Genomic DNA, 59,698 nt, shown 5'->3' with positions numbered 1-59,698 from the left:
CCAGTACTGTGCCACACAGCCTGCAGTGGGCTGGGATGGCAGGAGTGGGGGCACATGGGTGTGAGAAGTCCAGAGAGGGCTGTACTGATTTTTGAGGAAGAAAGCCAAAAAGTAGAAAATAAAAGGGGAAGGCAATAAAAGCTAAACTCCCACAGCTCCTTTTGATGTTGGAAAATAACAAAGAGATTGACCTGACATTATTACACCCCTAACTCTCTCCCTCTGGGTTATGTTTTTATTTCCCTGAACCAATAATGATCAAAGCCAAGAGCCCCTCCATCGCTATGTGTTTTCCTTTTCACTCCAAACAAAAGTTGCAAAGGCTTCAACACTTTATCTCACGCCTGTCCTGGTCCAGTGGTCTGCTTCAAACAGAGCTGTTTGCAGGAGCAGCAGCTCCCATGGTCTCAGTAACCTCACCTTCACACTGCAGGGGCAACAAAGCCCCACCCAGGCAGAGAGGGGAGAGAGAAAGTGATGCACACCCTCCTCGTGGGGTGCAGCTTGTCAAAACAGAGCTCATGGCTTTTACAACTTGAATTGTTTGGGAAGAGGTGGAAATTCCATATGTCAGGTAAGGCTGGAGTAGAAGTCTCCTTGAGGCCAGAACATGGACATTATCTGCACAGGCAGGTAGTGATGGGGCAAGGGAGAATGGTTTTAAACTGAAAGAGGAGAGCATTAAATTAGATGTTAGGAAGTAATTCTTCCCTGAGAGGGTGGGGAGACCCTGGCACAGGTTGCCCAGAGAAGCTGAGCATCCCCATCCCTGGGATTGTCCAAGGTCAGGTTGGACAGAGTTTGGAGCACCCTGGGATAGTGGAAGGTGTTCCTGCCCATGGCAGGGAGTGTGAAACCTTTAAGAGCCCTTCCAATCCAAACCATTCTATGATTTTGTGACATCTGTAACCACAGGGGGAGTGGTGAGTGACACAGAGGCATCAACTGTGCCATCATTGCAAGGAGCTGTGCCTGCAGGTACTGAAGAGATCTTGGAATGAGAGAACCACTTCGGTTGGAAAAGACCTTTAAGATCATCAAGTCCAACTGCACTTAACCCAGCCCTTCATGAATTCTTCTTCAGAGAAAAAAAAAGAAGAAAGAGAAGAAAGAAGCTGAAGTCATGACCTCCTAGCATACATTTTTCTGCATATATTGAAGAATGTGTCAGCCCTCTTCACTTCTCAGAAAAAAATCAAACCCAAAATTATCACAGGCTGCAGTATTTTCTAAATAACATGATTATCTTGTCTTACAAGTAACACTAGTGGATCAGTGAAGATACGGGATGTCAGATAAATAGGTGATAAATGCATGCCAAGAAAAACATCATTTGTAGTCTATTTAAATTCAGGAAGCATTGGTATTAATCTGGCAGATAAATTTCTACATTGTGGTTACAGAGCTGCAGACACAATTATTAGCTGCTATATAGTCTAACACATCTTTTACTTGTCGAGGACCAGACTGCTGAATAGAATTAGAAAAAAAGTCATTGAGTCACTGGAAAAAAACTTAATTGAGTAAGGGTGAAGCAGTGGAAGCTGCAGTGATAGGCAAGAGGACTCAGTGAAGGAAGAAGCTACCAAGGCTCATTTGCTGACTGCCAGCATAAGCATGGCAGGCAGATTCACAGTCATGTAAAATGGTCAAGGAAAATTCATCTTGGCAAACAAGAGCTGCTGGAGCTGAGAGTTTGCTTGTTTCTGCCATCTTCACAAATGAAGTTTTAGTACTGGAACACTTCTAGAAACAAACGGAGACTTGGCAGCAAAATATTCACATTGGATTGATATTCACAAAAAAAAAAAGGGGGGGGGGGATAGGGAGAATGGCTCAGCTCTATTTAAATGATTATTTAATCAGGTCATATTTAGGTTGCCTGATCAAATAATCTTGCAAATACAGATATATAACACTGGGTTTTTTAAAAAAACAAAACAAAACTAAGAACATCTGCTCTTCAGCTGCAGTATTTATTCTGTGCAGTTAAACCGAAGGCATGAGATCAAATCTAAATGTGGTTGGGTTATGTGTGAGCATCTCAGCCTGAAATGCAGCTGTAACTGCAGTACCCAATGAAACAGGACATGTGGGTTTAGACTACAGTTCTTTAAATTTCTCCAGGTAAAACTGAGTGTACAAAGAACTTCTCTAAGCATTGTGACACCTTGTTTCTGCTGTTACTGAGTGGACACAGCTGGGATTAGCACTGAGGAGTAGAAATCAGTACTGGACTTGGAAAATAGAATAATTTTACCTATTTATATAGTGTAATAATTAGAGTCCATTAAATCATTGGGTATCCTCCATAGGATAGACACAGCCCTACAGCTTTTCCCTTTGACCTTCTTTTTCCCATGAGAGCAAAGGGAATCTCTGGTTCGGGGAAGAACATCCCTTGCCAACGAGCTGCATTCCCCTCAGTACTGCAGAGAAGCAAATCCCCCATGGAGAGGGGGCCAGTGGGTTCTTCCCACCTCACTGAGGGATTAAACCCACCCTTGGCATTATATAGGAATAGCCAGAGTTCTCATCTCCATTCAAAAATGCATGGGTTTTCTTCTTCTTAAAAAAAAGTCAGAATATCAAAACTGGCCAACAACTGACTGACAAGAACAGTATGGATGTGATAGCAGAAATTTGAGAGGAAGGACAACATGGTCAGGAGCCTGCAATAGAAAAGGTCTTTCCCAGCTCCACAAGCAAATCCTGGCATCAGTTTAGAGCTGGCCATCGAGTGCACTTGTAATCCCACCCCTGGGAATGGGAGGGCTGCATTAGCACAAGACAAATTGTGCATAGAGGCTGGGGGATGCTGTAGGAAAGAGGGGTTGTTTTTTCTGGAAGACAAAAGAAGATGGCTTATCTGTGAAGGAGTATTCCTCAGAGGGCACAGGTCCTGCTGGGGGCAGCAGGCTGGGCCATGCTGCTGAGAACATCTGTCACCAGACTCCTTGGAAAGGGGCTCTTTATGATCCTTACAGTTCACACTTTCCAGCCAAGGATCTCACCAAAAGTGCTGCCTGGGAGCTCTCATTCACCCCACTTTATGCTTATAGAAATGCCTAAAAAGAGATTTATTCATGAAGAAATATTTTCTCGAGCTGGTGATGAGCTTTGCTGGTTGCCTTGAGGTCATCCCACTGAGCCTTGCAGTAAGGAGAAGTGGGTGACTTGAGCCAAGAATCCTTAAAATGTCTGGTTTGGTGTTTATATAAAAATAAAGGCAGGTGCAGGGTAAAATTGTTGCAAAAGATTTTGCAAAGTCCATGTGGGAGAGGTGAGGAGGGAAGATCAGGGCAAAATCTCCACCTACTTGCTCAAACACAGGTGAGCAAGTTTAGATGTTTCACTGCACTCAGCTGAGCTCAGCAGAGCCTTTCCATGGATCCCAACAGAGTTTGGAGCAGACAAGATTGTTTCCCAAGCACAAGCCAAAGCATTGCCCAATGTCTGGCACTTCTGAGGCTGGGAGCAGCCCATCCCCTGGCAATGCAAACCTTGAGAGCTCAGCAGATATTTGCTTTCCTTGCTGCATCCAGCCTGGATAAAGTCCAGAGAGCAGGACAGTAACAACAGCTTGCAGAGTATCCTGTAAGGATGTGGATTTCCTCTTTTGGAAGAAGCTCTGCCCTTTTATCTGTTCCACCTTAGGGAAGGAAAAGGTGATTTTCCTCTTAGTCCTGAGGTACATCAGTCACCATAGGGAGATACCCTCAATTATGAAAGAACAAGGCAGAAGCAGACAATAAACCCCAGATCCCTACACACATGTGCACATGCACACATCAGCCTCTATTCCATTGACTGTAATTAGTGGTACCATTTTCTGTTGTCTTTTGATCAAAGTGTTTTATTTCTGTCTGTCCAAAAGTCTTTTTTTGATTTTTTTTTGTCCTATATTTTAATTGAAAGCTTTAGTGAAGGAAATTCCTCCATGAGTTCAATAATTGGCACGCCAAGCCCTGAACAAGGCACCTAACAAACAGACTAATTCCTCATGACAAAGGTCCCATTTGGCAGCAGATGTTAACAGAAGCCCAGGGCACTTTAGGAGCATGTTTGACACTCAGTTTTAGCAACTTCAGGCCATAACCTGCATGCATGTCACCCCTGTAGTGACAGCAGGGGACAGCCACCACCCTCTTCCCTGCCAGCAAATACCATTAGGCCACAATTATTCTGCAGTTTTAGGCTTTGATTGCCAATATTTTTGCAAGCAGTTATGTATACAAAGACAGAATTAATAAAGTATTATTTAAAACAATCCTTTATAGCAAGACAGAGCTCATTAAATATGCTAAGACCTCTTCATAATTATTTTTTTCATTTATTATTTCATTCTGGTGAAGGATATCAAACTAGAAGCTCTATCCTAGTGCATCCCTGGGATGGAAAGGGCAGGAACAGGGAGGTGGCAGAAGTGCACTGGATAATAGAGTGGTATTTAATGGGACTATAGGGCAGGTTTGGATGCATTAGATGCATCCTGCTGCCTGAAGCAGCCACAAAAGTATAAAAATATGTAATAATGAGGGAAGAAACCTCACTGCTAGGCTTATCCTCTGCTAGTCAGACAAGAACAGCTCACATGTGCCATCTAGTGATGCTGCTGTTTCATACATTGGGAGTTCTCCAGGCAGGACCAAAAAATATTCAAGATTGGAGGGCCCATAGCCACGAGGGTGGCCACCAGCAAAGCTGTGCAGGCAGCCCTGTCTGACAGCCCCTCTCCATGCACAGGCTTAGGATTGATATGAACCCAGAGCCAAAAATAACCCAAATCAAATTTCCCAAATACAGCAGCAAGGCTTGTGTTCAATATTCTTTTGTGCACATGTACAAAAAATACACTCGGTAAAAGCAGTATAACTAAATAGCCAAGAACTAAATAACTACTCTGAAACTAGATTAACTAATAACTTGGAACTAAATAGCACCAGTAGAAAGCACCAGTAGAAGGCACCAAAGCTTTATCTGGAGAGAAAACAAGATTTTAAATCTGGAGAAAAACCAAGATTTTAAAAAACATGTTAATTGAAGATGTCCTGGGAGCATGATCATAGCAGATGGGCAGATCAAAGCCTTGGCATTGCGTAGGATTTATAGGGACAAAGTACCAGAGGCAGCAAATGAAGGGCAGACATTTACCATTGTAATTAAAGGAAGTGGGTTTGAAGGGCACTGGCAGAAGGAGGATGTGGGAATAACCATTCCATTAAAAATGGGAACGCCTTTTGCCAATATGCTTACTGCTGCATTTGTCACTGGGATGAGGAGCAAGTTGTGTGGAGTTTCCATCTGAGGTAGGAGGAGATGGGCTCAGACAGGCCCCAGAGCCAAGAGCCCCTCCCATGCAATGGGCTTGAGGCCATTTCATGGCACGTTGGTGAGGGCTGAGAACCTGGGCACCCTCTGCCCAGTGCTGCTGGAGCAGCTTTTCCTCGAGAGCTCAGGGGGTGAGCAGCTCCAGCAGGGAAAGGCAGGATGCAGAGTGACCAAAGCTGCAAATCCAGCTGCCTCCTGGGGACTCCATGGCTGGGCTGGTGCTGTCAGAGCAGAAGTGGTTTGGTTTCCAGCTTGTCCAAAGAAATTTCCATATTTACCAATAACATCATCTTTCATTTTTCCATTTACTTTCCTTGATTGCAGAATATTTTCAGCCTTTTTCAAGGCAATTACATCTCACACAGGGTGGTTGTAGCCACCTCCTACTCCAAGAAATACCTTTTTAAAGCATGAGATGCAGGGAGAGGAAGGGATCAGTGTTTGCCTTCACTGCAGGCAATCCACCACTGGAAATCTGTTCTCTCATACCAGCCTCTCCAAGGGGTTGGCTTTCAGGGATATTGAATCTCAGGGATGTGACCTGACTTTTCCCTTTGCTGCTTCAAGTCTTGCATTGTGCAGATCCTCAATATTAAAGACACCCCAAGATCCTTCCCAAACTGTTTGTTCCCCTGCTTCTTCGTTAGTAAGATGAATGGTTCAGCTCACTTTCAGCCCCCAAGTGATTGCCCTTTTCCCTGAAATAACTGCTGATTGTATCTCTCATTTCCCTATACACCTACTCCCATATTTCTTTAAGTTTATCCCTGAAAGCCCCGAGTTTTTTGTGCTCACTTTTCATAGCCTGCAGCTTTTCTTTTAACATTAAGAGCATTGTTTCTGGCAAGACATTAAGGTGCTCATCAGATGCCAACATAAAAGCCATAAATAATACCCCATTTACATTCATATTTTGATAGTCCCTCTGTCTCTGCTGCGATGGTGTCTCTCCATGTCTGCATTCTCTTGGCACAGGCTGTGTTCCTTCACCCAAGCTGGGATCACACCTTTCCTCTTTCCATCAAGGGTTATTCCACCTGTGAAAGTCATCCATTCAGTGCAGCAACAAAGGATATGCCTTCACTTGGACTTCAGCCTCTCTTCTTCACTTTCAAAAGTCTCATTTCCTGGAGAAGATCATGGCGGTTTTGGCAACCTGCAAACTCAAAAATTGTTCCTCTTTAATTCTGCATACTGCCATGAAAGGGTGCTGCTGGTCTCCAGCAGTGGCTTGTGTTCCTCCACCAGCACCACTCTGAGTTAACTGCAAGGTTTTAAATGCACCAAATGTGTTACAGCCTGGCTCTGTGTCCACAAACACCCACCAAGAGAAGCATTGCTTGAACGTCTTCAGGTGCAGACCATGTCCCTGTACAGATTTAGCTTCAGCAGAGCCTGGTCCTTTTTTCCCCCTTCCTTGATTTAAGATCTGTCCTCTCCCAGGTTTCCACCACCTCACATGTTCCAGCCTAGGATATGTCATGAGAGACAAGATCTCACTCTGCCTTTATTGCTGAGTTATAGGAAATACTTTAAAGCTGGCAAAATCAGATCTCTGCTGGAGGGTGAAAAGGGATTAATGGAATGGCTTCAAAAAGACTTTGATTACCAGTTTATTTCATTAGGTCTTGTCCCCTTTTAAATAAATTTGGGGACTTCAGCAGCAAGACTTGAACTTTGAAGGTCAGGAATGGGATTAAGAGCAGCCGTAAAAATGAGCAAAACCCTCAAAAGTTATGGCCAGCACCATGTATCTTCCCAATTATCAGCTTCTTATGCTCTAGGGAGAAAATATCACTCAGCTTTAGCTTTCCTGCCTTCCTTGGGGAGATTGGTTGTGTAACTCTCTGGTTTTAGTAGTTCTTAGTAGAGAGAGACATGAGTTAAAGAAATTAAATCATTCCTGTTTTAGGACCAGCAGCGCCAGCAGTACACATTTGATGGATATCCCTGTAGCTGCTCTAAATTTAATCTTGTAATTCAGAGATTACAATTTAGAAATCCCTTAAAGAGTAAAACTCCCATTCATCACTTCCAAAACCATGGATGGTGTTTCCCAGGTTGCAAATGCTTCCTTCTTTGAGTCTGGAGTGTGCAGGGGAAGGAGGCAGAAGAAAAGAAAAAACTCAAAGTTAATTTATTCTGTTATCTTACTTTCTGAAGCTGGTTCTGGAGGTGGATACCAACAGCAGCCCTCAAGCCCCAGCCTTCCTGGAAGGTGCCCTGTTCACAGGCTCTCTGTGGCAGCAGCATGGCCATGAACACATGCAGTGCACCCACATTGTTCTTTGAACCCCAAAATGGAAGCAGGCTGTGAACCCAGCACAGATCACACGTGGTGTGTGATCATTAACACTTGGTCCTTTGAGTCCAAGTTCAGCCTTACTTAGGTCTGTTTTGCTCTTTCTTTTAGCTCCTTTGACATACACAAGCTCATCTGGAGCAGCACAGCAACTGGGTTTCCTCCCACCCAACCACCCTTTCTGTCCAGCTCAAAGACTCAAGGTACAGGGGAAGCTTTTGAGCTCTGCTACATCTCCACTCTTCACTCCTCTGCCACCACGCAGCAGTGTTTAAGCAGAGACCATGCCATGAGCACAGCCCAGTCTGAGACTGAGCAGCTGAAGGGCTGGCAAGAGCCACACAAAAATTTCCCAAAACCTCTACAAGCCATGGAACCAGCAGAGCATAAAAGCCAAGGTGCAGAGCACTGCTCTGCACAGAGGCTCTCACCCCAAAGTAGGTCACAGGAGACATAACACAAGGTTTTCCCCTTCATGCAAGAAGAATCATGGGCTCTTTATGTGGCAGGGAACACACACTGGAGGCAACTCTTACAGCCTACTGTGCAAAGTCACATTCACAACCTTTTTCAGAAACGGAGTCCTGTGAAAACAAAGGGGTTAAAACCTTTTAGATTTATGGAAAGGAGTTGGGGTGTTTGGGAATTGGTTGGTTGCTTTCAGTCAGACTAAGAAAAAATAATTTGTTTTAATGATGGCTGTTTAGTGGGTTTCCTGATCAAAGGCAGCAGTGTCTGTGCAGAGATCGCTGATGAACATCAGGTCTCTCCAGCCCCCAAATAATGTTATTGCACTGGTGAAGTTTTCCTCAGGCTAATCCTGCCAGCCTTAACCACATGAGCTGGCTGGCAGAGGCATGGAGTGACTAACCTGGATCCAAACCCCTGGACTGGAACAAAGCAGGCAGATTGGTGCCAGCAGGGCAGAGGAGGTCAAAGAGCAGAGCTGGAACACTGCTGGCCAGTACCCTTGCTGTTAGAGTTGGGATTTTTTTCTAGGTTAGTCTGATGGTCCTATAAGATTTAAAGGCCCTTTAGTTCAGCCTCTCATCAAAAAAATGACTTAGTGGTAAATTTTGCCCAGTCTCCTGAATTTCCCCAGTCTCTTACAGATTCCCATACATCCTCTAATACCTTTAAAATCAGGGAAATCAGTCATAAAATCCTACTCCTTCACAGTATTAAAATTGCTGGCCTCAGCTATAAATGCTCCTACGAGCAGGAACAGTGACTGGCGAGCTGGGCAGGGAAGGGGAGGGCTCTGGAGGTTGACACTGACAGCAGCATATTCCAAGCTATGAGTACAGCACCATGAGGGCTTTCCAAGACAGGGACACCAACAAGCTGCACCAAAGTGCCCCCACATGGCCCAGCAGCACCACATACTGTTACTTTTTAATTTTTTTTTCTTCTAATAGGAGCAAAATTCATTCCGGACCAACAGCCAAACTACATGCAGCTACCTCTGACACTGGTTAAAACCAGCCTTGTGGTTCTTTGAACATTTGCTTGGCATCTTCCTGAAGCACTTGACCTACATCTTCCTCCTATTCTTCCTTTTGCTTCTGTATATTCAAACTAACAACTTGAGGGAGTTACTTGTTTTTCTGTGCTTAGCAGTAATACAAACTCCAATGATACAGAGAAAAGCCTCATAGATCAGTCATGTGTTCACCCTGTGCCATCTGTCACACACCTTGTTTATAAAGCACATCCTCCTTTCCCTTTAGAGTAGCTCATGGGTTGCTGGGGCCCTTCTATACTGCACTAGTCAGACTGGAGATCTTAATTGACACTGGCATGGTCACTGCAGGCTGTAGGAGCTAATGAGCAGTCTCCATTTGATTTGATCAAGAAATATTTAAGCAGAGCTGGACACATGTTTCATTATGTCTCTCCCCTGGACAAGGGTGCACCAGATACCCACTTACCACCAGCTCCTGGGCTGTCCCTTGTCCCCTCTATCCCAAAAACACCCAACAAGCCAGGGAGGAGCAGGGCTTTGCAGCTCCAAGTAATGGATGGGGCACTGGATACCCTCCAGCAGCAGCAGCAGAGTGGGATGCTGTCTGTGATGATCACCCAGCACTGCTGCTTTTGTCAACCACTGCCCATCAGCAAAACACACAGCTGCACCATGGCAAAGCCTGCTTCCCACATGCCAGAAGCAGCTTCTGGCAGACTCCCAGCCAGGAGCCTGCTGCTGCTCCCACCGTGGCCTCCCAGAGCTGTTGACTCCGTTACAGGTAAGCACTTTGCACTAATGGCATGCATGGCCTTAAAGAGCCTTTAAATGTTTTAGCAGCATTTGGGCTAATTAGTAAAATCCACATCAGAAGGTGCAAGTTCCTGCTATCCTTCCTGTTTCATTATGAATACTAGATCAAGAAGTTAAAGTCCAGCCTTCAAAAGGTGACCAACACCTAAACACCTTGGCAGTCTGGCCCCAAGCAGTTTGTGTGGGGCTGTGCAGTTTGGGGTCAGAGCCAGAATCTTTTCAGAAAGACATTTGCTGCAAATCTGGGGTTTGTTCCTATAGACACAAACCTCCTGTGACCCCAGTAGCAGCCCCATTTGCTGATGTACAGAGGTGACCTTAGCAGGTGGCAGAGCAGGGCCACAGAGACTAAGAAAATGAGATTTGATCTTCTGAGCACACCTGAGAGGTCTAACCCATTTCCACTGCTCAAACAGTATGACTCAAAGCTCAGCCAGGGACAGAGGAGGGGTTTAGAACAAGAAGGGCATGATCATTTTAGGTATTTCTCCCAAGCTACTTCCACAAGATTGAAACACCCGATACCACAAAAGCCATGAAGAGCCTTTACGTACGACGGGAGAACGATTCCCATGAGAAGATCGTAGGTGTGGATATTGCCCAGCCCAGACACGTCTTTTAGGTCAAGCAGTGGGTGTCACTGTCCAGCAAAGGTATCCCATATTCATACCAGCCTTCAGCTGTGTGCGTGGCAACCCTGCCTATCCCATCAACTGACCACCTATGAGGAAAAGGTAAAGTTTTATCCCCAGCATAGAGTGATGCTTTTGGACCCTCCTCTCATACACAGAGTGGCAGAGGGGAATTGGTGCAGCTGTTTCTGCAGACAGAAGCAGGAGGTTGGATTTAGCCAAGCAAGCACTTTGCTATGCCAAGAACATTTTCATGTGAAATTGGTCTTGTTAGTTTGAACTCAAAGCACAGTGCAAGGGATGTTGGTTTGGCAATGAACTCCTTGTCAGGTTACTTAGTATTCAAAATCCTGAATAGGAGAGCAAATCTACAAACTGTTTCTTAAAGAAAAGTGTCATTTTATTTTGATGTTTCAATAGTCTTTTTTTAAAGAGGGGTGATGCACTTGGAAATACAAACCATTCAGAATTCTTTTTATACTTTGCAATTTGCTGTTTTGGGAGAGAATTGTGGCTCTGTTACCAGCAAAACAGATAAATTTCCTTGTGTATCTTGATCACCTTGCCAGAGCATTGGAGTTTCCATGGTAATTAGCATAGAATCAGCATCCCTTGGGAAGTTCTTGTGGAGATTCTGACATTGTGGTGATTACAGACTCAGTGGCCACACAGCCAGTATAATCCTCATCAATGTACTCATTAAAGCTTGTAGGTACAGCTGAACACTGGATAAAGCAGAGGAGTGGAAATGCTATAGTTTTAAGCAATTTTGCTTATGAAAGATTATTTCACAGGTATCCTTAAAACTGGAATTTAGGTAGTTCTCAATAAGACCTCTATAAATCTCCTGATTACTTGCTTTTTGCTGACTTTCTCACTGCCAATAATTATTGTGGTTTACCTGTCTCCCAGAAGAACCTTTCTTAGTTTCCTAATTAAAATTCCGTTGTGGGCATCATCTAAGAACTTGCAATCCAAAAAAACTCAGGCTATTGCACAAAACAGATCCAACTCATCCTTAATGTAAGCCCATTGCAATGGAGTCAACAGCTACACCCAAAACCAAAGAACCAAAGCCTGTGAATAGCTCCTGGGCTCCTCCAGGCCTTTCTCCCACTGGGATCGCTCTCCACCAAAACTCCCTGGGATTTAGAGCAATGTTGTTTTCAACAAAATAACCTGGGCTTTAAAGATCTTGTTTGAAGAACACATCCTGATGTTTCATCTACATTTTACTTCTCCCCATCCTTAACTGCCACTCCACACACTGCACTAATAAATGGTGACGTCCCCAGTGCTGAGTCCCACCAGCATCACAGGCCATGACCACCTTAAGCATCTCTTGGCTAGGTTTGACATATTTTGCTGGTTTAACCTTTCTTCTCCAACACCCCAAATATTTCTGCCCTTCTCACAGGGCTTAATTAGCTAAGGAAAAGCTCCAAACCCCAATGATGCCCAAACCTGAGCACAGCCACTGATGAGGAATAAGTAACATCATGTGGTAGTGGGTAATACCATGAAAATGCCCATTTGTCTGGATAACTGAGATTCATTCCAAATTCATGCCTAACATGGAAACTAACACACCACCCTAATGCCAATTACTAGCTTCAAAGACAGCAGCACAGACTAATGCTGTAGACAGATAATATCAGACATCCCTATATTAAACAAACACAAATGATTTAATTTCATTTCAGATTCACCTGGAAGATTCTGGCTCTCCCATATTATTGTGCTGGTCCCCCCTGGGAATGGCATCAGTTGTGTTCACCCACCCTTGTTCCATCCCAGATGTCCTTTCTGTCCATTTGCAAACGTGGGCTGGTGGCACCACGCCTTGACCAACAGTCAAGGCTGTCAATGCAACATATTCTAATAGCAGTTCCTGTCTGGATTAAGGTGAAAATAAATCTCTTGGGGAAAAGTTAATCATTAATTTCAGAGATTTAAAACCCCAAACCAGTCTCTAACCCAAGTAACAGTGGGTTCTCATCTGATTCTCAATGCAACATATTCTAATAGCAGTTCCTGACTGGAATAAGGTGAAAATAAATCTCCTGGGGAAAAGTTAATCATTAATTTCAGAGATTTAAAACCCCAAACCAGTTTCTAACCCAAGTAACAGTGGGTTCTCATCTGATTCTGTATTAGTAAAATGAGCATCAAGGAAGTTTAAAGTGATTTGGGCAGCAAAGGTGCAAGGTATCTTCTGGTTGAATCCAATTTTAACCAGGCATTTTACTTTTTTTTTGTTTAGGAGCATTTCAGTAGCTCTCAGAGAGTTTTAACTAGCTTGTTTCATGGAATAACAGGTTGCAACCTGTGCTGGGTACCTTGTGGATGACAGGTAGTCTGTACTGACTAATTTGTGTAGGTCCTGTTGGAGAAACCACTCAGGTCAGTGGGAATTGCCCAAACTGAAACCAGCTGTTAGTCCAAGTTTTTATATGGACCTGGCTTTTTTCAAGATTTAACTCACATTTGCTCTACTTCCTGTCAGAGGAGCAGAGCTTCTCAACTACTTATGTTTCTGGACCTTTCTGTTCTGTGAACAAAATACCCAGGGAGCACACTCCCCTGGCCAGTGTACCATGATGAGTACACAGGGTGGTGAGGAACCATGCTGGAGTCCCACATGAAGTCCTACTCCAGATGGATTACATGGAAATTCAAGGAAGGAGTATAGTGCAGTTAAAAGAGAATATCTGCATAATGTATATTTACTTTTCATTGCCAAGAATAAATTCCATGAATATTTTCGGTGCCTTTTCCAAGGTTTCTGGCTTGTATTCTTTACAAAGCTACTTTCAACACAATCTCGTGCATCTGTTTTCATTCATTAAAGAGTTTGTTTCCTCATATGATAAAAACAAATTTGGCAGCTGAAATATCTGTGCAGAGCAATAGCAGTGCCAAGACATCATCAAGGCTTTTGCAGTTTGAGGCTGGATCTAGACCTCACAAAATATTCCACAATCTTTTCTCCTCTTTCTCAGCTAAAATTCCAATGCAGCAGCTACAGCAGTGCCTTCAGCAAGCAAAATCTGAGAAGAGAGTTCAAATTCATGGGCAACTCCAACAGGATGCAGGCAAAGAGTTGATACTTCCATAAACTCATGCATCAGCTTTTCAGCTCCCCCATGCCAAAGCACTGGTTGTAGGAAACCCTCATGCTATGGGGGTGAAAGCAATGCAGACCTATAAGACATTACAAGGTTATATATAAAGTGCTTCAAAACCAGTTTGTTTATATTCTCTCCTGATACATCCTGTAGAATTCTGTATGAGCCTTATTCATTCAATAGTTATAAAATGAACAAATTCTTTATAGTCCTATTAATTTTCTACAATTCCCTCTAATACTTCGATGTCAGAGGGACTCTCAGGGGTTGTATGTCAGGGGTAGCTAAAATCTCTGGATGCCTCTTTTCACATGATATAAATCTTTAACTCTAAGGACTAACTTGACCATTGGACACTTAACACAAGGGCTGTATTTCAATTAACTGCTCCTTAAACTGTGAAAATGGTATTTCTTGTGACTTTGGCAAAGCAGCAAATTTTACTCTGACAAAAGTAAATCCATCAGCTAAGACATGTACAATACATCACCTAGACCAGCCCCTGGAATAACTGGGAAATATTTCCTGTCTTCTCCCAAATTGTGAATTGATATTTCCATTGCTAATCTAATAGCTTTCCATCTGTTATCCAACCACATATGTTGGTTTTGTCCCTATATTTTTGTTGGAGTTTTTAGAGGACCCTCAAGGAGCTACTCAGCCTTATCCCTTGGACTCATTCTAGAAGGGATGTGTAAGAGGAATATTTCCATTATGGGGAGTTTCCTCTATTAAGACCCCATGAAATGCCAAGCCTAAATGTATAAAGCCACCGCTGGGAATTGTCACCAAGAGAGCAAACTGTAATTTCATATTTCAGGATCAAAGCAAAATGCACATTTCCCAGCTGATAAAGTTGAACTTTATACCAGACACTGAAACCGAGAAACGCCTGCTCCTGAAGAGGGAGCAGAAGCATATTGTGCAACACATGCATCCAGTGGGAAACAACAGGAATTTACAGTCCAGATACACCCACAAATGCTCAGAAATAATTAATTCACAGAATTGATTCAGAGGACAGTATGGAATAAGGAATACCCTGCAAATAACTGCAAGGACCTTAGTTAGGCACAGGCAGGAGCCTTCTCCTGGAGATGGAGAGCACAGAGTGGATCTGCCAGCCAGGGCATGCATTACCTGGCCATGGCACCTCACCTCAGGGCACGCTGGACCACGCTGGACCACACACAGCTGTGGCACAGCCTGCTCCTTCCTTGGAGCGAGAGCAAGGAGAGGAGGCAGCTGCCCCTTTGCAGGCAGGCTTCAGAGGGAGCAGACATGCCCAAGCCCTGCCTCGGCACAGGGTCCAGCACCACAGGGCTGGGCCCAGTCTTGCAGCCACCTGGGTTGTGATCCTGTCCAGGACCGCTGCTGTCCTATCAGCCCACTATCTTTCCTTCCTCCTCCTTTTTAATTTCCCAGTGATTTTCTGGAAAGTCTTTAAAATACATCAACTCCATACAGGTTGTTTTTAAGCAAACAGTTGGCAATAAAGCTGGACTGCAGTTTAATTGGTAAGCCAGGATTTGATCAGTACAAAATCCTATCTCCAAGTGCTGGGAGTTTTGTTTTTTTCTCCTTCATTTCACAAATACTGTGGCAAGAAAGCATTTTAAAATCATAGAATAGTTTGTTTTGGTAGGTACCTTTAAAGATTATCTCGCTCAACTCCCTGCCATGGGCAGGACACCTTCCAAGTTGCTCCAAGGCTGATCCAGCCTCACCTTGTGGATCTAAATCTTCCCTGGACAACCTCTGCCAGGGCCTCATGAGGAAGAATTTCTTCCCAATCTAACTCTGCCCTCTGTCAGTCTGAAGCCATTCCAGTTTATTCTGTCACTCCATGCCCTTGTCCAAAGTTCCTCTCCCACTCTCCTGGAGCCCCTTTAGGCACCAAATGGGGCTCTAAGGTCTCCCTGGAGCTTCTCCAGACTGAACAATCCCAGCTTTCCCAGCCTGTCTCCAGAGCAGAGCTGCTCAAGCCCTTGGAGCACCTTTGTGTCCTCCCTGGTCTCGCTCCAGCAGACCCACACATCCTTCTGCTGCTGGGGGTCCCAAAGCTGGAAACAGCACTGCAGGTGGGGTCTCAGGGGAACAGAGGGGAGGGGTAGAATCACCTCTCTCAACCTGCTGGTCAAACTTTTGATAAAAGCCAGGGTACTCTTGGCTTTCCAGTCTGAAAAGGCACATGGTGATGTCCAGCATTTCAGCCTCCAGAATATGACAAGAAAAAAGTTTTGCCGGTTATTCCTTATTTTTGAGTATTCAGAGATCAATGGGGAGACTAAATTGTGGTTTTCCTCCTTGGGTTTTGGGGTTGTTTTGTTGTTTTGGGTTTTTTCCCTCAGTCCTGACTGAGCACAGAGCACCACTACACACACCATTTTCCATGATCCAAACTTGAAAGTCCTATTTCTGCCAGTCCCAGAAAGCAGCCCCTTATAACACCCAGCTGAAAGCAAAATGCATCTCTTAACACATCTTTTGACAGAAAGGTTTGTTACGTGAACTCCAAAGCACATGAAAACATTTTGCCTTCACAGATCTCAGCAGGAGTCACCTTATTTCTGTTTTCACATCATAAAGTTCTGCCAATTATTTTTAAACAGAAAATGAGCCCAATTAGGAGAATGAGAAAGGAGGAACCCAAAGACTGACACATATGAGGTTGACCCATGCTGTCAGAACTTGTATTTAATGGTTGAAGTCCATTACCCGTTTGTGCAAGTCCTGACTGAGCCCTGTGTGCTCCAGCTCTCCCAGAGAGGTACCCTGACTCTGTGGTAAGAAGAGTTCAGCTGAAACTGAGCCAAAGCCCCAAACTTCCTTTCACAAAAGATGCAAAAACAGATTCTACAGAACACCTGTGTAAAACATTATACCCCTTTTGCTTTGCTTTTCTCATGGGGAGCGAAGGCAAAATTTAAATCTTTGTCCTTTATAGATGAATTCAAAATGCACCAGTTGGAAGACTCACAACTCAGAAGCAAGTACCAGAGTAGGCATCCAATTGCTCTTTTAGTCAAAGTCAGCAAAAGGAGTTAGTGGATCTTTCCCTGTGCACCAGACATGGTTTCTTACATTGAGCTTAAAGGATGGCTGCAGACAGAGATCAAAGCCCAAACATCATACAGAGACACTAGCTGAAGGTTTATCATACCTGTCATGGGATGCAAAACCATGTTCCTGTGGTCAGTGGAGACCTCATGACCTCTCACAAGAGCTGACCACAGAATCTTGGTGAAATACCAATAGCTAATTACATTTTGTCTTTAAGCACTGTGTGAACCAACCAAGGGAATCTTTGGTGTTGGGTCCAGAGAGCCCTTCCAAACCTCACTGCACTTGGCTTTCTGTGAGGAATGGTGCAAGGAGCAGGGAGCTGAATTTATTAGATGATTATCAGCAATTTAGGTATTTTAAGGCAACCTGTAGGTAGATTTGGCCCTTACAGGAACAAAGCTACAATGCAGGGGGGACATGCCTCAATTGCTGGGTGAGCATGTGCTCCCCTTCTGCACAGCACCAGCAGCACTCGGGATCACTCCTGTAGATAAACTGGCCTCCATTTGCTGCCTTTTCATCAGGACTGGGCTCACCAAATATTTTGATTGGCAATACCCCAGAAGCAGGTTTCCTGAATACAATCACTTTCTTTTTTTAAAGTGTGTCAATAAAGGGAAAATGAACAGCAAGTTGTTCCTTTGAAGCTGATATTTCGAGGTGAATAAATATGAATGTGCTACCAATGCTGTTAAGACACATTCCTCCCAAATACCACAGCAACATAATAAAAAAAAGGCCATTTTCAAGGTCCCCACACCTTCCCCAAGCACAGGTCTCATCCCCTCCCCACACAGACACACAGTGCCTTTTCCCGGGCAGGACAGGAGTTGCCCCAGGGCAGCCAACAGCTTTACCATGGACTTCCACCAGGTTGTAGTTCCACCTAACACACTGCAAAACCTCAGCATGAACAGCACAATATAGTCAACACTAAAACTCTTCCTATATTTGCAGACATTCCACTGTGGCTGATGAGAGATTAATGTGTATTCTGGAAAGAAGAACTGACATTTACTGGTTTGGGCCATTCTTAGAGTAAACTTCCAACAACATATCCAGCCCTGGCTCCAGGATGACATCAGTAACACTATGAAAGGTCTGGCCCTGTAAGTCATATATGTGATACAGCCAAAAATTCATAATAGTTCAGTTTTTATACCTTAATTCAAATTTTGACCAGAACTCACACAATTCTCACAGCAGTTTGTATCAAATGACTGTAGAAGGAGCAGTAGGTATCTCCAAAGAAGCTATCTGATGCTTCACTGTGCTTCATTAGCTCCAAGCTGCAGCCAAGAGCAAAACAACAAAAAAACCCAACAGTTAACTTAATTGGTTGAAAAGCAGTCATTTTCATTTTCTGTTCTTTGTGAGGTTTATGCTCCTGTGTTTTCTGATGTGGTTGCCTTCATTTTTCTTAGAGCAGCTCCTCATTTGCTCTCTCCCCTGTTCACAGAGCACTTGTGAACTAGAGAGCCAAAGGATTCTGGAAAAGCCTCTTTTAAATGAAAAGACAGGAAACTGAAAAATCACATTAAGTGTTGTTCAGTGCTATGGATGAGACACAAGCAGTGGCATTATTTGAGGTTTCAGGGCTGTTGTAAACCAAACCAGGGCAGCCCTTGATGGCATTACACAGGGAGATGAGACTCTCCCCAGGGTGATCCACTCACATCAGCTTTGCTTGCATAAAGCCAAGACCTTTCAGTCCTGCAGTTGTGCTGGTAGTGGTGGTAGGAAAAGTTACAGAGTAAAGCCCAAGTGCCTTTCCATTTTCTGAAGGTGTCTCCTACACTGAGCTGCACACCCAAGGATGCACATCTAGGGCTGCTGCAGAGCAGGGGCTCTGCTGAGACTGCCAGATAACCCAGACTACACCAAAAAGCCCAATTTTGCCTTTTTCTTCACTATTTTTATACTCTCCTAAGCAAGAGAGTGCCTTGCAAGCAGCTCGGCTCCCCAGGGCTTTGCATGGTGTCTGTGGGAAAGGCAGAGAGAGATGGATCCACAGCTCAGGCTTTGCTTTCACAATGGAGCTTGTGGATGGATTCCTTGATGATACACACAGTGTCACCCACCAGTGACTCACAGCCAAGGAAAACTCAAACCAAAGCTGCACATGAGGGGAAAAAAATACCTTAAAGTTACCCTAGAGTGGGTCTATAGCGCTGAAAATCATTTCCGAGAAACCCACAATGCCAGGCAGGGTGCCACAACCCTCTTCCTGCTTATTGTGCCTTCTCGGCCCCAGTAATGGGAAATTTCTGCTTTGATTAATGGGTCCATGGCTTGTTTTTCAGCACGGAAGCAACCCCTCTAAAATCAAGCATCATCACACAACAAGTGGTGTCACCCTCCAGCTCTTGCATGGGAGCAACTCTGAACACATCAGCCCCCTGCTGGGACATCACAGAACCCACTAAGGGCTTCAAGGACACAACAAGGGATGGAAATCCAGGATAAACACACAATATTGCCCATCTTCATTTTTTAGCATTAGACAGAAAAGCAAGAGCTCAGCTTTCATCCTGACATGCAAATGTTCAACACGTGGGGGGATGGCACAGAGACCTGAGCAGTGAGCAGGGCATGTCTCCACTCTACATTTGCTTTGTAAACTGAATCAAACACTAACTAACATAACCATGGCTGTGTGATTAACACACACACACACACACACCCATGTGTTATTGCCAGTGATTATATTTTATCTAGTCACAACTCACAACATCTCCACTTTGCAGTAGCCTGAGTGCTTAAGAGCACAAAAGTCTCCCACAAAAGGATCTCTTTTCCTCCTTCACTCAAACACCTTTAAACACAACCCTCCAGTTAAATGCTTTCGGGTGGGGTGGCAGCTTTATCTGGCAGATTTTCCCTCTGCTCCTGCTTGGGAGCAGCTCGGTCTGGTTCAACCAGCTTTTAACTTGGCAATTGGCAAAGCCATGGCATAAGGGGTGAGATGAATGACCACGGACAAAGCCTGCAGCAGGGTGATGCCACCGCTGCCCCCGCAAAGCCAGAGGGAGATGCCACTAGGTGGTGACAGTGCCCACGGAAATCAAAATACCCAGCAGAGATCCCTGTCTCCAGTACCAGGGCACTAGGAACGTGGGTTGGAAATAAATGGTTACTGCTTCTTGTTTGTAAGGAATGGGAACTAATGTACTTGGTGTTGTGGGCAAGACCAGCACTACTGATAAATACAAAAGTGAATTAATTCACCTGCTTGGTGTGAGTGTGAAATGAACTGTTTCTGCAACAACAATAGAAGTAGATAAAGTTTGTTTATCTTCATTTCCCCATGCCCTCTTCCTTGCAACTGCAGTGCCCTCAGACTGGGATCACGTATAATCTGGGCTGAGGGATCTCCCTGACATCCCAAATGGAGCTGATCATACTTCCATGGAGTCACTCTTCCATGGAGTGACTTCAGTTGCTCTGCCCCTTGTGCCGGCACAGGAGGAGCCAAGCTCTTGGCTTACAGCACATTCAAAGCAACACCCCAGCAGCTATATGGCAGTCCACTAAATAATCCTGAATTCAGTAAAGATGGCTGGTTACAGATCATCCATAAAATCTATAAGTGCTGATAAGCAGGGATTGGATTGTACCTGGTTACCTTGGTTTGTTTCCTGTGCAACTGCTTGTGTAAGTGATGTTTTATCCTGCAAAAGGCTTCTCTGCCACTTTCCTGAAATCAGAGTTGTATAAGAATCACTTACCTATTTCATCTAAAAGTGTGACACATCATCAGATACTGGATTTGTCTTTCATTTTTTATTAATCACCTAAAGGATGCATTCAAGAAAATGTAAATTTTTCAATAAATGGCAGCAGAGGAGAAACTTTTTCCTGGCATTTAATTATCTTTGTCATCTCAAAATGAAATCAAGAGCTCATTTACATCTGGTTGTCTTGTTACTGTAGCGCTCTCGTCTCAAACATGAGAAGGAGCCCAACTTGAAAAAACCCTGTAATACCCAGATTCTTAAAAAATCCATGTGCATGTTGTGACCTGCTCTTTATTAGACCTGTGCTCCCTCTTGACTTGCTTCAGAGCAGCATTTAGTAAAGCTAAAGTGATCCCATCATTACCACAGAGCAGACAACAAATTCACTAGATTTTCTTCTGTTAAATATATCAATGGCATGATGAGAAGAGGGGGATGTCTGGAAAGGACAGAGAACTTAGAGAAACAGTGATAATATTTGCAAAACTACAGGAAAAGTAATGTTATTTCAGAGATAGAAAGAGAAAAAAAACCTGTGGGTTGTTCTGAAAAAGAGGAGTGTTACTGATATGTAATTAATATCTGACTTGGGGCTCTGTTTAGCTCTTTCTTAATCCAGCAAAAATGTTCTCCTCTGTCCCAAAGTGCAGCCCCATCAGTCAGACCATGTAGCACTGCAGGTCAGAGCTCTGCACCCAGGGAGGCAAGAGGGAATGCAGGTGAGCTGTGCTGAGCCTCAGATCAGTGCAAATCAGAGCAAATCCCATCATTCATTCACTGCCAGAAATCACACTCCAGTACTCATGGCAGAATGGGAGGCAAAGGAATCATGGCAAGTGTTCCTGCGGTGATGGAGCATTCTCAGAATCACAGAATTATTTAGGTTGGAAAGGCTTTCTAAGATCACCAAATCCATTAAAAACACTACCAAACTCACCCCGACCATGTCCCCAGGTGCCACACAAACACCTTTTATAATCCCTCCACAGATGGTGACTCCACCACTGCCCTGGACAGCCTCTGTCATGGCTTGGCCACCCTTTCAGTGAAGAAATTGTCTTTAATATCCAATCTAAACCTTCCCCTTGAACAATCTGGGGGCATTTTCTCCTGTCCTATTGCTTATTCCCTGGGAATTCCCTGCTTATTCCCTGCCTGGCTCCTCCCTCCCTTCGGGGTGTTGTAGGGAGTGAGAAGGTGCCCTTGGAGCCTCCCTTTTCTGCAGCCTGAGCTCCTCCAGCTCCTTCAGCTGCTCCTCACCAAGCTTGTACTCCAGACCCTTCCCCAGTTCCATTGTCTTTCCCTGGACATGCTCCAGCCCCTCATTGCTGAATTTGGTGATCTTAAATGTGATATTTTCCAACCTTAACAATTCTTATTTTACTAATGTCTTTCTTGTAGCGAGGGGCCCTACCACCCAACAAAAAAGCACTGACAAAGCCACTATTCAAGAGCGTAGAAAGGAAAAGAAATCTTCTCTGACTTGGCAAACAGCTGTCAAGTGCATCTGCAGAGCATTTTCACCTTCTCTTCATGAGTGATGCTCGAACACATTAGTTAGTTCTTAGCCCCAAGTGTGTGTTTTGTCAAGCCCAGTTCTCACATGGGAACACACAGACACACACACACGCATGTATGTCAGCACAAACTGAGATATTCCCACTGCAAATCCCCTTTGCTTAATGATTGCACAAATTTTACTCATTTCTAAACAAAGTCTCCTCTCTTTATTCAAAAATCACTCATTTCTAAATGGAAAAAAAAGAAAAAAAAGCCAGTGAATTTTTTAACAAAAAAAAAATCAGGTTTCAATTTTACAGGGAGTGTGAAGTACCCAATTCTGTTCGTTTTCACTTTTATTAAACACTGCATTTATTTGCAGCCCTTGTCTTACCCAGGCTGGTAAGTGACTGGAAAATCAAGAGTTTGCCTCTTCCAAGGCCATGTAACCCCTGACTGCAGACATTGCCAATACCCCAGCTTAGCACGGGGCTCCTTCTCTGGAATGAGGTGGGATGTCCTCATCTCTCCGGAGGAACAGCCACCAAGGGGACACCTGACATGGGTGCATCCTTGCACAGGGATATGGGGGGCTCCAGGGGAGTCCCCCAGGATGGAAGTGTCCTCAGCTGCCAACAGTTCCTCTGATGGAACCACAGACTTGGCTGTTGAGAGCATGGCTATGAAAAGATATATGCTAGAAGGTGCAAATAAAAAATATTTATTTTCAAAGCTGTGCTCTGATTTTTTTTCTCAGCTGTACAGGCACTTTCATAAAAACTGGAAACAAAAAGACCACTCATGTATGGAGCCACCTGGAAACAAAGGCAACAGAGAACTTGAAACAGAAAAGGAAATTGCTTTCCCCATGTTCCCATCATGGGACATTGGCAGGGGAGGCAGGGGGCTCCCTGCTATGATACAGCTTTTGTGTTCCCCTTTGTGCCAGCTGTGGGCTGTGAGCCAACATGCATCCCAAACCATGGGATTCTCTGAATCCACCCCCTTTTCCCACTGTGCTGCTTCTGCACAGCAGAAAGAGGACCTTGACCAATCACCTGATTGCTGGAGGTGACACCCAACCTTGTACACTAAAATCTCTGTTTCACCACAGCAAACATCAGGGGCTTTAAAACCTGATGGGAAAATATCATTAGTACTAATTTACTGGTGGTTAATTGGTACTTGAGGTCAAGGCTGCACCATCCCTCTTGGGGAAGCTGGGGTGGGAAAGAGCTGGTGTCCCCCCTTTGGCAGCCAAGCTGCCAAACACCTCATGGAGGCACCCAGAGATCTGGGGGAAATGCATTCAGTGTCTGCAGATTAAAGGCAGGGTGTCAGCAGGAGCGAGCAGGTGCTCTCAGCACGTGCAGCTCCTGTCCTGTGCCCAGCCAGCGCTGTGTCCTCAGCCCCAGAGCCCCACGGGCCCCCGGGCCCAGGTGGGGACAGCAATGGCAGGGACACGCACCCATTCCTGCCACAGTGCACTAACAGATCTGCCTGAAAACAAACTGCCTGTGGTTAGTGCAATGGAAAATATGCAAGAACGTTCTTTTCCCCAGTACACCCCTGCCCTGAGCCTGCTCCACAGCTGGTGCAGGGTTCCTCCTGTGCCCCACGCCCTGGGTCCCATCATCTATTTGTGTGCATCTCCATGAACAAGGAGATTTCATTACTCTTATTCCAACCATTAATACACATCACCTACGTCACGGTCCACTCCAAAACTCCCTTCAGGACCACCTTGATGCTGAGCAGATGTAGGAGAAGCCTTGTCCCCGATCAGTAAAGGCAAACTTCTCTAGTTTGGAGAATGCCGCTTTCCATTGTGGTCCAAGGTCACCCACAACAAGAGGGGTTCAATGTTAGAACCAGTACCACCAAGATGGCAGTTACTTTCCAGACTTAGGAAAAACAAAAATAATTTAAATATTGCATCATATAAGCAACCTGATTCTAGAGCATGGGCACTTTTATTCCTTCCCAAACCAGCCGTGCAGTGGAAGATGACAAAGCAAAGAGACCACCAAACAAATGTTTTCTACAGACACAGTTTATCTAGCCTTCATTGAAATAATCTGCTGTATCCCAGCACTGAATGCTGCAAATTGACAATGATTTCCATGTTTCCCCGACTTTCTGGCATGCATATGGAAGTGTGTTGCTATAAAGCATAGGCAAGAATTTCAGACTAATTAAAGGGATTTTATCTGGTTAAAATCATATCTTTTTTTTTTCTTTTGTAACAGACATCTCCTTGCCTGTGTGTTCAAATAGCATCTTAGATTATTAAAGTTTTACAAAGCTAATTTACATCATGCTGTTTATTTTCTTCTGTTTCTTTTTGCATGTCTCCCTGTATAATCTAGTCAGCCCTACCTTTCTTCCCCAGAACTAGAAAGTGCAAATCAATGGCGTTTTCAGACTCTCTCGCCCGAAAGCAGGAGACAGGACGGATCAGTGGTTAGGGCACTAGACAGAAATGCGACTCCCTGCTGGCAGCATCCCGTGGGATCCCGGGCAAGGCGCTCACCCTCTCTTTGTCTCCATTCCCCATCTGTAAAACACCATCTTCCTAACTCACAGGGCTGTCCCAAAGCACACAACATTTCTTTTGAGTGAGGTAATGAGGTGCAGACATAGCTCGTAGCCACCTCTGTGCCTGCCACCACTGTTTATCAAAAAAAATGCTACAAAAGGATTGAGGGGAGCTGCCGAGTGTAATTGTAGGCAGGAATGAAGCTGTAGGTGAAACATCTGACTTTGAAGAAAGGAGATACATGAAAGTGTGCAAGGGCGCTTCAGTCCCTGGGGTGGAATGTAAATACAGCTTTCCCAGCACTCTGCTCCGAAATTGGAGTAACTTTATTCAGATATAAATACCGTGCTTTAAATAGCACAGCAGTGCCTTATCTGCTTATCTCGGCTATTAAGGAACCCTTTGTTTTCAGCAGATTGCCACTGGCCTGAGTGAAGAGCTTGTGACTCCTGTGGTGAGTATTAACCAGAACAGGATTCTGCACAGCAGCCAGGGATGCTTGTTTTTCCCTGGTGAAATCCTCACACATCGCAGACAGCCTGACCGGGTGTCTGGAGCTGCACAGAGGAAACGGTAGGGGTAGAAGAAGAAGAAGAAGAAGAAGAAGAAGAAGAAGAAGAAGAAGAAGAAGAAGAAGAAGAAGAAGGAGGAGGAGGACGCTCTTGTTCCCCTCTACATGCCAGCCTGACATCTTAGAGGTTATTTATGGCCTCAAAGACATGAAGCACCTTCCCAAAAGTCCCAAGTCATCCCTTAAAAAGAGCATCCTAAGGCAGCTGACCCACACAGGGTGGGCTGTGGATTCTCACATGTATGTCTCTCTGCCCTGCTCCCAGTGTAAAGCAGGCAGGTACCAGAGCATCAGAGACAAGTCCTGATCCCTCTCTCTGAGCTCTGCTGGAGGCTAAGGTGTCCCTAGTAAATCAATATTGTTACCTTATATTTTATAAGAAATCAAGCAAAGGCTCTGGAGCAGAATCTGTAAAACACTATTTAATTCAACCTGTTGTTCCCTCTGTCTTCTGTACTGTAAAATACTATAGGAAGAGACATGAAAGGATATTGATACAGAGTTTCCCATTTCAAACAGATACAATCCAACCCAGAGTCCAAGAGAATTTCCATCTAACAGATGATATAGGGCACCAGGTTAGCTCCTTCTCTGACAAAGGCAGCATCAGGCAGGGCTGGCCCTGCTGCAATTCTGGACGGACTAAAGGGGAAGGGAGCAGAGAAAACATTCACATCAGACCCCACAGGACTCACCTGGGAGAGCACCACCCAGGCAGGCAGGCAGGCTGGGCCCAGGCAACTCCAGCATGCAATGGCCCTGGTAAAACATGAATTGTAGTAACAGATTTTACAATGACTGAATTCCCAGAACTTGGCTGTGCTGGTAGGAGCCCAATGTACTGGCACATTGCAGGGAGTCAGGAGCTGCACTGCTCTTTGGGGCATGATGTTATATTCTCCACAGGCCCATTTAATTGGTTTTAAACCCTACACAAATACCAATGAACATGTTCACCAGAACTGCAGTGGATGCTGAGTTACACTAGTTCTTAATGTGAACTATTTGTTTTCTAAAGGTTACAGAGTGGTCAGATCTCCTATTTGTAACAGAACCCTTCAAAAAGAACCAAATTTATCTGTTTTCTCCTGGATACATAGGCTAGTAGCAATGATCTATCATTCAATTGCTAGCAAAATAAAAATACGCACCACTGTACACATATTGGTAACAGCAACACCTACAATTACTGGGAAAGCCCATTTGCCCTAGAAGATTAATTGATTGTAATTACATATATTTACCCAATTTCAGCTCATCACACCCCTGTCTATGCAGGGATCAGCAGCATTTTCATGAAGAGCCCTCTGGACATGGTGATCCGCATGGAGCATTGAATTGCCTTTGGGGAATGTAAGCACCAGGAACTGATCCATCCCATCAGTAACTGGTGACACTGGATGGCTCTCAGGATCAGCCCCTCTTTAGCCACCCTAGGCAAGGGAAGCCCAGCCAGGCACATCTGCAGAACCACATTCATCACCAGCATCCTCTGAGCCAGGATCAACCCCAGAGAATCACAGCAGTAAGTGCAGATCCCATGGACAATGCGGGATGTCAACCAAGTGGACACATCAAGATATATTTCAAAGCAGAAGGCAAATAATTAAAATCTTGTAAGTGCTCTAATACTTATTTCTGATAAAAGCTGCTATTTTTAACTGTGGCTACTCATTTATTCAGCAGGATGTTTGCTACAGCATGACCTTAGCCATGTAACCTATGTCCACATTTCTTCTCTGAATCAGGTTTCCAAGCTGCCCATACCTGGAATATTTTTTTTTTTTTTACTGAGGCTTCATGAAATATTAAGAGTTAAAAAGAAAATTAGAAAGCAAATATTTCCGTTACTGAGCACAAATAATTCCTTTCTTCTTGGCTCTGGCTTACAAGCACTTAAGGCAGAGATGGATAGACAGAGCAGGAGGTGACAGCCTTTCCAGGCCCACAGCTGCTTAGTGGGAACACACAGAGCACCAATGCAGAGCTGTACAAACACCAAGACAGTGCCGTTTTTGATTGCAGATTTTATATAAAGTGCTTTGGCTCCTGAAACAACTACTGGAAAAATACATGGAATCAAATTCAATCATCTGGGTAGAAATCCTATTGGAAATATAGAAATAAGCATATAAAGATAGAACTATGCAAATTACTGAAATGGTCTGCATGATTTCAAGGGTGCCAGGTGGTTCCCAAAGGCTGTTTTGCCTTTTAACCTGGTATTCCTCAGGGCAGCTCAGGGGTACCCACTGTCACACATGCCTCTGCCATGGCTCACCACTGAGAAATTCTATGACACCTCTTTGCCTCTTCCTTTGGGATCCTATAACCATCATTCCAGCATGTGTCACACACAGTGAGTATTACTACTAGTCATACTGTTATCCAGCTGTTTGCTTTGAGAGTTTTATTAGAAGGAAAATAAAATCATATTTCGCTTTATGGACATTTTTCTGTAACAAGACTTTTCCAGATGTTCCGCCCCTTGATGATGCAAGCCACAAAAGCATGTTTTATCATGACATAAATACAAAGCAAGATGAAAGTCATGGAAATGCCTGTGTGTTCTTTTCTTAACACAGATGTATTTGAATTGGGTTTTTTTGCATCTGTCAAGCATAAATCAAATGGGGGAAGACAATCCTTAGAAGTCATCCATTCCTTCACAGAATCAGTGTTCTCTGTCACAAATATTAGTCTTTGTCAAGAGTTGTTCTCCACTATGAACTTCCATTTCCCACATTCATGGAGAGGTTAAGTTAAATGTTATTAAATCATTTCCAAGCCTGGACTGGAAAGTTCTGAAAGTTGGTGAAAGCTGCTACATTTATTGATCTGCATTATGAAACATTAAGTAATGAGTACTGTGTAAGGGGGAGTGCATGGCATCTGTAATTCCTAATTTCTATTCCCAGCAGTCCCAAAGCATTAATGAGTGGCTGTGGCTAAATCACTGATCCGGGCATGAGGTTTTTTCCATATTTTCTGGAGACATGATAATTAATCATTAGTTTAGGTATTCATTAGGTATTATGAAACTTCCTAATCAGTGAATACGAATAATTATTCTGTTTAAACTTTTCGTTAGAGCCCTGGCAAGCAGGATATCGTATAAATGACAAACAGGCTGAAGTGATAAAAAGTGTTACTGTGTAAGCACAAAATGCAGCGGCACCAGGAGAAAGAGCAGCCAGTTTTTTCTGACGTTTCCCAGGCAGAGCACTGCTCTCAGCGAGCCCTCGGCTGCGCATTACCTATATCCTGTATGAATGAATCCCTTTTTTGTGTGGTTGCTCAAAGCCAATGTGTCCGTTTCTACAGAAGCACCCACAGGATCACTGAAAACCACATATTCAGTTCTTGTTAATGTCAGCAATGACGTACCAGAGCACATACTTGTTTGTCCTGTAGAAATAGAGGACTTCCACCGCTCGAGCGTGAGCCTGCTGCCGAACGCCTGTTCAAATAGAAAAGAAAAAAAAAAGAAGAAAAGAAGTTGTTGACATGAGAGGAAAAACCAGGTTTCCTGTTTGAACTCTGACAGGTACTGGAAGATATGAGTAACATCAAATCTTGGTCTGCTCTAAAGGCAGTCTGTGGTCAGGGGGTTCTCACATTTGTTTGTGTGGAACAGCTTTGAATTGTTTGCAGATACCGCGCAGAAGAAACTCAGAGATCCTTATCAGGGTACAGGGCCTGTTATGAAATGTGTGCGTTTGTGAGTAGGTTACAGGAGATCAAAACGGCTCCAGATGAGATGCCTCACATGCTGTAAATGTGGTAGATGCTCCCGAGATACCTCCAAAAATACCACTTTGCAGTGTTGTCGAGTACAGGCAGTGGCCACCCTTCTTTCCATTTGTCACTGTGTGGCAGGAGAATGGAGTTTTTTTTCCAGATCATTCTTTGGTTTTTGTGTGTACATGTCTGACTGTTCGAATTAAAAACTTTCCTTGGTTATGATTTTCACTAACAGAACTACTCAAATGGTTTCTGAGGGGGAAACCTGCAGCAAGGACAGACAAGGGAGATTCTCTATGAGTGGTACAGAATATTCTCCACAGAAAGGAAGGTGAATAGACCAGGATGGGGATGCAGCAAGGCAGAGCTCTTGGTGAGCCAACAGGACAGGACTAGACCACAGCAGCCAGCCCAGCTCTGAGAGGGGCTGGTGAGAATTGTACCATTTGTAAGAGACTTCCCAAAGAGCCCCGTCAAAGTGATCAGTCAAAACTGCAGCCAAAGCTCCATCTCCCTCACAGCACAGCCAAAGGGATACTTCTTCCTCCCATGTCAAAGATCAACCCCTAAACATTCCTCTTTCCTCACACCTTTGGGCAAAGTCTAACCAGCTGGCCAGACACTGTGCCAGGAGCTCAGCCATCCCTGGACCTGGAGCTCGCCCTCCAGCTCAGAGGGCCCTGCTTGTCCCATCCTTGTGACAAGCAGATCTCCAAGTCAGCATTCATATCTGTGCTCAAACACTTGCAATGCCTTCTTCTTTTGACCCCCCCAACACCACAGTACAGTGCCTTTGCATACAAATCACTAAGCCTCAGTTTCCCCTGACAATCTAATATAAAACACGTCTTTCAAAAATTCAATTAAAAGGCCTCCCAGAGCCCTCCTAAGCCCAGGTCTATCAGAGAACACAGCTCGTTCAGAGCTTAACGAGTATTTTAGAGCTGCTTCAGCTCATTTGTTGAGACAAAGCTCTCCTCAAAACTGTGAATCACAAATTGATGGCACCAGAGCTCTTGTACCCCAAACTGAGCCCACACAGGAGCTTCAAACAAAACCAGAGGCAATTCTGCATACACCCCTGAGGAAGGGAACACGGTTCTCCAGGAGGGAGGAATTGTTCTTGGAGAACATTAACACCTTGATCCCTCATCAGGAAACCACCACGTCCCTTCCCCAAACCATTCAGCGATTCTATGATTTTGTTTTTATTTCATTTTTTCCAGCTCACATGTGTGAGGTGCTTCTACTACAGTCAGTGCCCAGAGAAAGCAGGCTTTCACTTTGCAGGCTGTAATACACATGGCAGTAAATTGAAAATCAAAACCATTGAATCAAGGAGCAGAACAATTCTGTAGAACAAGTCCAGCCAGTTGTGGCTCAATAACGGGATTTATCTGGGCTAGCCACAAATCCACTTAAGTTGCAAAAGCCTTTTTTGAGCTAGTTGTAATAACTTCTAATAAGCTTGAAGCAGAAAAAAAGCTACAAGTTCCTTACAAACCTGATGCACAACTGAAACCCTCAGAGTACATAACTGGAGGATCAAAAACTCAGTAAATAATTATCCACTTAAAATAATGAGTACTCTGTTTTTCTTCGTTTCCAAGCTAGAACCCTACCAGATAAACTGATGATTTTCTACACTAATTTTTGTAAACTTAGTGGAGTAGGAGTTTTCCCCATGGTCCTGGATGGATTTTGCCAGCAGGGTTTTAAGTGCTGGTTCTGGCACAGAGGACACAAATGCAATATTAGCAGTATGTTCCCAATGGTCTCATACTGAAATTCCCCTGGTTAACTTAATACCTGTGTTAAGAGCTTTCATGAACCACAGCTATGAATCCTCCTGGAAACAAATCATTGACCATTTACTACTTATTTGATTATATCAGGATTAAGCCATTAATTACTTTGTAGTAATTCATAGCAGTGTCATTCCAAATGGACTAAAATAATTAAAAGTACATAAGATAAAACCCAAGAATGGGAAAAAGCCTGTAAAATCCTAACTAGAAGTAAAATTAAATTAATTCAGTATTACATGATGGCAATGAAAAATATTTTAAAATGGGAACCCTGGTACAGCACTTCAGCATTATAAATTTACAAGAGTGAAGAGTTTGTCTTAAATACTAATTCATGGCAAATTTTTAATAACTTTTGAGGTAAAACTCTTTGAAATAACACATTACAGATCTTTGTTCCTTTAAGTCTCCAAGTACTGATATGAATTATTACATTCAAAGTGCTGTCCCCATCTACTCATTCTTGTTTTAGCAAATAATGCCAGGTGTGCTCATAATCTTTGTATATTTTGAATATTAATGGTAAATCAGGAAGATAATCAAATAAACCCAAGAGGTAATCTTAATTCAATTGTTAAACATAATTTCTGTTCATTACGTTCTTTTAGTACCATTTTGATAAGGAATTTTCCCTTTTTAACTCTTCATGTTTAAATGCTGCTACCAAATATTTTCTTATTTGAATAAAATAATTATTAAAGTCCTCTTCATCTTACTTAAATTTCTTCTTTTCAACACCTCCTTTTATTTTGGATTTTGAGACAGTCAATAAGGTGCCAAAAGAACTCTGTATACGCTGAGCAGAAGCTTTAATTCTTAAATCTAGGCTTTCCTGGTAACAAACGCACAATACAGTCCTGCTCTGAAAATCCCACTGTATCACTCAAATTCCAGCTCTCAATACTGCTACACACTGTATGTGCCTCCAGCTCTGAATTAATATTTATTCATCACCAATATTATCTGATTTTATGTTATCAAATACAGCATGCAGAGGCTGAGAAACGAAATAGTTTATTGGCGTATTAAAACAAAAAGAAAAATTTAAAAACATATTTTTAACAAAGCAGCTCATTTTCAAAGTGCCAAAATCTTTTTGTCTTTTTCATTCCTTTTTTTTTAATTCTATACTTTCAGAATATCTAACCACAAGCATTTGAGCAAACTAGAGAAAAGAAACTGTTGGTAATGTTCTGCACGTTTCAAAAGGCAGCAGGATATACACACAGTTTATGTTTCTATCTATAGAGAGCTGCAGGCAAACATACAGTGGAACAAAGATAGACATCAAGATATATTTCTACCTGCTGCTTGTGTGCCTGCATGGAGATAGATCTTAATGAGATAAGTAAACAATGGAAACTTTTAAAATTCATAATTTGAGTGTGCTCAGCTCTGTATTTCTCTCTTACCTCTTCAGTAATAATTTTTTGTGTGCTTTCCATGAATTACAGCCAATCTCAAATCATCCAGCACTGCTGGGAGAGCAGCTCTGGGCCTGCCTTTGACCTGCACCAAAGCACAACCAAACATATAAAAGTGAAATAATTGTCTTTAATTCAAATATTTCTTTGGTGTTCTAGCAGAAAACAATTTCTGAACCCCTGAGTGAAGCAGTTGCAACGTGGAAGGTCCTGAGCAGAATTCACTGGAGCACTTCACATCTTGCTGCTTGTCCCCATGGCTTTGTCTGCCCAAAGGACAGGTGGGGTTTGTACCAACACCCAGAGCCCGGCTGAACCTGCAGGGAGCTCACTCTGACCCAGCCAATGCTTTATTTCTAGTTTAGAAAACACTGAGCACATGTCTGGGGGGAAAAAGAGACTCCAGAATCAGCTAGTGGGAATGAGCAAAGCCCCGGGGGCTCAGCAGGACTGTGATAACTCACAAACTCACACAGGGTTCAGTCCAGCCACAGGAACTGATCCACAAGCTGATGAAATCCATGTGCTCGTTGGTTGCTATAGGACACATGAAAGTATAACGCGAGCTACTGTTCTTTGTAAGGTAAAGAAGAAGGTTGATTTTTTGACTCTAACTTTTATATTTTTCTAAAGGTTGACAGTGGATTGGAGAGTGAATGTGTCACCTCTCCAAAGACATTGGACAAACTACTAGTATATCAAGTTTCTTTACCTCTATGAAGGAATGTAAAACAATATGTTGTTTATAGAAAATTGTGTGAGAAAGTTTTTGAACAGAATGTAAACTCAGAAGGTTTTAGGAAATCTTAAGAATCAGGGTGACATCGTTTCCCAGCACTGCTGGAAGAGCCATTCAGTTGTCCACAGAAATCAACTCCTGCTAGCAAACAGAAAAGCAATTTGCTCTTTTTTTAAATTAAGCTTTATTTTCCCTTTTACTGGCAAGGAAGCAAAGGATATTAAAAAATTATTTAAGAGACCATGCATTATTTTGTAATAGCTATGACATTGTGCTCAAAGCTCCATCCCTGGCAATCCTGTGTTAAATATTCATCCCAATATTTAAGCAATTACAAAGGGGATATACATTTCTTTGCAATCAAACTTTAAAAATTAATTAAGTGAAATGACCAAATCCAGTAAAATCCAGATGATGACTGACTAACTTTGCTATCTTACAGAAGTCAAGTGGCTTCAAGAATCTTCTCTCCTCATGGTTAATAGAGTTCAGTTGTAAATTTATAGTTTCTTTCTTGGTCTTGGTAAAAAATAATTTAATTTGTGTGTAAAACCAGAATGTGAAACAAAAATTAAATAACAGGCTGAAGGCTTTCCTGAATTTATCATTTCATTCTCCAGTAAACCTCCTCCCGGTGCCCAAAAAAAAAGGAAGAACTGTGTAGCAGTAGGTGTGGGAAAGAACAAAAAAAGGGTATTCTTGGAGAACACCAAAAAAGGGCATGTGAATTGAAATAGTGTAAAATCATAAATGTAGCATAAGTCTAAAAAAATGTACCCTTCCTGCAGCCTTCCTGGGTGTTTAAAGCAGTACACTGGAACATCAGTATTTCTTGGACATCTGAAATAGCCTCTGAGTGTAGGAGAAAATCTAACACACACGCAGGTACACATGTAAAAAGGTCAGATCAATATAACACATAGTTGTGTTTCATCTTGTGCAAAATTCAAATTTTGAGTGTTTGTTAAGAATGAAAGTTGGCACTCAGATGAGGTCAGTTTGGTACCTTCCATTTTTTGTCTTCCTTCAAACTTCCCAGGAGCTATGAAAGCTGCACAGATTTTGTGGCAATCCCTCACTGTATTTTATTCCAAGATAGAGGAACAATAGAAAGGAAGAAAGAGAAAAATAAAGCTATGATTAATTAAAAAAACTTTGCTTTTAAAAGAAAAAGGTTACTCTCAGGTTACAAATGCCATTTTTCGGTTGATTAATTTCTCATTCCTAGTAAATGTTTCTGTGATTTTTTTTTTTTCACTTTCAAGGTCTGGGTTGTGTAAATGTTTTATTTTTTGCCACAAGAGAGGCTGCATATAACACCTCGGTGCGTTCCTGGGGCTTCTTTTGATGCCATTTCAGGATTCTCTATAGTAACATATTTTGTGAATTTTACCAGCATCAATTTTATCCAGCCTATGTGTGGCAGGTAAACTTGAAAGTACTGCACAAAATGCAACACTGGGAAATCACCATGGGATTTATTACCAGACTTCATTTACTACTAACTCTTCAGTAGCTGGAAATCCAGGCTAAGAGCAGTAATTTTGTCCTTTCGATGCAATACAAGCCTGTAGTGCCAGGACACAACTTCCACTTCCCCAAACAAAACAAAAGAAAAGGCATAAATTAATGAGAGTCACCTACAAAGTGGGATACTACAATTGTCTCCTAAGTGCTTTGTGAGTGTCAGGATGATTCCAGCTTTTTGGTTAAAATCCACACCACCTTCATGCTCCAGGGTCATACAACTTCACTTTGTTAGTTTTTTGGTCATGATCCCTCTCCCAGACACATTTCTTTCTTGGGATATCTGGAGTTACATTGACTTTCTGCTCTCAGTCCCAGTCCTCACCTGGCCACAACCACTGAACCGAGCACCCAAACCCAGACCATGAGCTGCTATGTACAGCACAAGATTTCCCAGACAGTAATGTGCACATCTATATGTGCATTAGCAAAAAAACTACTCTGAATGCAAACTTTCCTGAACCCTTTGATGACAGCAATAGAAAGTGGGACTGCAAGTGCTGCTGCGACGCTGCTTACTTGCATTTCTCATTATTGTAACGAGCAGTCTACAGGCTCTGGAAACCCAGCAGCAGACAGAGACTTATTCTCCTGCAATTGCTACCTGCTGCTGATAAAACGTTACTGCACAGACAAATTCTGCCCTCAGACTTTATGTAAACACAGAACACTTGCAGGCTCACAAAAGGCACCAACAGCACCACTTTTAGTAGTGATTAGAAGGACAAGGCAAAAGGCAGGGTAATTATCTGTCTGGGGAAAATGCTGCATTCAACCATCCACATCACACAGCACCTTTAATTGAATGGCAGCAAAATGTACAAGTAAAGAGGACAATGGGAAGGAATCTGCATGGCACTGGTTCCCAAAGACACCCAGAGCCTATGGTTCCATCATCCCTGCTGCCCACAGAGCTGTTGCACTGAAAACAGTGATCAGTTTTCACTGTGGAAACCATGATGTACTCTGTACACAGACAGGAGAAAGTAAATTTTCAAAACAGAAACCCTAAAAAGGTGCAGGATAGCACACAATACCTGGAGTTTCAGAAAGTCAAAAGTTTGGTTTAGTTTTTCTAAATTTGTTGTATTTCTGTTTTAGTTTTATTCTGTTCCACCTCCTCTTTCTCTCTTTCAAGTCCTGTGTTAACATAATTATTCAACTCAAAAGGTCTTTCTCTAAATATTTCCAAGCAACCTGGGGAAGGGTGTCCTCCCAGAGCCCTAGAAATTACTACAGAATGTATTTTCCTCTCCTATCATAACAACCTTTCTAATTCAACAGTATAGCTTTTCTTTCTGTGCCCCTCTTTAACAGCCCTCCACATGGCCACAAGCTACCAGAGAGTTTCCACTGACTTCACCAAGCTTTGGTTCACACTTTCTGTTTGAAAGTTTTCTGCCCCTTCTTATCTTCAGATCCCTTTACCACAGTGCTTCCTACCCACACAGAAACTACTTGGTACAAGGTGGAAATCTTATGAGGCTGTGGCTCTCAGGCTGCTCCCAGTCCCCAGAGAAGGTAACCTTTTAGCCCTCAGGGGAGGTAAGTAACTCCTGATCTGGACTGTCTATTAAAAAAAAAAAAAATGCAGCCATAAAAAAGCCTCAGATTTGGTCATATTCAGACAAAACTGTTGGGAGTACTTGGCCACTTTTCCCCCTATAAAATCTCAGTGATTCTTCAGCATGGATGTCAAAGTGGCTACTCCCAGTCAACACCTCATTATCATGTTTGTTCATCACAGATCTTCAGGAAACTCAATTTCCAGATAACATGGATGTGGAAGCCTTTGCAAACACATCAGAGAACAAGAGGAAGAGCAACAAGATGTTTACAATAGAAGTAAAAATGGATGAAGTCCAATATGGACAGGTATAAATAAAATTAATAAGCACAAATACACCCCTGCAGATATACCCTGTGAAAGGGTAACGCCAAACAAGAGTCAATAATTGTGATTTGTTTCCCAAAATTAAAAAAAATGGAATATGCAGTATTTCCTGTAGTTTACACAACAAAATGCAACAGCTGTGTGCTGTGTCATTGTGGTCTCAGCTGTGCCACCACCAAGCCATTTTGGGGATTCATCTTCAAGAAAGATTTGGAACAGTTGGAGAGAGTCTAAGAATACAATAGCCAAAAAGAAGAATTATCAAACAACCCAAATATATGGCCCATATAAGAGGACTAAGAAAATTGAGGTTGCTGAGCTCAATGAATGGGCCTCCAGCAAGAGAATGATGTGACTACAGTCTCTAAAAGACTTCCAAGCAAGAAAACATTTTATTGGGCATGTCCACAAAAATTCAGTGAGGAGGATGGACTTAGACTCTGGCAAGAAAGATTCAGGTTAGATATCATGAAAATCCTTTGAATGAGAGGAAAGCACTGGAATCAGCTGACTGGAGAGGCTGTGGAGCTCCCACATGGGAAGTTATTTAGAGTAGATTAAAGAGTTTTTCACCTGAATGATGAAGGCAGTTCTTCCTGTAGTGGTTCAGGGGATTGGCCAAAAGACGCTTTCCCTGCTTATTAAACAGCTAACTATGGTTAGATTCTCCAGGCAGATCAAAGTGAACACTAAAGCAAGCACAAAGCAACTTCAGATCCATGGATGTTGCAATGATACGATTTTCTAAATTTTTTAAACCCTCAACAACAGTTAGTGGCCAACCTTGCCCAGAAAGTCCACAGAGATGATGCAATTCCACTCTGCTGAGAGAGATCTGTGGTGGGAACAGGGAAGAATTCACCTTGACTGCTTTTTACTTCCAGTTCAGGGGTTGTCTAGGAACAGGCTTGGCTTGTGTGAGGAGGATGGAGCACTTTGCCACAGCATGATCTGCATGGCACACTTGGGCTCGTGTTTTCTTTTGCAGTCCTTGTCTAACAACAATAACTATAAAGGCAGTGGCACAGCTCTCAGATTTTACATCATCCTGTTCCCATTCCCACCCACCTTCTGGCTGCCCCTCACCCCCTCCCACCACCTTCTGAGCTCCTCAGTCAATATAATATCTGAGCATTGACAGGGACATTAAGGATTTGTCCCTTGTAGAGGTCATGTCTGAGACCAGCCTTTCCAAGCACTAGGAGACAGGAAGAAATTAAGTAGCAGAAAAATCAGTAACAATAATTGCCAACTGAGCAGCAGAATTGGCCATTCCTTGAGCAAAGCAGCGGCTGTCCCAGGAGCTCCTGGCACACACCTCTATCCTTCCTCCCCTTATTCTTCTCAGAACTGGCCAAGGCAAAGGTAAACATCCAACAGAACATTCTGCACTTCAAGCAGAAGCAGGACATTGTAATCATAAACCCTGGGCCAAATCCACACGTTATGGTGATGATTTATCCCAAAGGAAGGTGTGGCCACCCATTTCAGCCACAGTCTGAATTATTGTTCACACAAGCTGTGTGCATGAGGCTCACTTGGGTTATCCTCCCTTAATTGGGGATATTTACTTACACAATCATTTCATGTGGACTTACTGTTCAAGCTTTTTCTTTTGTTCTTGTAAAGATCAACTTCTTTAAAAGATGTTCAATTGACAAAAAACTGAAATATATCTCTCTTGGGGTCTATTTCAAGAAATTAAATACTTGGTGGTCATTATATTTCACTACTAGTACTTAGTGTTTTAGAAGTTGGGGTTTGTTCTACATATACACAACTTTTATCATAAAAAGACTCCTAAACATATATTTCTCCAAACTTGTCCATTAGAGAATGAAATCTGAATGTTGTGTCAAAGAAGTTAAGTCAAGTCTCAAAATATTCTTACCCAAAACTAACTCCACTTGCAGACTTTAACTGCTTATTTTCTAGATAAACATAAAAGTTGTTAGAACAGCAACACAGGTCATATACAACAAGAAGTCAGAAATCACAGAGTCACAGAATGGTTTACACTGGAAGAAACCTTAAAGCCCATCTCAGGCCAGCCCCTTGCCATGGGCAGGGACACCTTGCACTATCCCAGGTTGCTCCAAACCCTGGCCAGCCTGGCCTTGAACACTTACAGGGGTGAAGCAGACACAGCTTCTCTGGGAAGCCTCACTGCCAGAGCCTCACTGCTCTCACACAGAAGAATTTCTTCCTAAGATCCAATCTACACTTATTGTATCTCATTTGAAGGCATTTCCCCTTGTCCTGTCACCACAAAAAGCATCACATTCCATCACTGTCACAAGAAATACCATGGTAGCAGGAATCCCAGGAGACAGACACTGCAAGCACTCAGTAGATAATATTGACAGACACTAATTGTGATTTAAAAAGCAAGTTATAAAACTTACAACTGTGTCTCAATGTCCATTCCTGCTTGTAAAAAAAGCCAGGCAAGGAAAGATAGATATCAGACACCAGAGAAGTCCTTGGAAAAGGATTTTTAAGTCATCAGAAAGAACTGTCTTCTTTCTTCATCAGTCATGCTTGCCATCAATACTTTATTCTGGTAGATATTTAACTGCAAGAAGCATTTGATGTGCCATACTCCTGCTTGCAGAGCATCTGGTTACATGGTGGGACAAGGAACTCTGTGGTTGTGAAACTTCCCTTAGCTAAGAGAGTGGGATCAGCCAGGTCTGTACCCAAAAATCAAGCTCCATGTATTGTGTGGATTTGGGAAGGGGAGAGAATGATGGCAGAATGAGCCACTCAGAACCCCTCATAAAATAATGTTTATAAATGGGAAGCTGTTCAGAGCAGGGCTAGGAAAATAATGAAGACCCTGAGGGAACAGGTGGTAGAGGGAAGATTAGAGGAATTACATATGTATATCTTTGACCAAAGGAAATGGTCCAGAAGCATCTGCTTCATGTGGAGTGGGGGGGAAGCAGGTGGGATGGGATAGGATGGATATCTGAGAGCAATTACAGAAAACTTAATAAAGAGAAATTTAGGCTCAATATGAGGAAAGAAAATCAAAGAAGAAAATTAGAATATTAAGTACTTTGGGGGTAAAAGGGCAATTTGTAGAAACTTTTTCACTGGAGAATTCAAAAGCCAGCACAATAAAGCCTAGCAAATATTCAGCAAGGAGAATCATCCTTTGTGAAGGAGGGAAATTGTCTTGGTGACCCACTAATGCTTTGCCAGCTGTACGATCCAGTGCTCTTCTTATACCTGACCACATCATGGGATGCAATGAGGTAAAGATCAACACCCTGGTTTTTAGGAGAGTCTTTTCTTGGTATCCCTGTTTGATGCAGCTCCACAGACCTGAGCTTTTGGTGTGCTCCACGACATGACCACCAGGGCCAGCAGGAGCCCAGTACAAACGGTGTCAGTCTGAATGGCAACCAGAGAGCAGCGAGAGCTGCCAGGTGCTGCCCTCAGCCTGGAAGGGTGAAACTCCACAGCAGGGCATGCCATGAGGTTGTTCTCCTTGTTCCAGAGTTTACATCTACGACACAAACACCATGGCCTCACCCCAACATTTATTTCAGTAAACACTGGGAGATCTTCCAACGGCCTGTTGCAGGCAGTTATGAAAACTAACCATTGAGCCATTATATAAATGGTCTTCCAGGCATTCATTATTATGGTTAGTGCTAGAAAATAACAAGACTTTGAGGGGCTTCCACAACAGTAGAGTCTTGTTTGTGATCCCAGAGGCTCTATTCAAGCACATCAGAACTAGTCTAAACTCTGAATTGCGAGACATTGTGGGGTTAAAACCATTATTGCATCAAGATTAAATGCATCTGTTATGAAAAACTCCTCTGCTTTGCATACATGATTCAATAAAGACTCTTAGAAGGATAATTGTTTTGCCCAGGTTATTAACTAGAATTTTCTTGCTCTTTTCTTATTACTCCTCCGAATAATTCTTAAGGTAAGCAACCCCTAATTGTGCAAGTATTGCATTAAGTGGAATGCTCTACCCTGAGTGTCCATTCCCGGATATTATGTTCTATTACCAAAAGTCATCCTTGCATTAGGAAATTAATTTTATATTTCAATAAACCAAAGCGTACAGTTCATCTATGAAAACATTTAAAAAAAAAAAAAAAAACTAGAAATTGTGTTCTGAATATCAGAGTGTGAATTAGATTTGTACAAGATCAGAACTTGCTGAAAGCAGCATCCGAATCAGGGATTTGAGCTTTACCCCTTGAGCAGGGATGGCTCCCTAACTCAGAGGTTAAATCACTTTGCAGCTATTGCCTCTTGGCAGAGATGTTCTTTCTTTAAAGGTTCAAGATGAACAAACTAGACTAGTGGTCACTCTGAGCAGCCGCTGGAGCCCTCCCCAGCAAGTCGCCCGTGTTGCGGGAAGTGCAATCCGCGGGCGCGGCCGTGAGGAGCGGCGGGAGCGCTCCGAGGGGAGAGACACGGGAAAGATCCGAGGGGAGAGACAGCGGGAGAGATCCGAGGGGAGAGACAGCGGGAGAGATCCGAGGGGAGAGACACGGGAAAGATCCGAGGGGAGAGACAGCGGGAGAGATCCGAGGGGAGAGACAGCGGGAGAGATCCGAGGGGAGAGGAGGGGGAAGCGCTCCGGGGGGAAAGGCGGCGGGAGCGATCCAAGGGAAAGTCGGCGGGAGCGCTCCGAAGGGCAGAGGCGGCGGGAGCGCTCCGAAGGGCAGAGGCGGCGGGAGCGATCCAAGGGAAAGGCGGCGGGAGCGCTCCAAGGGAAAGGCGGCGGGAGCGATCCAAGGGAAAGGCGGCGGAGCGATCCAAGGGAAAGGCGGCGGGAGCGATCCAAGGGAAAGGCGGCGGGAGCGCTCCAAGGGAAAGGCGGCGGGAGCGATCCAAGGGAAAGGCGGCGGAGCGCTCCGAGGGAGGCGCGGCCCCGGAGCGGCCCCGGAGCGCACTGAGCGCGGCGGCTGCAGCGCCCACCCCAGGCCGCCAGGGGGCGCTGCCGGGAGCGGCCGAGCCCCGGGGGAGAGCGCGAGTCCGGCCGGGCCGGAGGGACGGGAACACCGGGAACGATGGAACACCGGGAATGATGGAACAGCGGGAATGATGGAACAGCGGGAATGATGGAACACCGGGAATGATGGAACAACGGGAATGATGGAACAGCGGGAGTGATGGGAACACCGGGAATGATGGAACAACGGGAGTGGTGGAACAACAGGAATGATGGAACAATGGGAATGATGGAACACCGGGAATGATGGAACAGCGGGAATGATGGAACAGCGGGAATGATGGAACACCAGGAACAATGGAACAGCAGGAACGATGGAACAGTGGGAGTGATGGAACACCGGGAACGATGGAACAGTGGGAGTGATGGAACACCGGAAACGATGGAACACCGGGAATGATGGAACAGAGGGAATGATGGAACACCGGGAGTGATGGAACAGTGGGAATGATGGAACAGTGGGAATGATGGAACAGCGGGAATGATGGAACAGAGGGAATGATGGAACAGCGGGAGTGATGGAACACCAGGAACGATGGAACAGCGGGAATGATGGAACAGAGGGAATGATGGAACACCGGGAGTGATGGAACAGTGGGAATGATGGAACAGAGGGAATGATGGAACAGCGGGAATGATGGAACAGCGGGAATGATGGAACAGCGGGAGTGATGGAACAGAGGGAATGATGGAACAGAGGGAATGATGGAACAGTGGGAATGATGGAACAGAGGGAATGATGGAACAGCGGGAGTGATGGAACACCAGGAACGATGGAACAGCGGGAATGATGGAACAGCGGAAATGATGGAACAGTGGGAATGATAAAATACTGGGAGTGATGGAACAGCGGGAGTGATGGGAACATCAGGAGGGATGGGATTGCCGGGTGCGATGGAATCACCGGGACCAGCACCCTGTCCAGGGAAACTGTTGCTGCCCCATCCCTGGAGGCGCTCAAGCACAGCTGGGTGGGGCTGAGACCAGCCAGTCTGGGGTGGGTGTCCCTGCCCATGGCAGGGGGCTGGGATGAGATGGGCTTTGAGGTCCTTTCCAATACAAATCATTCCATGATTTTATCCTGGCTTGGACCAGAGTCATTGAAAGCCACATGACACTGATTGTTGTTTTTCCTTAAAGGCTTGATCACTGAGAATCACTGGAATAGATTTACTAGAACAAAGTAGTGGTGGTATTCCTCTCTTCTCCAAAGAAGAATTCAGAGTTAGGACATGGTTTGGGATTCCAGAAGCATAGGACCTTACCTCTCTCCAGGTTCAGGATTTTAGGAGCATAAGGCCACAGCCACCACCTCCATAAGCAGCATCCTGGCTCCCAAGCAGCAGGCTGTGGGCAACAAAAGGCTGTGCATAAATCCTGCTCCTGATGCTTTTCCCTTGTGTGGAAGAGTTCCAGACAGATTGGACTGGAGAAAGGGAACAAGTGGAGGATAAGATTCTTTCTTATTCCAGTTTGCTCATCTTGGAGCTTTAAGAAAGAACCTCTCTCCAAGGGACAATAGCTGAAAAGTGATTTAACTTCTGAACTACTCTGAAGGGCTCCAACACCCTTCCCTGTGTTCAGGAAAAACTGCCATTTTGCAAAAAGCCGGATCCATCACAAGTGTTGTTGGAGAAGTCCTACAAGTTTCAGCCCTTCCACAGAGGCAGAACTTTGCCTGCTCGGCAGATCCAGCCAGGGCAGAGGTGTAAAATAACAGCTCCAGTGTTGCAATACTCCTGTCCTTGCTCAACTGTCACCCAGCCTGAGACATTTCTGGAGCTTGCTGATGCCTTTCTTGTCTAACTTGACAAGAACTGTCCAGAACTTGAACAGCACAAGGAAGTGTCCTGCAGGGCTCTCAAAAGTCCCATTTCTAACTCCTAAGGGTCACTGGTTTTGTAGCCATAGGGGATAAGACAGATAACTGGAGATGCCACACTGGAAGCACTGAGTAGCCACTAGACAGCATTGCAGCCTCTGACAGAAAACACATTGTTTCTGCTATGTGGACAAACGGGTTGGACTAATTACCACATATAATCATTATTATTTATGCTCTACAGACATCAGAGTTTTGTCTTTAAATGAATTTATAGATGGGGGGAAAAGATCACGAAGCTGAATAATCCCTATAATTATATGCTTAAAAATCCTGAATGGAAGAAATTAGGGGACACAAAGGAATGTATAAACTAATTATTCCTTGTTTTGCAGCTAACGTATTTCTATGGTAACCACTATAGTCTTCGAAGAAATTAAATTATTTTAAATCATTTCATTGGAAAAGTCACCCAATAAAACCACAAAACAAAAATCTCTCAAATAAATCTAAAGATGAAGGAAGAAAGCATGTATTTTCCTAGCTGCGGATTATTAGAGCTATGAAATTGTAGTTTCATTAAAACCACTAAATAGGTTCTCTCTTATATGCTATGTGGGAGCTTGGTGGACATGAACATGGGCACACAGGCACATATGAATATGAGAAGAGAGAATTTCAGCTCTTCTATACACCATGTGTCAGTATGGCCAAGTGAACATAGCACAAGAATGTATGGATTTTACTAGTTGCATTTTGTGCCTCTTTTTTTTATTACATTGAAATCTTCTCCCTAATCCTTACAGAACCTCAGTTTTCCCCACACCCTTTTGCTAAGTATTTATTTAAATGTGGAGCGTCCCAATTCTGCCTCTCCCATATGTGAAAATGTACATTAGGCAGGCAAAGAAGGCATATGATTTTTGTAGTTCAACAACACATGAAAAGCAGTGTAGTATTTAATAAAGACCAAGTTTACACATTTTTTTTCCTCTTGAAATACAGCAAATTAATCAAAAACATGCACTTAAAACCTAAACCAGCCTGTCACCAGCTTCATATTATTTAAGTTTAGCTCAGGGGGTGCATTGCCAGAGGAATAATTCAACCAGAATGGCCCACAAAGCAGGCAGGCTCTGCCTCTGTGGGAGGTTCAATTCTTCAGGCTGTGCAGAGCTTGTAGCCAAAAAAGATCATGCACACATGCCTCACTCTTCTTTTGACGACACCACTAAAACCAGTGGCTTCCCCTGTCACATCTGTGGCCATGCTGGCAGCTACAGATAAAGGAGTTAACTGAACAGGCTCGCATGAAGGGATCCTCAGGGTTCAGTTAGGAGGAAAGTCCCTGCAGTTGTAGCTGAGGAGCAGGGCTCAGACTTTTCACAGAAGTCAGAATTCTCTTCCTCCCTTTCAGCTCTGCTTGGCACTTTTACTGTCACCTTCTCAGATGTCTGCCTGCCTGCAGTGCTGTGACCAAAACAGGAACTTTACTGCAGAAAACTCAGTTGAGTGCTGTACATGATCTGCCTCCCTCTTCTTGGATGAACTGTCCCAAATAGAAGAAATACCAGGAAACTGTCGTGTCTCAGGCACTAAAAGGCTGCACAGTTCCCTTTTGTATTACTTGTTACAGAACAGCCATCATCAGCTTTACCATTTCTCTGGGATAGTTGTTGGCCACAGCTTTGCAAGGATATAAAGACATGGCACACATCCAGGCACAGTCCAGCAAGATTCATCCCTGCCTTTGGTTAAATAAGATTATTACTGTTCTTAATAATAGCAATAACAGTTCCTATTAAAACATCCTGCTGGCTTTGGAGAACAGGTTTCTGTTTTCCTCAGGTTCTAATCTTAGAAACTTCTAGGGACTATGTAAACATGTGTGGAAACAAACAAAAGAACCATATAGATTATTTGCTGAAAGCTTGGTGTGGGTGGTCAGATCCAAATACCCTGCTGTGCTGAAATCACTGGCCTGGGCTTCCACAGAAGAGTGCAGCACAGGGGGTCGTGGGTCTGGCTGGGCTACTGCTGAAAAGAGCAGCTTTCCCTTCTGCTTCATTGGGAAAAGGCAAATCTGGGACAGATAAAGATGTACTGAAAGCCACCAACACTGGGCAAACACTCTCAGGCTGGGGAGAGGCAACGAAGATGTGCAGAGCCCTGTCCAGAGCCTCACCCCAGTGAGAGAAACCCGCTCTGGTTTGGTGCAAAGCTCCTCAGCTCTCTGTGCCAGGCTGGCTGTGCCCCTGCTCTGCCAAATCTCTGTGCCCACTGCTATGCTTAGAAAAAAAATGTAGTGGTAAAATGTTCATTTTGCATTTGTAGCAACAGCTTTCTTCAAAAGATAAAACAGCTTTTCACACACTAAAGTGGATCTCTAAAGTCAAGTTTGTTCACAACTCATTCTTCTTTTTCATTAATCCAGAGGGGGAAAAAAAACCTACATGACAATTTGCATTACACTTCTAACAGACAGAAGATCTGAAATACCTTCACGAGTTAGGTTTTTTTTGATTTTGATTTTATAAAGCTCTTAAGCAGGAGCTTAATTTACTGCAGGTAAGTAGAATGTGGCTCCAGTGGGACTATGTATCTGATTAAAGAATAAATGTAATTGTCTCTCCAGATCAATGCCATAATTTACTCCTCATTGAGTATCAGATAGATCTTTATTGTCTCTTCAATAAACTCATGCAGTGCAAAACACTAAGTGATGCAATTTACGAAACCAAGTACACACTCTGGAAATCTATACCCAGATATATATGAACATTGCTGTTTAAGTATTTAACTTCAAATCAATTTCCTAGTCAAATAAAATCCTTGCTTTTTTTTTCCCTCTCAGATCTGTATACAAAGAGCTCATAAAAGCAAGCCTCAGCTTGTCCAACAGTGTCTTGACAAATTTCAGCCACACAAAAAAAAACCCACACCAAGAAACCAAAAGCAAAAATTAACAAACAAAACCAAATAAAGAAAACCCACTCATTTATCAGGTTAGACCCTACAACAGGGACAAATTTTCAAGACCGTGGAGAATTACTTAAGGTATTTAAAGAATACAATAATTTTGTAAGCCAGCTATAGAACATAAAATTAGATGTTTGTTGATAGTTGGAGCTTTGGACACGTGTTCCTTTATCTGCACTTCAGGGACCCTTATTCACTCAGCTCTAAAGTTAACGCATCCATCAGAGCAATGATTTAATGGCCTTCACAGCCAACAGTGACCCTGCAGGAAGAATAAATGAGTATGTGTTGTTAGCTGAAGGCGAAGGCATGTTTTGCACACATGATGTCACTCTTGCAACTCAGGAAGAACTAATTGCTTGGCTTGTTGTAAAGTCTCCTACTTGTTGGGTTCCCTTGCAAATTACAGTTGTCTGGAGAGCTGCAGCATGTCATCAGCACACAACAATGTTGTCTGAAGCGTAATTAATATCTGTCTTTCTTTTCAAGTTCCTTATTTACCCTCTTTCCCCCATGACAAATATGTTAATGACCTCTCCAAAACCCACAAGTTGTCATTTTCAAAGAGCCCCCGTCTTTCTGCCTTGAGCTGAACACTTTAGATTAAATCACAGTGAGCCTGTTCTTGCCCCCATTAAAGCTATTGAGGGTTTTGTCAGTGACTTCAGTGTAAGCAAACTCTCACAGTCTGTAATGGGAGTGGGACCACAGACCTATTTTGCTTTGCACCTTCAGCTAGAGAAAAAAAAAACAACCAACATAACAAACAAACAATAGGCAGGGATTGCCTTCCCATTTCACAGGATTTGGGGTTGAATCAAGAGTCCAGAGCAGCATAAGGATCATCAGCCCATCCAGCCTCATGGGCTGAGAAGTTTTTGTTGGCTTCCAGGGTCTTAGAAGGCCACTGGTTTTGCCTTTGGCTTAGATTTTGGGAATGGGTTTTATATTTTTGGCATTATTTTCAGCAATATTGACTGCTTACCTGATTCTCTGTTAGTACTTATCTGCAAAGGGTGAAATACTGCCCCAAGTTTAATATAGTTGTATGTGAAAATAAAAATATAGAAGATTTATTCAGTGACAATAATAAATGTATTGGTAGCCCAGACCATTATTGGGGAACATTTTGACACCAGCTCATGAAGTACTGCTCACACTCATAAGGGGTTTGGATAATTCTGAATGTGTGTCCACTTTTTGCTGTGTGATTTTACAAATTAGTCAGGTTTACAAATAATAAATGCATTTACACTAAAACCAGAAACAAGATCTTCTATATTCAATTACCCACATCTGTATTCTACTTTTCTTTTTCATTACAAAAAAAATCCCCTGATTAAATTATCTACCATACGGCAGAAACCTCCATACAACACAAAAAAAAAGGTCCTATTTCCACTACTTTCCAGCTTTTAATTTCAGATATGAATAAAGCATTTCCCTTTCCAAGAGTTAAGCACATGGCAAATCCCCATGCTGCATTTATCAAGTTTTCGCATGTTTCTATCCCACCCAAGTTAGCATGGTAGAACTTCTGGAATTCTTAGTGTATTACTAATATGAATGTACTTGCAGGAGGAGCTGCAAGATACATTATAAATTTCTTCTTTTGCACATAGAGCTGAAAAATAGAGGCTCAGAGCCCCTTTTTCTATTCCAAAACATGTGCTATAACCAGGTTTCAGCTGAAGTGCCCCTCTTCTATTGGTCTAGAGCTTTGCAGATCTCTGAGGACCACGACTGGAAGCAGATATTAATCTCTAATTCCAGCTCTGCCTCAGTGGTGATGCATCTGAGGATGAGCACTGTCCCCAAGGGACACTGCAAGTCTGTGGTCTCAGCTAAGGAGAGGAAAATTTTATCTTGACTGGAGCACCTTTTCCCCAGTCAGGAGCATTATACCATCCTGTGAGGTTGCCAGTGAGAGCACTGAGGTCACTATTCCAAGAGGGATTTGAAACACCAGACTATCTTGTAAGCATAAAATATAGAGAGCCCACACCTCCCCCAGTGCTGCAGGCTGTGATAGAGTCTCAGTCCTGCTAAGCAGGGGAAGGAAGCCCAAGGTCTGTGAGCACTAAAGTACAATATTCTAAAAACCACCTGTCATTTACATTGGAAAAAAATATTTTCTGTTACATAGTACAGCAGCATAAACCAAGCACAGTATATAAACATTGCTGAATGACAGGTGAAATCCATTTCAGCAGAATGCTTATTTTTTATGACCTATATTGATTCTCATTCCATCATGGTTTAATGTGTTTCTTCAGCATTATGTAAAAACCCTCCTACATTCATCATTTAATAACGATAACCCCCACTGCATTTAAAAGCATGCATAAGTTTATAAAGTCTGCCAGACAAGCCCAGTGGATTTTAATGATCTTCTCTCCTAGCAATAAATGGAGAGCTCATAGAATAGGGGCTGTGATTCAGGATTCTTGGGTTCTGGTCTTCATTTTGCAATACTATTGCTGCCAAACTACACTTGACACCTCTGTGCCTCAGCTTGCCTGGTTCATAAATGGGCCCAGCAACACCTGTCACACGCTGTAAAAAGGTTGAGTTAATTGCTGCTCATAAATCATATTGAGAGCCTTGGAAAAGAGAAATATATATATATATGCAAAGCAGGAGCGATGTTGCAATAGAATTGCATTGCTTTCAGATACACTGTTTAAAATTAAATTCTTGGAGATTCATACCTCTAGTATCGCTTTACTACACATTAGCATTAAAGATTGCTTCCAGAACATCCAAAACCTGCCTACAATGTTTGTGTAATTCAAGACAACATTTCTATGACACTCACAGGGGATTAGGAAATAGGAAATAGGAACAATTTTCTCTATCTATCTCCTACTGAAGTGGGGTGAGTTTTGCATTGATTCCAAGGGCCATGGGACCCAAATCTATTCACCATTTCTAATCAGCCTGCAAAAGCAACACTGCCACTTTATAAGACACAAATCCTATATTTAATAGCTCTGTTACAAACAAATGCTTTCACTCCCTCCTCTTAACAAGCACATTGGGTGGCTGAAGGATTTAAAATTAGGCACCTTCACTTTGGGAAGTGTTTTTAGATCTGCCAAGTACAAAGGAGACTGTTAAGGTTACCACTCTCACTTTGATTTGTTTTTCCCCTCTCTCCATGAATTACTTGCTATCAACTCCAGCTGTTTTGTGGACAAGAAGCAGACCAGGGGGTTAGGAATGTGGCTTTCAGGGTGTCATCCACAGAAATGGAGTTTGCAATAGCAGAAACAGGATAAAGCTATGAAATTTGGATTAGATGAGAAAATCACTATTTAGACTTCAGTGATTTTCAAGGTATCAGTTTTATTTCTTTCCACTAGAAAGACAAGGGAACATTACAAACTTTCAATCCATGCCCAGAATACTGCAGAATCCAGTAAAGCTGTCTTTTCTTGGGCTTTTGGCTCAATTTCAGCAGTAAGATAGAGCCAAAGTAGATAATTTCTGTGCCTTTTCCATGTTGCAGTGAAGTGGCACAAAAAGCAATAAAGATTCAGGGACGGAGGTGCCTACAGCAATATGACTCCATCATTCCTACACATCTCTCCCACTGCTCCCGTGGGTTGGACACTCCCTGTGCTCCAGGCCGTGTACGTGACCACAAGTGGACCTTTGGAGGAGAGAGGACTTGAATCCCTGCTGAGCTGTTCCATCCTGGTATGATTTCCAACCACAGCACTACGACAGCATCCCAGACAATGAGACTCATCCTTCAGCCCTGCCCGGGGTACCAGGGATCACCAGCTCCATTCCCAGAGCAGCTGTCCCACAGCTCATGTCCAACAGGCACGTGACAGATTAGTCTATTCTTTAACCCTTTCAAGCTGAACTATTTCTGGCTCTTTCACTGGCTGTGCTTGATCAGGGAAACCTGAGGTTTGCTGTGCTGTCCTTGCCCTTAGCTGGGGTTTGGAACAAAACAATCTTTAATGGTCCCTTCCCACCCAAACCATTCTATGATTCAATGAGGTTTTTTCCCTTGAAGTTTACATGTCAGAAAATTATGCAAAGGTCTCTTAACATTTAACATCTTAACATTTTAGTAGCCACTTAGCACCAAATGAACAAATCAAGCTACATTAATTCATTGTAACTTATTTCATGCTTGAAATCAAAAGGAGGAGCAGTTACCTCGATTACTCAAATCTGAAGCAACCGGATTTTACAAGAAGTGGCCTGGACACTGAATAGAGCCATCAGTGGTCTGGAGAGTGTAAACAGGGAGACAGGTAATATAAATAATCCATGACTGGAGAATTTGGCCCCCATTTGGGGGCAGAACACTGAAACTATAATTGCTCTTGCAACTGGTGAATGAAAACAATTACTCATTTTATTTAAGCAGTTGTTAGTTCTGCCAACACAAGTTTACGAAAGTCATTAGTCAGACTGCTCATAAAATGAAATAATAGAGAGGTTTGATTTTTAAAAAATCATGAGATTCTAAAAGAGCCCCAAAACAGATAAAGATGTTCAGGCATTCTCTTCATATCTGGTTCAGACAAAAGGGACCTTTTTTCCAAGCTTTTCTTTGGAGTAATGAAAGCCAGAATTTTTACTATGATTTTTTAATGAGATAGAGAGCAAGCCAAGTCTTGGGACTGGAGGAGCAAGGATTTTATAGCTTCTCACATGGATGGGGATAAAATTTGGGATGCTGGAGCAGTGCAGGCCTGGGCAGAGGCTGCTGGGAGCGAGGCAGGGGCATGGCCCCACGGAGATCCAAAGGCTGGCTGTAGAAGGCCAACTTGAGCACAGCAGGGGCAGGAGGAGGGGGAAAGGCTGGCTCAGCTGGTCCTGCAGCAGGATGGAGGGACACAGCTGGCCCTGAGCCTCTCCTGTGCCAGCACTGCAGGGACAGGCGGCTCCTGGGCCGGTGCTCGGTGAGCACCCACAGCCCTGCCAACCCCACAGCACCAAAACCAGCGAGAAACATTTGACTCTGTGCATTTAACCTTCTCAGGCCCTGGCAGGAGGCTCCTCAGCTGCTAAGACAAAGGTTGCCTGCAAAGTGCAAACAGACATTTTATGTCCCAAAATGTCCCAAGACATTTTATTCCCCTGAGGGGAAGAGGGGCAGGGCTGGGTCAGCAGGGAGAGACCTGCAGGGGAATGGGATGGGACTTGGCATTCCCACTGCCAGAGGCTTGTGGCATCAGGAGTGACAGCTGGGTGGAAACTCTGTGCTTCCCAATACCTTAAAAGAAAAAGGATTTGTAAGATTTTTCTCCTTTCCTGGGAAGAGTGGTCCCAGGTTTGCCTCACAACTATTCGTGGCATCAAAAGCACATTCAAGAGATCAGACAGAGCTACAGCAGGAAGAGCAGTTGAAGAAGAGCACATTCTTCAATTTACTATTACTTCTAGAGAAAACCATAAATGTACCAATATTTTGGAATGCTGAAATGCCACTTGACAGAAAGATGAGAAACAAAGCACATAACCAGGTTCTGGTGGAAGCTGGAAGGGGCCCCATCCCAAACCTTTTCTGGATTCAGATATTCTGATTTCCAGATATTTCTGGATTCAGAGGCATTGTTTAACCACAAGAAAAGAAAACTTTTACAGCAGATATTTCTATTGTAATAAACAAGTTGATCTTGATGTAGTCTCTAGAGGGTCCAGGTAGCCCAGGTAGTCTTTGTATGTGACCTATCATCAATATTGTCTGGATGCTACAGTCTCTGTTCTTTTCACCTCTGTATTTAACATTGAAAAGTATTTTCTTAAAGAATATGGCATATTGCTAAAAAATGCACCAAGACAGAACAGTACTGACATCCGTGGCAGGACCTTCTCAGACCACAGAAATCTTTTTGCTCCTTTTAAGCAGGGGAGCAGCACAACAAGAGGTGAGGCACACAGTGCTTACAGCTGCTGCTGCAGCTTCCTTTGGCTAACTGGGATGTACACGCCTCAAGGGAAAACAGCCAAAGCTTTTGCAAACCTCTTCTCTGTCTTGGCTTACAACACTTCTTTCTATGAAAACTGCCACAGTCTCTATAAAAGAAAGCAAGAAACTCCTGCTGGTTTACAGCCCCTAAGGAGAGTCACCACCCCAGACTGAGTCCAGAGGAGCAGTTAAACAGAGCATAGCAAAAGGGCACAGCATTAACACCTGTGAGCATACGAGCTCACTAGAGCAGATACACCTTCCAATTTGACAGATGCCAGGCACAAAGAGGACTGATTTGTTTTGAAGATCACAAATTTTACTGATAAACATATATATATGTCAATAATCTGGGAAAAAATGACTTCTGGAAGGGGAGAATTTAGCTCAAGTTGAATTATTGCTTCCGTTCACAGGTTAGAATTTTATTGTACTTCAAATACTACTTCATATGAACAAAAATACCTGGTACAGAACCCAGGAAGGTTCACACTGAGCTCAGGAAATCCTGTGGCATTAGAAATGGACAAGTTCAACTTTTCCTTGCTTTACAGTGGTATGATCCAATATCAGTATTGAAAGAGAGGATAAGAAAATTTTAGTTCCTCTCTAATTTGGTACAAGCAATATCTAAGCCTCATTTTTCTAATATGTGAAATGAACACTTTTCACTGCAAAGTACCTAAAGAGCAGTGGGTATAAAGAGCTTCATGGATGTGCAATCAAGAGGAAAAACTCAAGACTCAGACTGAAGCCTTATGCACCACCTTGGCACATGGAGAAGATCATGCAGTTTATTTGTAAGGGTAGCAAAAACTGGGATCCAGTTTTTTATTCAGCAATTAAAATTGCTACTGAGGAAGAGGCATTTCTCCAAAGCCATTAAAAATTACAAGCTTAGAGTTTGTATTTAGCATAATATGAGGTGTTCCAGATCTCCTTGACCCCCATGAACACATTTTGTTTGTGCTTCTGTTCAATGTGCCTCAAACCCTCATAGCCTAGATATTTTTAATTCTTTCTAAGCAAAAGTTTCAGTTAAACAGAGATTAATGGCATGAAAAGTTTAATATTTTTAATGATCATAAAGAGAAGTCTTTTGCAAAGTCTAAACAAGACTAATTAATAAGTAAATGCAACTTAAGGTTTTTTGCTTCAGCTAGGCCATCTCAGATATCACAACAAATATCTTTAAGGAAGATGCTTCATATCCTTCCACCATTTCTAAGTGGTGGGTACTGCTTAAAGAAGTCACCCCATAAGTTATTTCCCCAGCTGAATTTCCATATGTCATACGCTTAGAAACAGAAAGGAGCCTTTCTGCCATTCTTCTGTCTGAGTAAATCCCTGTGAATCTCTTTTGTCTGCTTGGATTGCCAGGAAGAAGCACTGAATCTCTTCAGCAATGTTTTAATTGGCTCTGTGAGAACATGCTCTCATCACTCCCCTTCATTCTCTAATGTATCTTTCCAAAATCATAATGCCCATTTATCTAATTACTTTATTTGGCAGCCTGAAAATAAGGGTAATTACAGTGTTCTCTATTAGCTTGTAAGGAGGACAGAGGACTAGATGATTTGGAGGAACGAGAAATCAGACCAGTAGGTCCTGGTTATATTCAAACAGGAATTTCCAGAGGAAACATTTGGTTGTCCATGAAGGACTTTGAGACCAATTTTCCTTTAAACCAATACAAGACAACAGAGGCACAGTGACAATGCCACATTCCCAAATGAGATGTTGAACAAATGTCTTTACCACATGTGGTCATTAAAGATTTGGTGTCAAGATGAAAGGTGTTAACCTTGGAAACCTGGCCAGACTCCAACGTAGATAATTACATTCTGCCTCCCTGAGCAGTTCTCTGCAGAGCTCCAGCTGGACATTTCAGCCCTTGAACCGTTACCCAGCCTTGCTGTGCGTGGCTCAAGAGAAGGACTGTGCAGCTCAACAATATTCTGTGTCAACAGCTTGTATTATGGAGATGCAAACCTTAGAGTGGTAGCAAATCACACCAGAGAAAAGTTGTGTGGGTTACTGCGCATCACTGGAGCCCTTTTACACCCAAGAAGCCCAAGGAATGCCATGGAACCTACAACGCACCTATATTTTGTGGGACAGACCTCCTGAAGAGGAAAAAATATTGTACCTTCACTCATAGTGCCTTGCCTTGGAAAAAGTTCATAGAGACAGGCGAGGGTTGGTGTTCTGCTGGAATTGTTCAAGTTTGCATCGTGTCACTATTGCTCACGGAAGCAGTCCTGCCTGGATCTGTGAGCTGTGGGAAAATTTTGCAGTCTCGTAACACCACTACCAACTGTGAACGCAGCGTTGGCAGCCTGGCTGCTGGATGCCACCAGCACATTAAGAGCTGAGGCACTGAGACCTGCTCTGCAAGCAGAGCATTTACAACTCCAGACACACGAATATGGGAGGATTCCCTGGAGGCAGATCTGCAGGGCTGGGCAGATGCTCCCTCCAACCCCCGTGTCCCTGGGCACACTGGGCACACACCCAGCCCCGCGCTGCCGCTGTTCCAGGCGGGATGGGGTGGACAGCCACCCCCCACACCACGAATTTCCTTTGCAGGGTGTCAGGGCATGCCTGGGGATGGGAGCTGGGCTGCACCCCGAAGAGTGCCCAGTGGGTTTGTTGTGGAACCAGGGCAGTACTGAACTGCAGCCCCTGATACCATTATCTGCTTTCAGAGGGCAAACAGAAAGCAGCGCTGAAGGTATTTTGTATGAGCTTCCCAAGTGTTGATGAGATTGTTATTACCATATGCATCTTTTCCTTACAAAAGGGAATTATATTTTAGCTCAAGCAGACAGGATTCCTGGGAGTCCCATACTGAAAAGTGTAGGCTACATGCAAAAAACCCAATGCAGAGACTCACTGATGTCTGTCACACGCTGATTTAAATGCGAATGACTTCAAGGACTGCACTCTCAAACGTATCACAGGAAATTGGTGCAAAAGGAAAACTATTGACCATCCTAGGAATACAGGAGTAGATAGAAGTAAATCCTTATTTATGCAAAAACCCCTAAGCCTATCTGATCTCATATTGATGGCCATTCTATCTTAGATTCATTTTGTAAGACCTTTAATAAAACTGCACAATAACCAGAGCTAGGGATGACAGCCCATGTTAAGTTTCTGACACTGCAAAGAACAACGTGGATCATATTCAGAAATTTTCCCAGTGCTCAACATGCCACTTATCAAATTCCCTTCAAGCATTCATCACACCCATGCAAATAATTTATTCTTCCCCACAGAAGCTTTGTGTTTGATCACAATGACAACTTACTGCTTCTGCTCTGCATCACATGCATTATGGAGCTTCACACCCCAGAGCAAGAGCTAAATCACATCGAGGAAACCTACTGAAGTGACCTTCCATTCCTGCAGTCCTTGCACAAAATCACACCTCATGAACTCACAAAGATTTAGTTATGTCAACAAGGTCTGCAGAGCCAAGACCACTTTTGAAAAATGAGTTGTTAATCCTGAGAAGGATTAACACATTAGGAGATAAGCAAATGCTTAGCCCAAGATTATTGTTACAAACTAGGCACTTTGATTATAAACTACATTTTTATCATTTAGGAGTCACCTGTCCTGCAAATACACATGCACTAATAATTTGTCTATGAAATCCCTGGGAAACCACAAACAGATTTTAGACTCTGCTGATCAGGGTAAGAAGTCTGTCAGAATAGCTTTAACAAATAAAATAAATGCAAAATAGTGAAACATACCTAGAGGACAGAGTCTTCTGGCTGAGTAGGGTTGTAGGCTGAGACCCAAAGAGCTGGCAATTTGGGATGGAATAGCTTTTACAAATCAATCAGTGCAGAAAGCTAACATCACATGAGTTATGCATTTACCAGGCAGTGTTTGACAGCAAGAAAAAAGCTACAGCACAGAAAATTTCTGTGTATTTTAAGCCTCCATCCCAAACTGACTCCTCATACAATTCATCTGCAGGCTGTAATTTACTAAATCCATCTGTTGTTCCTGCAGCTTGCTTTCTGGAAATTCTGCATTTCAAGGGTCTGCTTGTTAGAGAAGGTCAAAGAGTAAAGTAGGCCCTTTCATTTTAAGTGACTTGAAAGAAAAGGAAAGGAAATTTATATTTAGAAATAGCAATGATTAACTAGGGGAAATATATTAGAGTATTAAAATAAACGACATAGAATGGCTCTTACTTTCAATTAGGCTGACTTTACTTCAAGAAAAATATTTATATACAAATATAAAAAGCTGGGGAATGCTAACCTATACTAAGATGAAAGCATCTCATAACATAATTCATGTTTAGCCATTAAAATGGGGGATCACATTTTTACATACTTTTTCTTCTTGTCCTTCTAAAGTCTCTGCTTCTGTGCTTTCTTCTCTAATCATCAAAACTTTTCACAGCTTCTTTTTGTTAACAAACCGCCTATGGCAACTGCACACCTTCCACATCTCCATAGCCTTCAGAAAGGCACCATCTGATGCTACTGCATCATTCTGGATCAGAACAGATTCACCACTCAATTAACAAAATAAGCTCACATCCAGTCTAAAACTGAGGGTCTCAAGAGCTGAAGCCAGGGCCAGGTCCATCAAGGTGTACTCGGTATTCCTGGCTGTATGCAGGGCTTCTGATTTCAGCCCACTTATTGGATGATATAAAGAACAGCAAAGCCATTAAAAAAAAAAACAGAGGAGAGCTGTGGGTATCTCCTGAGCACACCCCATTGACAGTGAAGTGCTGGTGGTGCAGCCCAGAGCCATACAAGACAGCTCCAGTCACCCCAAGAGCCCCAGGGAGTGTGTCCAGCCCCTGGGGACAGCACTCAAGCTTGTTTAAACCACGGAGCTCACTCTCCATTGGTGCTATTGCCATCATCAGAGGGAAGGGAGGGAGCCCCGAGACCCCTTCTAAATACTGTGCAGCTGATGCTGTAGGTGGCAGGTGTTCATTCCACCTGATGAGCTAAAAGTGCAGCTCCACATGTACTTACGGGCTGTGGTAGGCACCATGGTCACAGCCTTAAAGAGGGCAATGACTAACACCATACAAAGTAGATACTGGGGGAAATCACAATTCATACAGCTGGACTTCAGCCAGGAGATTAAAATCACCCTCTAGATGAGTACAAAAGTCTCCCAGGACCCTTACTGGCTGTCAATCTAAAACACATCCTAAGCTCGGGTGCACTAACGTCATGCAAGAACACTCATTCAATCCTGACTCAGGAAAACCGTGTCACCTACTGAGTCACCAAAACCACCCCTTGCAGCATGGGTTTCCTTGGAGTCCTCTTTGTCAGCCTTGCTTAGACCTGACCCTGTTTTGCCTATAAGGTTTAATACAATGGGAGTCAAAAGTCATGTGATGCAATGAGCTGCAGTTTTTCTCAGGGGCTCTCCCTCCTTCCAACAGCAACCCTACCAAAAGGCTTTTGTCTAAGGAGTAGAATAAGGAGCATAACACAGTGTTTGCATTTACTTATGGAAGAGCTACACCAGCAGTTCCTCTCAAGCCTCTGAAGTCAGCTCCAGTACAGTTATTTGGCCTAAGTTCATCTAAACTAAATGGGCTGACTTGGTTCAAATGTGTTGCACAACCAAATGATAAAATTTGGGGGGAGGGAGGGAATGACTAGTGATGACACATGTATTTAACACTGCATGTCTCCTCTTTCCAGATTAGGAGGAGCTGGCAAGCTCCAGTCTGTACACATGCCAGCAGCGGATGTCGGCACATATACAACACTTTTCAGAACAACATACTGTTGAAACATGTAGTTCAACTCCAAGGTACCCCTTCTGTTCAGTTAGCCCAAAACAGCTAGTAGAACTGTATTGCTTAATATGGTAGGATTTGTAGCACAGCTTTTAATGCTGCTTTAATCTGGTTTCTTTATAGCCACCTTGGAAGCGTTCAGGAGTTGGTAGGAGCAGCCCTGCTGTGCTTTGCTCAAGCTGCTCCACATCCATTTGAGCTGGGGGAAGTGACGAACCTGCTGGCAAGAGGGAAATATCAAGGATGGAGGGGGTGTCATAAGTGATACATCAATATAATCCTCTCTTCCGCTTTCACATGTCCTCACTTTCTTTCCTTTTTCAGTCTGAAGTACAGAAAAGCAGGATGATGACAAGCTCATCCTGGTTCATAGTCAGGGTGTCTTGACAAAGTCAAGCAAAGATCTGAAAGAAATAATAATGTCAAAATAAATAAAAATATATTCTAAGTTTGAAAATAAGTGTTCTGCATTCATTAACAGAAAGCTTTGCCTTGATGACTTCAGATTTTAAAATAATTTCTGTTCTATCCTCCTTTTTCTTTCAATAATTTTGGTGTGAACATTTATAAATTCAGCATCCCCCTAATCCCATATTCTTTTTCCTGCTTTATTTGCCCCTTCATCTCTTCAATTATTTTATTCTTTGTCACAAACAATCACTAACAATCATTTAAAACAAAACAACAGTGCAGAAAAAAACCCTCATCTTTTGTTGTGGGTCTGGAGTGATGCTGAGTGTATCAGAAGTGGCCAATACACCCCACGTCACATTGGTCAATTTTCGACATTGGAATAATTTTCCTTTAGTTTATGATCTGGCCACTGTATTCCACCACCATTATCCTGACAATTTCCCTTTATTCTCACCTCCTAGCAGCTGCTTCCACTTCACTCCCCCTTTCTTTCTGCATGGCTCTGGCTCTGGGGAGGAGTGGGTCAGGCTGCAAAGGCTCAGGGAGAGCTTCCTGCCACAGAACTCAAATGGGTGCAAGGCAGGAGCCGCCAAAGCCTCCAGCTCTGCTCTGCAGAAATTTGATGTGCTAATCTGGGGATCACAGAGAGAGCTGCAGCCAACCCTTTCCCCTTTTCCTCAGAATCACCAATCCCTGCAAGTACCTCTTGGGGAAGCAGCCACTGGTTTGGGTCTTGTTCCTTTTGCTGCCCTCTCAAGCATCCAGAGAGAGCAGTTTTCCATTCAGATGTCCCAGGTCACCACAACTAAAACCAGTTTCACTGTCTGCCATCACTTCAGCTGTTCACTGCTGCCATCCAGCCCCATTGTCAGCAATGATTCTCATTCTGATCTACCTAACCTAGATTTTTCCAAATAACTCCTAAAATTTCAAAATTAATCAAAGAATCACAGAATCATTAAGGTTGGAAAATACTTCCAAGATCATCACGAACAACTTCCAACTGAATACTGCCATGCACACTAAATCATATTCCAAAGTATCACATTAACCTGGATTTTGAACAGGAGGTGCCAGGAATGGTGATTCCACCACTTCCCTCCAGTAACTCTTTTAAAGCAGAGCTGTCCTTTAGAAATGAGCTTGTTCAGACAAAAGCAAGCTGGGGAGTACCTGTGTGGGAAACTACACTGGCCTGTGTGATGGAACACCTTTGGTGGGAGATACCCAAGGGAAGAAGCAGTTGGAAGGTGGGTCTGGATCAACTCCTCTTCACCAGGCTCAGTTGCAGCCTGGACAGCATGTCTGAGCAGAGCCTGAGCTGAAAGGACAATATTTGGATTTCTCCTGTACTTTGTCCCGTCCAATGTTCAAACAGGAATCCCAGGACAAAGTGTACTTTATGTCAATTGTAGCAGATGCAGGGGAAGAGGCTACTTCCAATGGGTTGTAAGGATTTGCTTAAAATGTAAAGAACACTTTAAGAGAAAAAAAAGCAGCCCTGTACCTTGGTTTGGTAAAAAATCAAGTTTTAT

General features: G+C 43.3%; 1 long non-coding RNA gene across 1 annotated transcript; it reads right to left on the bottom strand.

The window, feature by feature from the left end:
* Window positions 1-25,801: 25,801 nt before the first annotated feature.
* LOC110481067 (uncharacterized) lies at window positions 25,802-55,732 on the bottom strand. The gene is made up of 3 exons (XR_002467198.2): window positions 55,711-55,732; window positions 28,484-28,544; window positions 25,802-25,843 (listed from the first exon to the last, which is right to left on the bottom strand). It is a non-coding gene; the product is annotated as an uncharacterized LOC110481067 (long non-coding RNA).
* Between the last annotated feature and the right edge of the window lie 3,966 nt (window positions 55,733-59,698).

The sequence above is a fragment of the Lonchura striata genome, chromosome 15 (assembly GCF_046129695.1).
Source record: "Lonchura striata isolate bLonStr1 chromosome 15, bLonStr1.mat, whole genome shotgun sequence".
NCBI classification, from domain to species: domain Eukaryota; kingdom Metazoa; phylum Chordata; class Aves; order Passeriformes; family Estrildidae; genus Lonchura; species Lonchura striata.
This window is presented reverse-complemented; position numbering and strand designations above follow the sequence as displayed.